Genomic DNA, 72,089 nt, shown 5'->3' with positions numbered 1-72,089 from the left:
CTGCATGCATCGTGCAAGGACCCCGGCCTGGAACTCACTGATCCTAAGAGTTGATAACCATGCCCCACCACCGTTGTTACTCCCGCTTTCCGGCTCAGGTCCGCGAGAGGTATGTCTGTTTCAACCGGTATTCTCTTTCAGGTCACTGAAAGTAACATGATTGGTGATCACTTGATCGCACGCGTCTAGGAGACCAGTAAAACAATCAAATTATGTTTTCTCCTAAAAAACGGAGTCGATGAATGGTAAAATTTAATTTTATATATTTAAATTTAATATTGAAGTTTCAGGTTAATATTTATTTGAAAAATGATATATATATGAATGCAAAATTTTATTAGTTAGAAAATTTAATTTAACTATAAAGATAAACTAAAACTATATTTTTAGTTTAACCAATTTTTTCTTAAATATTAAATTCATGTTAAACTATTTTTGTAAACGATATGAAGTTTTAATATTATTTGATGAGTATAATTAATTTATTGGAAATATTTTTTTATATACATAGTTTTGTTTAACTATTTTACATAAGAAATTTAAACATTTTAAAGAAATAAAATAAGTATTTTATTATATAATAATAATGATTAATGTATATTAACTATTAAAAAAATATAAAATTATTTATTTATTTTTAAAAAATTAATACAAAGATTTCTAAATCATGATTAATGATTAATTTATTTTTTTGAAAAAAATTAATACAAGAATTTCTGATAGCTTTTATGAATTAAAAATTAAAGAAATTCCTATTATAAAAAAATAATTTGAAATTATGATTGTTTATAATTATACTCAAGATATGTAAAGATGAAGTCTTTTTTAGAAGACATATAAAGATGAAGTCTTTTTTATATTCAATTTTGTTAATATTACAAAAATGTAAGATTATTCTTATTATTTTAAGTTAATGATATGGAGTTATATATAAAGACAGACACACACAACACACACACACATATATATATATATATATAGATATATATATATATTTGGATTTATTTTAGATAGTTAGAAGGAACGATTGTTATTTTCATTAAAGTTCAATTCTCCTAAGTGATATGTCAACTTATATCAATATAATGTACTTCTATAAGAAGAAAAAGACAAATGGACAATATTTTAATCCGCGTTATCTATATGTTAATTATTGTACTTCATATCATTGTTAATTATTTTATTGCAAAAACACACATAAAACACTATTCAAATTAAATAAATAAAAAATTAAACTATATGCAAAACGCTAAAAACAATCAACAAATAAGAGATTCAAATAGTCCTTATCACCTATCACTAAATCATGATAGGTTTTCCCACAGTTTACCAAAAAAAAAATTATATTAAGAAAACCCTATGATTTATCCAGAACAAAACATGAATATTAACATTTAAAAAATAACATATATATTTATACTACATATAATATATCTTCATCTTAAAAACAAATGTTTTAACAATTTTACCAAATTTCAATATTATTTTAACAATATATTTACCTTACATTACATAATAATAATAAATAATTAAAAAAATAAAATAAATATTTTAACAATTTAAGTAAATATATTATTATATTATCTTATAAATATTTCTAACAAAAATCCTTAGTGTCCATTTAATATAGTGTCCATTGTAATTAAATGAATACGAAAATTCAACTTACAAGTACCTTTACTAACAACCACAAGTAACCTATAATACAACAACATTCATTCAAAGGAAAGCACCTTAAAAGCCTAACCGTACATTGCAATACAATGTTACTCCACCAATTTCATCATTAAAATCCTAAGCGTCCATGGCAATAAAATGTTACTACACCAATTTCATCCTTACTTAGGTATATTAATGTTACTCCACCAATTTCATCATTAAAATCCTAAGCGTCCATGGCAATAAAATGTTACTACACCAATTTCATCCTTACTTAGGTATATTAGTCATAATTAAACAAAAAAGTGATGTGTTATAATAATTTTATGATATAATTATTGGGTTGATAGTATTTAAGTGTATATACTGTTTAATAAATAAAATAATAATTTTTTGGAAAATATAAATATTTTAATTTATAAATAAAAAATTATTTTTAATTTATAATATAAAAAATAAAATAATGATAACATATTATATTAAAATTAATTATTTAAAATTAAAATATTAATTATTATAATAATAGCAAACTATATTAAAATAAAAATCATATAAATTTTTTTAAAATATTGCCCCAAATTAAGGTGATAGGAATATGATACAAATAGACTTAATTTTTGAAATTAACTAGCAATTCTCATTTACCAATGTTTGTTGTAAGCATTTACCAATATTTGTTGTAAGTGTATCCTATTCCAAATCTAATAAATAAATATTAATATAATTTTAATATTGAAATTATAATGTTCTCTATCACTTTATTTAGTAAATAGGAAAAATTTAGAATTACATATCTACTCTAAAAACCAGTACACATATACTAAAATGATGATTTATAAGCAAGACTCTCTAGCTTGACCTTTTAAATGAGTTCCAAAACATAAAAACAATTAGCAACTTATAAATTACCTACCTAAATCTACAACCTACTTAACAGTGAATATGGATAATAAGAAATTACATTACTCGTTGGCTATCAATTAATTTTTAATATTTACCACCTTTACTACCTTATTGCGTGTTAGTCGTACCAATCACTTATAATGTCCTACGAGTGTTGATGTAAGTTCATCTTTCAATTATAACAGAAGTTAAAAGAGTTATATGGGTTTTTGGTTTTTACATTGAAATGAGCATTGAATTAATTTTTTTGAGGTTAGTTTTCATAGGTTCATGTGGGGTAGGTTAACTGTAATAATAAACAATGAGATACTATTTCTGTATAAGAATGTCAGAGGATACTTTCAAGATTTCCCATGAGAATGGCCATATGAGATCAGTAGTGTGTAATTTTATTCTTATGATATATAATTTTTGTCGAAGAAAAAGGAACTTCTAAAAACTGTTACACATAATCAATATAATATACATTACCAATTTGACATTATTTATTAAATTCTATCTCATCGTATATTAATTATTTTAGACCTACATTTATATCTTATTTGACTATAATTATTTTAGAAAAGAAAAAAGCTACATGTGGAAAAGGATTGAACTCACTTGGATTTTCTCTTTTTCTTCCTCCTTATTATGTATGCACAGCAGCAACCACTCCTTTACATTAGCTGTTACACAGAATCAATAAAATTTACTCTGTGAAACCACTCCTTTCAGCCTGCCAAAATTAATTAACATTACAAAGTAATTTGACAATAGAAGAATCTCAAATATTGCATCATACCCCGTGAAAAAACTACCAGACAAATAAATAAATAAAAGACAAGTAAATTAATAGATCTACCTTATTGCGTAACCTTGTATTGTTTTTTCTGGTTCGTATGAGAAGGAAAACTATGAAAAGAATCAATCAATCTCATATACCAATATATTCATTTATATCCTACCCTAAGTTAATTATTAAAAAAAAATAAGGGAAACATACCTCTTCATCGAGAAGAAACAACTGAGTCGGTTTCTTTTCTTTTTCTTCAGCCATATTTAAGACAATCACTCATTGGTAACTATTCCGTTTCCTCCTGCCAAAATTAATGAGCATTAGAATTCGCTCTTATCTATGGAGGAGATCACAAATATTGCATCAAATTCAATGAAAAAGGAGCAAACGAGGAAACAGATAGTCCTACCAGATCCATGGGTTAAAAAGAAAAGTTAGGAAGACAACACATACCGCAGATTTTGATGGGCTCTTTGAGCTTTAATTGCTTACAAACCTCACATAGATGTTTAACCTGTAATGTTCCAGTTGGGCAATTTGGGCATGTTTGAATCCTGAGCACACAAAACACATATCATACTAAATTCGAGATAAAACCAAATTAAAAAACAGATTCATCTACAACCGTCAAATAAGAAACAAAAATTTATCTGCAGATTTTCATGGGCACTTTTGGATCCAGTTACTTGCACGGCCTCGCCTAAGTAGACATAAATCACATATAAATTGATGGGCTCTTTGAGCTTTAATTGCTTACAAACCTCACATAGATGTTTAACCTGTAATGTTCCAGTTGGGCAATTTGGGCATGTTTGAATCCTGAGCACACAATACACATATCATAATAAATTCGAGATAAAACCAAATTAAAAAACATATCATACTAAATTCGAGATAAAACCAAATTAAAAAACAGATTCTTCTACATCCGTCAAATAAGAAACAAAAATTTATTTGCAGATTTTCATGGGCACTTTTGGATCCAGTTACTTGCACGGTCTGGCGTTGTCTAAATGGCCATAAATCACACCTCGAGGACATAAATAGCAGATGAAACCAAATCAAAAACTCATTTCCTTTCTTTCATCTCTCACACTGGGCACAAACACAACACAGGAAGCCAACAGACAGAGACACAGAAACATACAGACATACATTACTACATACAAACATACATAAAACAGAGACAGAGCACAAATAACGCGAAGGAGCGCTCCAGACCGCCGTGGAGAGAGAGAATGCAGAGAGCACATGGATGTTGAATGTCAAGGCGGCAATCAATTTATAGAGACGATACCGAGCTGCACCTCGGATTCTATGATGTCTCTAGGCTAGTCATGTGACCGTTAGATAAAAAAAATTCAATTTCTATTTTTGAATAAAAGCACAAAGGCTCTGATACAATGCATCGAGTATAAAGATTTCACCCAATTCAAATTTCGGCCAATATGGAAGTATGACTCTTGATTTGGACGAGTTTCCTTTTATATCACTGTCATCTTGGCTGCAAATCATTTCCTATAAAGCGGTGTCGACAGTGAGTCGAATTTTATTAAATGTTTATTTAAATTAATTTCTTTTTGGTATGTAAACAAATTAAAATAATAATAATAATTTAAATTAAATACTTATCGTAGTAACTGAGTTAAATTAAATATATAGTTATATTGTGTTTTGTCATTTAAATATAATCGTTAATAATTTATAAAATTAACATAAAAGTTTTAATTAAATTTAATTAGTTAGATTATTGATTTTTTCAATATTAAATTACAAAATAATAATTAATAAATGAAAAATAATAAAATAAAGTTGATATCTATTACGTAATATTTATTATTTTTAGTCTATGGTTACGTAATATTTATTATTTTTAGTCTATGGTTAGCCCAATTGTTAAAATATTTTTGCTATTGAAAAGTCATTAGTTCAATTTATGGCATACTATTTATGGTATAGTAATGATGCCAGAGACTTAGTCGTAGAGGGAGTACTTTAGGGGACATTTTCACAAACCAACACACTTTAAGGTAAAGTTTATAACGATGACTTTAATATATAAACAATATAAATTATAGAAAGATTTTTTTAAGTTTATAATTTAAATTTAAAATTTCTAATATATAAACAATATAAATTATAAATGACAGAAGGATTTTTTTTAAGTTTATAATTTAAATTTAAAAATTATGGGACGATGGCTTTAATATATAAACCATATAAATTATATAAGGATTTTTTTAAGTTTATAATTTAAATTTAAAATTTATAATATATAAACAATATAAATTATAAAAGGATTTTTTTTTAAGTTTATAATTTAAATTTAAAATTTAAGGAACAGAACCAATCAATCATGCTTTGTTCGCAGATGATTCTCTATTGTTGGGAGGAGCTTCCACACGAATAGCAAAGGAAATCAATGGGATCCTGCAAAGCTTTTGTATTATTTAAGGAGCGCTTATTAATAAAAGAAAAAGTGCAGTGTGCAGTTGGAATACAGAGGAGCAAACCACCTTTCGAATTGCTAAAATCTTGGACTTTCTGGGCTATGCCTCCTGGGACAAAATACAATACCTAGTACTGCCTTTAACCCTGGGGGTTAACTGGGCCTCACTCTAGACTGAAGCCATCAACAAGACCAAAACCAAGATAGCTGCTTGGGGTGGGCAGTGGCTCAACTACGCTAGCAAGCTAATCCTCATAAAGTATGTCCTTTCCTCTCTCCCTATCTATTAGGCCTCCTTCCTCCTGGCTCCAAAGACAATCACGGATTAGATTCCACAGCTGCTCAGAAACTTCCTATGGCAAGGAGGCAAAGGGAACGAGAGGAAATTTCACTTAGTTAGTTGGGACACAGTGAAAAGGCCAAAGCTATAAGGAGGTCTCCAGATTAGAGACCCTGGCCTAGCCAACATTGCCTTAAGTGGAAAAATTATTTGGCAGCTCTACTCCAACAAACACCATCCAGTCAGCTAATTACTTCAAAATAAATACTTCAAAGGCGTCTCATTGAGAAACCTCCAAGCGGACAGTGTTCCCAAAGGCACGCCGCTTTGGAACCTATGCAAAAAAGGGCTTGCCACCTTCCAAAACTAGCTTTATAGGGTGCATGGAAATGGACCAAATATTTCGATATGGCAAGATAAAATCATGGGCAATTCCCCCCTCGTAAATATAGTGGATTTAGCTAATCTTCATGATTAGCTCTCCCAGCTCAGCTTGCACAACCTTCTCGAAATTTCTGCTTGGGACAGGCAAGGGAATTGGGAGGATTGGGTCTTTCCCAACCTGCCAGCACATTTACTTCACCAAAAGCACCTTCTCTTGGACAAGCTGAAGAGCTCCACACCTGTTAACTTACATGCATCGAATCTCCATAGATGGGGGAAGACAGACATCTATACCTCTGCACTTGGCTTTGGAGCCTTGCAATCCACGCAAAATCAAGTTATCAACCCTTCCATTTGGCAGCGCATGTGGGACGCATTCGAAAACCCCAAGGTGAATTTTTTCACTTGGCTGCTTATTCACAGGAAAGTGTTGACAAGTGAAAATCTTGCCCACAGAGGCATTATAGGGCCGCATTGGTGCATTTTGTGTAGATTGGCATCTGAAAACGTGGACCACCTCTTTGTAAGTTGTGCCTTTGCCTAATCGGTATGTGCTTTTGTCCTTCACAGTCTCAACAGACCCACTCCTCTCCAGTGCACAGTCGTGGATCTCTTCTCCACCTGGACTGCAAGGTACCCTAGGACTCTCAGCGCACAATCACTATGGAATCGGATCTGGCACTCCATTCCCAAGTTCATTTGTTGGAAGCTCTGGCTCACCCGAAATAACTGGATATTCAACAATGTAGCGTCCTCTCCCTTGACAGTGGCCGCCAGAGCCAAGGCGTCCTTGATAGAAGCTCTAGGAAATTACTCTAGCAAGTTAGATGATACCCTCATAACTGAAGAACGAAGTCAGCTGGGAACCCTTCTCGTTTGGGATAGTAAGAAGGTACCTGCTCGCCCCACATTCAGTCCTACCTGGCGCATTAGAACGTTGGATGTAGAGTTCCAAACCTAGTGGAGGAAGTAGGGAAAGGTAACCGTTTTCTTCGATGGCACCTCTAAAGGCAATCCAGGGATCTCTGGTGTAGGTGGAGTGGTCTACTCTCAAGATGGCCCCCGAATAAATAGCTACATCTAGGGACTAGGATAGAGCACAAACAATCAGGCCAAAATTCTCGGGCTTCTTAAAGGCTACCAGATTGCACATGAGCATGGACACAAAGCTCTTCAGGTCTTCGGGAACTCAGAGCTATTGATAAAGACATTAAACTCCGAGGATCACTTTATCAATCCAACTCTCAATAATACTCTCTAGAGGCTACTGGGCGTGCTAGTTTTTTTAATCTCCTCCTCCTTTTCTCACATCCTCCGCAGCTCAAACAATGGGGTGGATATCAAAGCCAATGAGGGATGTTGTCCGACACAAGGATTTTTCAAAAAAAACTCAGAAGAGCTGTGTTGATTGCCATACCATAGCCCAACAACACTGTGCAGATCAAAATTTGCCCCGATCACCGATCTCCAACCCATCGACTATCGACGCATCGCTTGATCGGCCCACCCCTTAATCGAAATCAGCATTTTGGTTGTCCAGTGGCCGCTTGAATTTTTCTGATGCGATTTGTTCCACCAATCACATCGCTTAACAGTAAGGTCTATGGTTCAACGTCGCCAATAGCTTTTCTCTGATGTGATTTTTCGGGGATCGCAAATCGCAACATTTTAAGACTTGAGGCTGCCCCTTTGTAAACAACATTCGTCGATGTGATATTCCTCCAGGGTTTGATCCTGTCCGTTGGTTTACGAAATCCAACGGATCTTACACACTCTCTGTTTTGATTGCCATACTCTGACTTCACATGACATAACAGTGAATTCAATATTTTTGGATCGATGGACAGTCTCTAAACTCAGAAGGAAAAGATTGTTAGGTGTAATATGGACTAGTGAACTCAAGTCTCCATGTAATGTCAGTTGTTTAGGCTACAACCCATCCGTTAATCTATAAATACATTAACCATTTCAGTTAAAAAAAATAATAATAATAATTATGGGAATAGTTTGAGCAATTATTTATGGGAATTATATTATTTTATAATAAATATATAACTAAAAAAATTATTGGAATGATTTTTACGATTTTGATAAAATTATGTAAAATTTAAATGATGACTTTTTCAAATTTTAAATACAATATAATTAATTTAATAAATTAAATGGTTGTTATTATTGTATTTATTATGGAGAGGGAATTGGAGAAGGGAAAAAATATTTGAATAATATAAACTAGAAAAAATTAAAAATAATAAAATGGATTAATGATAATTAAAATAGCTATTGGACCAAGACTGTGCGAGCTCTGAAGAAGGCGATCTGAAGACACCCACGCCCGCCGTCTGGCCCTGCCCCAGGCCCATGCCTGGCAGGCCCGCTGCCATCCACGCCCCTCTGGGCCTCTCCCAGCTTTCCTTCGCCCCTCGGGCCTCCTGCTCGCCCCAGCACTGGGTCTCTCCCTTTCTACCTCTTTCTTTACTCTTAAGCGCCTGCACTCTGGCTCCCCCTCGCCTTAATGGCTGGGTCTGATCCCCCCCCACCAGATCTGGAAGATCATGAAAAACTATTTGCATCTCTCATCCCAGAGAATGCATCAACAAGAATCCGTCCATCTGCGACAAAGTTCGTTAAAAAACTGGATGAAATCCCTGAAGTTTCTCTTCCTCCCACCCTTCCGAGTAAGGCAGCAATCGCCTTAGCTGAAAGAGGCCTTGTTGGCCAGTTCACTGGCCTTTGGCCTTCACCCAGATTAGTCCAAAAATGGGTAGAACGCAACTGGAGCGCGATGACACAAGAAAAAATAGCTATCAGGTTCTGCGGAAGGGGCTTCTACACCTTCCTATTTGAATCAAAAGAGGACAGGAACCTCATCTTCAGAAACGGCCCTTATTTCATGGATTCAAGAGGCCTTTATCTGAACAGATGGACTCCAGACTTCGATCCAGAAATGGACATCCCAAACGCAGTCCCGGTTTGGGTCCGCCTGCCTCATCTGCCGCTTCACTGCTGGGGAGACGAATCTGTAAAGGCTATTGGGAACGCAGTTGGCAAATACATCGACAGATCTGAGCCAAAGGAGAACATGCATGCGTGTGCAAGGATATGCGTCGAAGTCGACCTCAGGAAAGGCCTGCCGGAAGCCATCAAGATCAAGGTAGATCACTGGACACACATCCAACAACTAGACTACGAGCAGTTGCCCTTCAAATGCAAGGTATGTCACGAATATGGACACTTCGCAAATAGATGTAGCAAGTCAAAATTAAATGAGCCTAATGGTAATGCAGAAATCTCTGAAGGTCCTTGGGAACAAGTTAAAAAGAAAAAATCCACTCCCTCACAAGGACCAAGCTCCAAGCCCCTCCCGGAAATCCCCTTCCCTCCTCCTCCTCCCCCTTCCTGTTCAGCTCCCCCCTTCCCCTCTTCCTCTAACCCCTTTGAATCCCTATCAGTGGAAGATCCTATATCCCCTCCCCCCGAGACACTGCCCTAGCAGTCATCTCCTCCCCATCGAAACCGCCACCCTCACCCCCCCAACCATCGAGCGAATACTCACTCAAAACAAATCAAAAGAAGCAGGCCTCTCCTCCGACCCTCCGAGAAAGGCAGGCAGGAAGTCAAACAAAGAGATCAGAGATGAAACAGCAGCGAAAGAAATGGCCACCGGTACCCAGCAACCTATGGATACATATCTTGATAGACAAAAAGGAAGTGGAGAAAAACTAAAGGAGAAGAGCGGGCACCAATTAAAAATTGGAAAATGATGATAGTGGTCTCTTGGAATTTCAGGGGGTTGGGCTCCTCCTTAAAAACAAATGCAGTCCGGGATATAATTAAACAGGAGCAACCAGACCTTCTCCTCATCCAGGATACCAAAATGAACGATTTCCAAAAGCAAACCACAAAATACAAAAACTACTCTAGTACATCAATAGGAGCAGCAGGCGCATCAGGAGGTATAGGAACTCTATGGAACAAGAACAAATGGGACCCCATCAATATAAACTCTTGCAATTGGTGGGTAAGATCAGATCTCAGAAACAAAACCTCAAAAGAGATCTACACTATATACAACATCTACGCTCCGAATCACTATAGGGATAAAGCTCTATGCTGGGATTCTTTAACCACAGACTTACAGTCCTTTCAAGACAGGAATATTTTCTTGGGAGGAGATTTGAATCTAATAAGAAATGCCGAGGAAAAACTAGGTGGGAACTTCCACACAAACCCCTCAAGAGATTCGTTGGAATCAATAATCCAGAATCACAATCTGATAGACATTCCTCCTTACAATGGGAAATTTACGTGGAGTAACAAAAGAATCGGCATCCATAACATCAAGGAGAGATTAGACAGAATCCTTGTTCATGAAAGAATTGTTGCAGGATTTTCCTCTATCAAATCCAAAATCATTCAAGCCTCGGCCTCAGACCATAAACCAGTGGCCATAATGTTGGACAAGGGAAGAAATCTGGGGCCCCTCCCCTTCAAATACAACAAAATCTGGGACGCTAAAGAAGACTTCCACAACCTCATCCAAGCCCAGTGGGCTAAGGAAGTTATAGGCTCGCCTCATTATATCTGGGAAACCAAGCTAAAGTCTCTAAGAACAGCTATAAAGCAGTGGGCAAGAGAAAACACAGCTAAGGAAAGCAAAAAAAAGTAGACCTTCACAAGCAGCTGGAACAGTGGAGTCAGGCAAAAGAGAACACTCAATACACAAAGGAGGACCAAACAAAAGAAAGCGAAATGTATAGGGAACTATATAGACAAAACAGGGTAGAGGAGGAAGAACAACGACAGAAGTCAAGGTGTTTATGGCTAAAGGCCGGAGACAAAAACACTTCCTTTTTCTACAACAACGTCAAGCTCAAACGCGCCGGCAACCAAATTGACAAAATCGTGGCAGAAGGGAAAGAGATCAACGAGCAAGAAGCAACAAAAGAGGCAGCACTTGGGCATTTCCAATCCTTATTAACAGCAGGCCCCCAGTCTCCGGATAGCACGGAATTCCTCGGACCAATTGAGAGCAAAATCTCAGTCATGCAAAACAGCGAATTGGACAAGGATGTTTCAGAGGAGGAACTCAGAATAGCAGCCTTCAACATGCAACAGGACAAGGCCCCAGGCCCAGATGGTGTCACTGTCGCCTTTTTCATAAATCACTGGGACACTATAAAAAAAGACTTTGTAAGGATGGTAAAAAAATGTTTTCAAAAATTGCAAGATGGGGGAAAACACCAAATCCTCACACCTCACCCTCATTCCCAAAGATATCAATCCCCTCTCCTTCGATCGGTTCAGGCCCATCTCCCTTTGCAATGTCTCTTACAAGATTGTCACCAAAATTCTAGCCAACAGGCTTAAAAAGCTCCTCCCCACCCTCATTTCCGAGAACCAAGGGGGATTTGTACCTCAGAGACAAATCACGGATAACGTCATTCTGATTCAGGAGGCAATACACAGCAGTATCAACAAGAAAGAACGAGGTATGATCATCAAATTAGACATGGCTAATGCATTTGACAGGGTGGACCATCATTTCCTGATGGAAGTTCTTAGTAAATTCGGGATCTCCAACAAATTTATAAGCATTATTAAGGAATGCATCTCTAACCCCTGGACTGCCCCCCTGATCAACGGCAGACCGAGCAGCTATTTCAGAAGCACTAGGGGATTGAGGCAAGGCTGCCCCCTCTCTCCTTTTTTATACATCATAATGGCGGAGACCTTGAGCATCCATCTAGAGAGACTACGCAAGCAAAAGGAGATCACCGGGATCAGTATAGAAAGAGGGATCAAAGAAATCAACCATTCGCTTTTTGCGGATGACACCCTATTAATCGGGGGAGCCTCAAGTTTGATGGCAAAAAGATTCAAGAAAATTTTGGATGCCTTCCTAGCAGCCTCAGGGGGAAAGCTAAACAACAAAAAATGCAAGATATACACCTGGAACACCTCTCTCCAAATCATGCAAAGAATTTCCCTGATCTTGGACATTCCAGTGCAAAGGAATTGGAGCCACTTTTCTTATCTGGGCCTGCCACTAGCAAAGGAAACAGTCAAGTCCGAAATTTGGGTGAAGCACATAGAAAAAATGAGGGGACTCCTCCAAAGCTGGGGGTTATCTTGGCTAAATTTGGCTGGTAGAACTACCCTCATCAAGGCCATCCTCTCCGCTCTGCCCATATACCAATATGCAGTAACCTTGGCCCCTGCCAGCACTCATAAGCACATGGAACTAATTATGAGAAGCTTCCTCTGGCAAGGAGGGAAGCAAGACTCAAAAAAGTTCAGCCTTGTCAGATGGGACCAAGTCATCCTCCCTTTCGAAAACGGAGGCCTAGCCATCAAAATCCCGAGTCTCTCCAATAGAGCTATGGGTTTCAAACTGATCTGGAGAATGTTAATAGGAAAAGGCTCCTGGTGGGTGGAAGCTTTGAAAAGAAAGTATCTCAATGGCCCGAACTCTAATATCCTCGCCGAAATAATCACTGAGAGACCTTGCACTCCTGTTTGGAAGCTCATCAAAAAAGTCCTCCCCCAATTCAGAAACCATATTTCAAAAGTGCCTGGCAGCGGTAAAACTATAAATCTTTGGTCTGATAGAATCATGGGGACAAATCCAAGAAACCTTATTCAGAACCTCAAACCCCTGCAAACCTGGATGGAAGCAAAGAATATGACCTCTCTATCTGATATTTCCATATGGGATCACAACAGCTGGCATGATTGGAAGGGCCTCCCTATCCCAAACACTCTCAGGGATCTGTGGACCGATCTCAAAACCTCTCTCTCAGGCTCTGCCCCCACAAACAAAGGGATCGACGATAGGTACATTTGGGATCCCAGTGGAGGAAACTTCACTGTCAAAGAGGGATATAGGCTTCTTCAGGCAAATTCAACAACAGGCAAATGGAATCTTTATGCAGCAGTGTGGAAATCAGAGTGTTTGCCAAAGATAAAATTTTTCAACTGGACACTCCTCAAAGGCAAGATACTCACAGCCGAGAACCTCAGGAAAAAAGGGATAATTGGCCCCTCAATCTGCTGCCACTGTCGTGCTGAGGAAGAAAGCAGCCATCATCTCTTCTTGGACTGCCCCTTCGCTCAAAGTTGTTGGACTCAGCTCATCAGCCCTCTGAAAATTAGCGAGACCTTTGACCAGCTTCCCAATCTACAAAAAAATTGGGAGAAATGCTATCCTTTCCCCAAGAAATTCAAGAGCTCCATCATCCGCTTGTGGAAATGCATCCCAGCAACCCTCTGCTGGCAAATTTGGCTGTCCCGAAATAACTTCATCTTCAACAACCAGAAGCCTAATCTAGCTCGCATTTTGGCAAAAAAAATGGCGATTATATCCAAAGCAATAAGTGCCAACACTGTCTCCCTCCCAGATCAAATCAGTTGGCACAAGGATGAGAAGGATTGGCTCAACAAATTTTGTCTCAAGTATGACAAGCATAAACAAATTCACTCCACAGCAGACAAGAGAGGCAATAATTGGAAGCTCAGAGGCACCAAGGAAGAAATAAGACAATGGATCCTCGACCAAAATCGAACCACTCTACATTTTGACGGGGCCTCCAAAAACAACCCGGGGAAAGCCGGGGCAGGGGGAGTTATAAAGGATCAGCATGGCAAAGTTCTTCTAACCTACGAATGGGGCCTGGGGCAAATGTCAAACAACATGGCCGAGGCCTACAACCTCCTCCTAGGCACTACCATACTGAAATAGATGGGAATCCAGAACCCAATCATCCTGGGAGACTCAGCAATCATTATTGCAGCTATAGCTTCAGGGGGAGACTTTAAAAAAGCGGCACTAAACAATCTAAAATCCAGAATAATGGACAACGTCAGGCAGTTGGGAGACACAACATTCAAACACGTTTTAAGGGAACACAACTCAGAAGCTGATTCACTTGCCACAAGGGCATCCAACAGGCCTACTGGACAAGCCAGAGAAAATGATCACATCTATGACAAATCGATCCCGTAGCAGGTTCCATCACTTCCCCAAAACTCTGAAATCCAGTCATCTCAGCAATCATAACATCCCTCTTGCTCAATATTCCAAGCCTGCCAAGCCGCCTCTAGCTAGCATACTCCCTGACACTGTGCCCCCCTCCACCTTGAGCAGCGCAAACGAGATCGTGTTTGACAGGAAGATCAGGTACGAGTCCATGAATTCTCAGCTCTCCCGTGACATCTCTGAGCAGAAGGTAGGCCTCCGTCACTTCACAATCTTCATTGACTGCAAAAACAATTTCAAATCTGATCTTAAGCTCAGCCAAATCTCTGAGGATCTCCTGGCAGATCAGTTGGCTCAGCCCCTCACTCAGCATTATAAGCACCAGAGTCCCTCCCTCTCAGCGCATCTCAGATCTCCATTCCCTCATTTGCATAAGTGCAAAGGATCGCCTCCCCTCACTCAGCCTGGGGACAGTTCTAGAGAACGCATTTCGTTCAGCTCAATCGGAAGGCCGCTCTCAATCGTTCTCAGGGGTAATTTTTGCAATTGTTTTGTTCTGTTATTCCTTTCAGCTAACTGCTCTGTCTCCTTGTTTCAGCGTCATCCTCCTCCAGCTCCCTTCAGTCCTTCGTCTTCTCCTGTATTGCAGCTATCCCTCCATTCCACAGCCTCCTTCAACGTTGGGCCTGCTCTCTTCCCGATCTGCGCCTCCTTCTCCCCTTCATCCCGCCCTCTTTCCTTACGCTCCCCCTGTTCTTTCTTCTCGTCAATAGCCTCTAAAGCTCTCTACACTCGAGTCTCAGAAATGGCAGAGCTCCCAGAAGATCGTGACACAGCTGCAAACCCTCTGGAGCGCATCATCACAAACAGCGAATGCACCTTATGTAAAGCCCACTGCTTTATGATTGCAAGATTCGTTAAGCACTTTAATGAGCTCAAGGAGGAATTCCATGCGGACAGAAACTCCAAGAGGAAAAAACTGGAGAAGCAAAAAGCGGAGATTGAAAATCTCAAGGAGAAGTGCAACCACATGGAAGAAGCAATTGCTCATATCAGTTCAATAACACAAAGCATGCAAGTGGAGACCTCGACTAAAATCAGCGCCAAAAAGGAACCTCAGCTTGATGACTCTGTTAATCAACAACAGTAATCTGTTTAATGTCTTGTAAATTTTGTTTATTAGCAGGCTTGTTTGTACGGCAGTATAGCCATTATCTTTTTCAAACTATTTCTACCAAGTCCATCAACAAGGATCAAGGGTCTGCGCACCCATTTTGGATCCTTCCCTCTCAACTTTTCCTACAATATGTAACAGGCTTTGCCTTTTGAAGTTTTTTATAATACACAAGTATCCGATCTCGTTAAAAAAAAATGATAGTTAAAATAATAATAATAATATAAAATTATTAATTTATGTATAGTTAATTAATAAATGAAATGATTTTTTTTAATATTTTTTTTGAGTCAATTTTGTTTAAAATCTTGTAGATATTTTTTAAAATCACTAGTATAGGTTGTTTAATTCACAAAAAAAATGTTTGATTTTCAAAATTTTAATGATTTTGAGAATTTTTGGGGTGTTAAATCTATTTATGCATTCAAAATTGCATTTTAAACAACAACAAAATTCAATCTTGCTCTATAGCGGAATCTTGCCAAAAAAAAAGATTTTCGTCTATCTATTAGAGTGTGTCATAAATTTATATATAAATTATCCATTTAAGAGTGGAAGAATATGAAGAACAACAATAAATCAAATCCATTTCACGTAGTTTTTTATATTTTCAATTTTTTATGGTTTTAGTTAACTTATATTTTTTTACTTTACATGAAATTTACTATAACTTTGGCATAATGTATTGCATAATAAAGTTTTATATGTTAATATATATATATATATATATATATATATATATATATATATATATATGAGGTAAAAAACGCACATGTTGTGCATGATAGGACGGCTGGGGCGGTTGGCTTTCGCACCCCCAGCCGTGATCGAGTCCTGCTGCGCATCCCGCTGGGGGATTTCTTGCTGGCTTCGGCCATATTCTGCTGGCTTCGGTCGTATTGTAAAAAATATCTGTAGGCTTCGGCCATATGTGGATTTTCTCTCTGAAAATGAGGTAAAAAACATTAACTTTTCCTCTTAGCCTAGTTACAATATAACACACCCTAAAAGAATTTCTATATACATATATATGAGAAATAAAAATATGATTATAAAAAATAATAATTACAAATATGAAAATAAAAAAAATAAAAATAAAAATTATAATATATAGTTTTCTAATTTTGATATAAAAATTAGAGTGTAGATAAAAATAAAAATAAATTTTTTTAATTAATTTTTTCAACAGTCTTTGATTCAAGATCTTTGATTGAATTGACTTAAAATAGATCTCCTTAATACAAATATTTTATAGATATAGTAATAAAATTTTATAAATATAAAAATTATAATTACGAATCATTATAATAATATAAAATTTAAAACTTTTATTATTATTATTATTATTATTATTTTAAATAGAATTGCATAATTCCTATTATAACCTATGTGTGTACACTAATATAATGATATGATATGTGGGTAAGACTGCTGCTGGGACCTTTTAAATGAAATCCTGGAATGTAATGGAAATCATTAGCAGTCTACGCGTAGGCTACTCTGGCTAAATATACAACCTACGGAGAAGTCGATGAAGAGTCTACACGTATTTAAAAGAAAAGTTGAAGAAGATATCACATTGATCTCGATCGTAATTAATTTTTTTGGTTATTTTTATTTTATTTTATTACTGACTACTCGTACAGCTCACATTATCGTGATGCAGTGTTGATGTGCACGAATCTTCGTGATGCAGTGTTGATGTGCACGAATCTTTTTAATAACAACTGTTAAGGGTGTATTACACTCATTTGGATACGGGACCACCTAATTATGAAAATGTTAAACGTTGGTAGACCGCGCGCGTGCGCTCCAAATATGGGATCCTGCCTGGTCCGAAACGAAGTTGCCCAATGGCGAGTTGATATGAATCATAGACCTCACGCGTTATTATAACTGAAGATTTGTAATTCTCTAGCGTTTCCATTTCCCGCAATAAATAAATGAAATTAGGGTTTTTATATAATCTTCCACTCAACTTTGAGGAATGGAATTGCATGTTTATTTCCAGGGCCTATTCCTAAACACTAATATAGTGATAAGACCGTTTTTGTGGACCTTTTAAATGTAATACTGCGAATCTGCCAGCCAAGTGTCTAGGAGTTGAATTCACATTCCTGGCTCAATATTGGATCCTGCTTGGTCCGGAACGAAGTTGTGCAACGGCGAGTCGATATGAATGATAGACATGTTCTCGAAATTAGTTGAAAGTCATCACGCGTTATTATAACTCTCAATATTTGTAATTCTGTAGTGTTTCCAATTCCGGCAATAAATAAATGAAATTAGGGTTTTTATATAGTCTTTCACTCTGCTTTGAGGAATGGAATTGCATGTTTATTTCTAGAACCTATGCCTATATCCACTAATATGTGGATAAGACTTTTTTTGTGGACCGTTTAAATGGAATCATGGGATGCCATAACGAGTTTACAATATGGATATTTTGGCTAGATCTACAACTTATGTAGAAGTTGATGAAAAGTCTACAATAGGGATATTTTGGCTAGATCTACAATTTATGTAGAAGTTGATGAAAAGTCTACAATCAATGTCGTAAAAAAAAGTCATATAGGTAATTGAATTTTTATTGTTTGTTTTTATTGCTTTTCTAGTGCTAGTTATTTATATCATGATGAAGTGTTTGATGTAAGGGAGTCATTTTAATAATAATAATGTTAAAGGTGTTATTAGACTTATTTGGACCTCAAAATGTTTAATTATGAAAAGTTTAATTGAATCTACAGCTACAATGAAATGGATACTACATTGATTTTCTCTTTAGGATATAAGGATGATGCAGTGAGATTCTTTGGTAGGTTTTTGTAGTCACTCTAAAAGGGATCCCACTCTATTATGTGTAACAACTAACGATTAAGTTTTGTTTAAGCTCTAAAAGAATACAATAATTTGACTTCTGTAATTTACAATTTATGTAATAGCTTTGGAAAACTATTAAAATTGTTATAAATAAACAATAAATATAATCAAATCTACCAATTTAAGTTTGGTTTATGCAATTATAATATTCGTAATTTCTTAATATACTATATGTAACTTATAATTTGTATTTAAGTTGAATTTTTTTATAAATAAACAATAAATATAATTCATAATTTCATAATAAATATAAACACTAATATGTTTGTTATGATTCATAATTCCTATCTAACAAATAATAAATATCATATAATTTAACCATTCAAGTTACATTTTTCATTACTACTTTATTAGCCTATATTTATAATCTATCCCATTCCATTATTTTAGATATGGAAAAAAGACATACAAGTTCATTTAAAACATTTTAATAAACATCATTAACTATTCCAATTTCTCCGCCAAAAATTAATCAACATCAAAAGTCTATCTAATCAATAAAAAAATCATACCTATTGCATCAAACTCAATTAAAAAAGATCTAACAGATCTATGGAAAAAAGAAAAGGATAAAGTCATACATATGGTATACTTCAAATTCTAATCAAACTCAATAATAAACATCATTAACTATTCCAATTTCTCCGCCAAAAATTAATCAACATCAAAAGTCTATCTAATCAATAAAAAAATCATACCTATTGCATCAAACTCAACTAAAAAAGATCTAACAGATCTATGGAAAAAAGAAAAGGATAAAGTCATACATATGGTATACTTCAAATTCTAATCAAACTCAATTAAAAAAGATCTAACAGATCTATGGAAAAAAGAAAAGGATAAAGTCATACATATGGTATACTTCAAATTCTAATCAAACTCAATTAAAAAAGATCTAACAGATCTATGGAAAAAAGAAAAAGATAAAGTCATACATATGGTATACTTCAAATTCTAATGGCTTGCAAGCCTTGCATAACTGTCTTATCTGTGCTTCCCGCTGCGTTTGAACTCTTAGGACACGGTTCTATATCAAAATGAGAAATCAAGATGAACCATTGAAGCTACATTTTTCATTACTACTTTATTAGCTTATATTTATAATCTATCCCATCTCATTATTTTAGATATGGAAAAAAAGCATATAAGTTCATTTAAAACATTTTAATAAACATCATTAACTATTCCAATTTCTCCTCTAAAAATTAATCAACATCAAAAATCTATCTAATCAATAAAAAAATGGTAACTATTGCATCAAACTCAATTAAAAAAATCTAACAAAGATCTGTTAGATCTTTGGAAAAAAGAAAAATATAAAGTCAAATCAATAAAAAAATCGTAACTATTGCATCAAACTCAATTAAAAAAGATCTAACAAATCTATGGAAAAAAAAAAATATAAAATCAAACATACATATGGTATACTTCAAATTCTAATGGCTTGCCAGCCTTGCATAACTGTCTTATCTGTGCTTCCCGCTGTGTTTGAACTCTGAGGACACGGTTCTATATCGAAATCAAGATGAACCTCATATATAGAACATCCCAAGCAATTGGTGCACTCGGTTATATCCTTCTTCGGCTCAAAGGAGGAAAATAATAATTTTATATACAAAACATACAACAGATTTTAATGGCACTTCGGGATCTAACTGCATGCAAGATGTGTGGATGCCCACTCTCTGCATATGTTATAAGCAAATGATAACTATAATATAATCTATCAATTTAGATCAGTTGTTCATTGCTAGTATATTGGAAGTTAACTATTTTAGAAAATGGAGAATGGAGGAGTTAAATTGTGTTGGATTAATTTCCGTTTCTTCCACCACATTTAATACATATCACGAACCACTCTAATTTCTCTTATGAAAATTAATCACATCAAGAGTCTTTCTGATCAATAGAGGAACTGTAACTATTGCATCAAACCCAATAATAAGATATTGCATATTCACGGGAAAGAGAAAAAGATAAAAAACTAAAAATTAATCACAGCCAGAGTCTTTCTGATCAATAGAGGAACTGTCACTATTGCATCGAACCCAATTAAAAGATATTGCATACCCATGAAAAAGAGTAAAAGATAAAAGGCAAAACATACATAATGCAGATTTTCACTGGTGCTTAGAATTCGAAATGCCTCACATAGATGTTGTATCAGTGCTTCATTCGAACTCTAGGTGACAGATCTCATATCAAGCCAACCAAAAGTAGAGATGAAACCGAATAGAAAAACACCACCAAAGCAATTTAGGACTTGGTTACATCTTTCTCTCACTCAAATTAGGAAACTAATAATTATATATACAAAACATATTGCAGATTTTGATGATGGGCTCTTCCCGATCTAAATGCGTGCAAGACGCGCAGATGCCGTCTCTACACTCTTATTTATGCGGGTTTGAATCCTGAGGTCATACATCATATATCAAACCCAATCAAAGAGTCGGTCGGATGGTCTCCTTCCTTTTAATTCGAGACAAGCACATCAATCAAATTCTTTTCTGCCTTATTCTAATGCTTTTTTTGCTTTAAAAATAATGGAAATTTCAGTCATATTTTGAAAAATTTAATAGTTATTTTTGTAAATCCAAGTAAAAATAGTCAAACTTCATAATTTTAAGTGTTTCAGAAGTTTTTAATGGTAGTGAATCTATTTCCATCCTCAAAAAATATGATTCAAATACCGTCCCTATACATTTTTTTGTTTTTGTCCAGATTTAAACTACTTTTAACAATCCAGATAATTCCTCCACCTCCATAAACAACTCCATTATTTTTTCAACTTCTCAAAATCCGTGAAAATCAAAAAGCTCACCTCTATCCGTAATGTTTTGGTTGCAAGATACGAAGATCCGTCTTCTCTCAATCCGTGGAAATCAAAAAGCTCAACCCTGTTTAGTTACAAGATGCGAAGGATCCGGGTGAGTTCGAACCCCATCAAACCTTATGAAGGAGCTATTTTCCTTCCTTTTAATTACACCGATCGAATTATACTTTGCCCCAATTTTTTTAAATTTTTATATCTTTAATTTAATATTTATTTAAAAAAGTGATGACAATATAATATTTTTTATTTTATAGGAAAAATAAGTTTAAAATGTATGAGCGTAAAATGCCTATTGAACAGAAGAATACGCCTAAATTAAAATTGTATTTTTATTTAATAAAAAATTTCATAAATATTAAATTGAGGTGACGGCTGAAAATTTTCCTATATATTAAATTGATGCGATATTTTAAATTATATAATTTTTTAATAAATTTCAGATTTATTATTAATTATTTTATATTTGTCATTTCAAAAAACATTATATACGAAATATTTAAAAGATATTTTAATTTTTTTAAATTAATTAAATTATTAAATAAAAATTAGAAAACCCTTTGTCCATATTAAATATATTTTGTTTCGTTGAAATTTTTTAGATATGAATTTTTGGACATTTTAAAGAATAGTATATTAAATGTTTTGCCTTTCTGATAAAGATTAATATCCAGAAATTTTAAAAAAATATAAAATTATTTATTTTTATTTTTTATAATTTACTTATAATATGAAATAAAAATATTATTATTAAAATAATAAATATAAATATTAAATTTAAAAATATTATAATTATATAGTTATCTAAATTACTAAAATTAAAAATAAAAACAAATTTATATAAATATTATATTTATTGTTTTATATTATTATAAAAAAACAATGGTAAAATATAAAATAAATATTATAATTTAATTTTTTTTATAAAGTTTTAAAGATTAAGAAAAATAATAGTATTGATATTCAGACTATATTAAGTAATAATTAAACTATAAGATAATCATTATAAAATTATTTTAGATAAGAGGTACATATATTGAAGTGTACATTAATTTGATTGATATTATTATGATTTTTAATAATAGTATATTCAACCAAAATTTTAGTATATATTGAATAACTAATTCTATTAACACCGATATAATCCATATATAATCCTTTTTAAAAAATATAAAACCTCAAGGTTTAGTTGTTTTGAATGAATTAAATATTTCACTCATATTAAAAAATTATATATATATAAAAAACAATTTTATCAATTTCAAAAAAAAATAACCGTAAATGCAAATCCACCCATCATATTATACATTGTATATGTAATTATGGTTGGGGTATTACTTACGCGCATTGTTTCACTCATCCCAACTTAACATTAAGGGACTCAAACAGGTTGGTATCTCGTTTCTAGGGGACTCGAGAAAACTATGTCTACAGAGACAAATCAGGATGAATGTTTTTTCTAAAAGGAGAGTCAAGGGCCAACTCGAGCTCTCGGATAATTGGATTCAGTGATGGCCAACGAGCCTTAGTTATGGTATATTATGCAACTCTGGAATCCGTGTATTCTATGATTATCAACGAATAGCCGGCAGGAACACATGGAATTTTCTGCATTCATCGTGCAAGGACCCCGGGCTGGAACTCACTGATCCTATGAGTTGATAACCATGCCCCACCACCGTTGTTACTCCCACTTTCCGGCACAGGTCCGGGAGAGGTATGTCTTTTTCAACCGGTATTTTCTTTCAGGTAACTGAAAGTGACATGATTTGGTTGATCACTTGATCGCACGCGTGTCAACATAGAGTTCGATATAAATCGCTGGCTCCAAATAAACTAACAATTCTGTTCCGTTTAGGCCTCTCCTTCCGTTTAATTTGAGACAAGTAAAACAATCAAATTATGTTTTCACCTAAAAACCGTGTCCATGAATGGTAAAATTTAATTTTATATATTTAAACGTAATATTGAAGTTTCATGTTAATATTTATTTGAAAAATATATATATATATATATATATATATATATATATATATATATATATATTAAAAAAATATGAATACAAAATTTTATTAGATAGTTTACCAATAAATATAAATTAGTGGTCATCAACCTAGTGGTATTCATATAATTTGTTAGGCTCAGGTCTAGGAAGCAAGATGATGTAACATGCAAGGATAGTGAAGTATCATGTGTAATAAGCTCTGTATACGTTATTCATTATACGTATTAACTTAGTACTAATATCACCATTATTACGTTGTTTCTACATAAACTAGTGACACCGATATAACAAGTGGTGTTTCACTTCTTGCTAGCTTTGGATCTCCATAAGCTGCTGGTGGCTATATTTTTAGTCTAATTAATTTTTTTTTTTTAAATATTAAATTGATGTTAAACTATTTTTGTAAGCTATATGAAGTCTTAATATTATTATATTATTTAATGAATATAATTATTTTTTTGGAAGATTTTTTTTATATATATGGTTTTGTTTAACTATTTTATATAAGAAATTTAAAGATTTTTAAAAAATAAAATAAGCATTTTATTATATAATAATATTGATTAATGTATATTAACTATAAAAAAAATATAAAATTATTTAATTTTTTTTCATTTATTTTTTTTGAAAAAATTAATACAAAGATTTCTAAATCATTATAGTTTTTATGAATTAAAAATTAAAGATATTCCTATTATAAAAAAATAATTTGAAATTATGATTTACTATGATTATACTCGAGACATGTAAAGATGAAGTCTTTTTTATATTCAATTTTGTTAATGTTACAAAAATGAAACATTATTTTTATTATTTTAAGTCAATGACATAGAGTTATATTTAAAGATAAAGAGAGACACACACACATATATAATTGGATTTATTTTAGATAGTTAGGAGGAACAATTGTTATCTTCATTAAAGTTCAATTCTCCTAAATGATACGTCAACTTATATCAATAGAATGTCCACGTTATCTATATGTTAATTATTGTATTCCATATCATTGTTAATTATTTTATTGCACAAACACACATAAAACACTATTGAAAATAAGTAAAAGAAATTAAACTATATACAAAATGCTAAAAACAATCAACAAATAAGAGATTCAAATAGTCCTCATCACCTATCACTAAATCATGATAGGTTTTCCAACTATTTAAAAAAAAAATAGATAATTTATATTAGGGAAACCCTATGATTTATCCCAAGCAAAATATGAATATTAACATTTAAAAAATAACATATATATTTATACTACATATAATATATCTTCATCTTAAAAAACTAATATTTTAACAATTTTATCCAATATCAATATAATTTTGACAATATATTTACATTATATTACATAATAATAATAAATAATTAAAAAATAAAATAAATATTTTAACTATTTAAACAAATATATTATTATATTTATCTTATAAATATTTCTACCAAAACTCCTTAGTGGTCATTATAATTAAATGTACACATAAATTCATCTTATAAGTACCTTTACTAACAACCACAAGTAACCTTTAATGCAACAACATTCATTCAAAGGAAAGCCCGCCTTAAAAGCCTAAGCGTCCACTGCAATAAAATGTTACTACACCAATTTCATCATTACTTAGGTATACTAGTCATAATTAAACAAAAAAAAGTGATGTGTTATAATAATTTTATGATTTAAATTTATAAATAAAATAAATAATTTTTTTAAGAAAATATAGATATTTAAATTTATAAATAAAAAATTATTTCTAATTTCTAATATAAAAAATAAAAAAAATAATTATTATATATTCAAGTTTATGTGATCCATAATGAATTAAACAAAGTTTGTTAATAGAAATTATATGAGAGAATTTTTTTGCTGACTTAAACCAACAAGTGTGATTTGTCATTATAATTACTATAATAATAACAAATTATATTAAAATTAATTATTTAAAATTTAATTATTATAATAATAGCAAACTATATTAAAATAAAAATTGTTTTAATCAAAATTTTTAAATATTACCGAAATTAAAGTGATATGAATATGATACGAATAGACTTAATTTTTGAAATTAGCTAACCACCCTCATGTAGCAATATTTGTTGTAAGTGTATCTTGTTTCAAATCTAATAAATAAATATTTATATAAATTTTAGTATTAAAATTATAATATTATCTATCTCTTCATTTAATAAATAGAAAAAACATTAAAAACCAGTGCACATATACTGAAATGATGATTTACGAGCCAGACTCTCTAACTTGACCTTTTAAATGAGTTCCCGAAACATAAAAACCGTGAGCAACTTATAAATTACCTACCTAAATCTACAACCTACTTAACAGTGAATATGGATAATAAGAAATTACAGTACTCGTTGGCTATCAGTTAATTTTTAATATTTACTACCTTATTGCGTGTTAGTCGTACCAATCACTTATAATTTCCTACAAGTGTTGATGTAAGCCCATCTTTCAATTATAACAGAAGTTAAAGAGTTATATGGGTCTTTGGTTTTTACATTGAAATGGGCACTGAATCAAGTCTTTTTGAGGTTAGTTTCATAGGTTCATGTGGGGGTAGGTTAATTATAATAATGAAAATCTCTTTTTATGATCACATGTATACATTAACAAGTAGATACTATTTCTGTATAAGAATGACAGAGGATACTTTCAAGATTTCCCATGAAAATGGTCATAGAAAATCAGTATTGTGTAATTTTATTTTTATGATATGTAATTTTTGTAGAAGAAAGAATTTATTAAAACTGTTACACATAATCAATATAATATACCTTACCAATTTGATATTTTATTTATTAAAATCTATCTTATCGTACATTAATTATTTTACACCTACATTTATATCTTATTTGGCTATAATTATTTAGAAAAAGATTTTCTAAAACCTACATGTGCAAAAGAATTGAACTCACTTGGATTTTCTCTTTCTCTTTCGCCTTATTATGTATGCACAGCAGCAACCACTCCTTTACGTAAGCTGTTACACAGAATCAATATAATTTACGCTGTGAAACCACTTCTTTTAGCCTGCCAAAATTAATTAACACTAGAAAGTAATTTGACAATAGAAGAATCTCAAATATTGCATCATAGCCCAAGTAAATAAATAAAAGACAAGTAAATTTATAGATCTACCAGATCCATGAGTGAAAAAAAGGAAAGTTATAACAACGAAGCATACCGCAGATATCTTTTTACGGCCCTTCTAACTCTAATTGCTTGAAGCCTGACGTGGATGCCTAATCAGTGTGCTACTCGCATAAGCAATTTGGGCGGGATCTAACTCCTAAACCTTATTGCGTAACCTTGTATTGTTTTCTTCTTCGGTTGTATGAGAAGGAAAACTATGAAAAGAATCAATCAATCTAATCTACCAATATATTCATTTATATCCTACCCTAACTTAATTATTAAAAAAAATAAGAGAAACCTACCTGTTCATCGAAAAGAAACAACTGAGTTGGATTCTTTTCTTTTTCTTCCGCCATATTTGAGACAATCACTCATTGGTAACCATTTCGTTTCCTCCTGCCAAAATTAACTAGCATCAGAATTCGCTCTGATCTATGGAGGAGATCACAAATATTGCATCAAATTCAATGAAAAAGGAGCAGACGAGGAAACAGATAGTTCTACCAGATCCATGGGTTAAAAAGAAAAGTTAGGAAGACAACACATACCGCAGATTTTGATGGGCTCTTTGAGCTTTAATTGGTTGCCAAATCATATAGATGTTTAACCTGTAATGTTCCAGTTGGGCGATTTGGGCATGTTTGAATCCTGAGCACACAGAACACATATTATACTAAATTCGAGATAAAACCAAATTAGAAAACAGATTCATCTACAACCGTCAAATAAGAAACAAAAATTTATCTGCAGATTTTGATGGTCACTTTTGGATCCAGTTACTTGCACGGTCTGGCGTCGTCTAAATGGCCATAAATCACACAAATCACACCTCGAGGACATAAATAGCAGATGAAACCAAATCAAGAACTCATTTCCTTTCTTTCCATGCGTTTCTGCTCATCTCTCTCTCACACTGTGCACAAACACAACACCAGACATAGACAGAAACATACAGACATACATTACTACATACACAGAACAACACACAGACATAAATAGAGACAGAGCACAAATAACGCGAAGGAGCGCTCCAGACCGCCGTGGAGAGAGAGAATGCAGAGAGCACATAGATGTTGAATGTCAAGGCGGCAATCAATTTATAGATACGATACCGTGCTGCACCTCGGATTCTATGATGTCTCTCGGCTAGTCATGTGACCGTTGATAAAAAACTTCAATTTCTATTTTTGAATAAAAGCACAAAGGCTCTGATACTATGCATCGAGTATAAAGATTTCACCCAATTCAAATTTCTGCCAATATGGAAGTATGACTCTGGATTTGGACGAGTTTCTTTTATGTTCCTATCTTCTTGGCTGCAAATCATTTCCTATAAAGCGGTGTCGACGGTGATAGTGGAATTTTATTAAATGTTTATTTAAATTATTTTTTTGGTATGGAAATCAATTAAAATAATAATAATAATAATTTAAATTAAATACTTACCGTAGTAATTGATTTAATATAAATATAGAATTATTTTGGGTTTTTGTTATTTAAATATAATTTTTCATAATTTATAAAATTAACATAAAAGTTTTATTTAATCTAATTATTTAGATTATTGATTTTTTTATTATTAAATTACAAAATAATAATTAATAAATGAAAAATAATAAAATAAAATTGATATCTATTTAAGTAACATTTATTATATTTAGTTTTTATGGTTAGCCCAATTGTTAAGGTACTTTTGCTATTGAAAAGTTATTGATTCAATTTATGGCATACTGATGCGGAGACTAATTTGTCAAGAGAGTACTTTGGGCGACATTTTCACAAACTGAGATAGTTTAAAGTGAACCGGAGACTTATTTGTCGAGGGAGTACTTTGGGCGAAATTTTCACAAACTGAGACAGTTTAAAGTGCACTGATAGCATATCCATGTGTCATTCTTATTATATGCATCATAACATAATTTCAGAATTTTGAAAAGCATTTCAATGTCACACGAGCTATTCTTTTCTTGTCGATCAACATATCCCCATCCCTTGAAGTGGATCAACCTATCCCTTCATTCATAGTATATACGTCATAATGTAATTTCATAATTTTGAAAAGAATCTCAATGTCACATGAGCTATTCTTTTCTTGTGGATCAACATATCCCCATCCCTTGAAGTGGAGCAACCTATCCCTTCATTCATAGTATATACATCATAATGTAATTTCATAATTTCGAAAAGAATTTCAATGTCACGCGAGCTATTCTTTCTTATATATAGGCAAGCCTCATAAGTAAGCCAAGAAGTGATCCCTCGAAGTGGTTCAACCTATTCTGCTCCATTCATATTATATATATCATAGCATAATTTCATAATTTTAAAAGGAACTTCAATGTCACACGAGCTATTTTTCCGCATATAGGCAAGCTAGGAAGTGATCCCTGAGTGGATAAACCTATCCCCATCCCTTTGAGTGGATCAACCCAGCATAAGAATTTATCCTAGGACACAAGTATTATATTTAATCTTTTACAAAATCTGAAATAATTAAAAGTTGAAAGATCCCCATCCCTTTGAGTGGATCAACCCAGCATAAGAATTTATCCCAGGACACAAGTATTATATTTAATCTTTTACAAAATCTGATATAATTAAAAGTTGAAAACCTTTCAAAAACCATATTTGTTACTCCTAGGAAACAAATGGTAACTTACACTTGTTAATCATGATTTACACATACTTAAGACTCCAATGGTACACCTATCCTTCCAGCCTTACTATGATAGGGTATGAGTTTCATTGAGTTTCATTTTCAAGGATTCGAACCTGGGTGAAGAGAAACTTAATGAGTCGTCTTAACCACTCGATCTACCCTTACTTGATGCATACTTAGACGAAAGCTATATATATAGCTAAGGACCAACACCACAAAATTTAAACCAACATCAACCGAAATCAATAAGATGGGCATGTCGATTCATTTTATCTTGTGTTTTCACCTATCATAACCGCATTGTAGCCGATGAGTCTAGATTTGATGTGTTCGCTTAGAATGTTCTCCTAGTAGTTGTTATCAATTTCTTTTGCTTTCAAGATAAAAATATAGTTTTTTCTTAGATAATTCCCATACTAAACTATGGTACTAAATATCTGAATATAAGTAAAGGTTACAAAAAGCATCTAATAAGGCTCTCTCAAAGGTATTCGAATTTTGGGAGACCCCTGTCCATCTCCCACCAACAATACTATACCTTTCCTATGAGCACCCCCATTATTAGAGAAATAAATGCTCTTAAAAAGATCCAGGAAGATTTCTCATTAGCCTCCAGTACCACTAAATACCTTGCCAAAACGAAGCTCTAATTTTTGAATAACCCTGTGGCCATCCAAAGACACATAGCTCACATCCTTGGTCACCAAATTAGCCATTTCCTAAACAAATACATAGGAGCCCCTCAAGTGGAATCCACCTTAAAAACCAAATGCTAGAAGGACCTCCTTCAGAAACACAAAGACAAACTTAATTTTTGGACTTTATGATCCCTCAATAGTGTAGGGAAAGTCGTTCTCCTTAAATTTGTGTTGCAATCTATCCCCATCTTACTCTTCTTTTCCATAAGAATCCCCTAAAGAACCCTCAATTCCATTAAAAAAATTTAGCGCACCTTCTTATGCAGTGGATCTTCTATGGAAAATAAATGGGCCCTGGTCTCTTGGGATAAGCTATTCCTACCCAAGTTGAAAGGATGTTTAGGTCTCATTGATTCATAAACCTTGAGTAAAGTCTTTAGAGCAAAAATCCGGTTGAGATGGATAAAGAGAGGAGTTGAACTTTGGAAGCAAATATGGACACATGAATACACCCATGACATCTCTTTCCATCTAAAAATAAGGGAAGTCTCCACCCTAATGGATATTTAATCTAGAATCGTGCTAATGCCAATAAAAATCTCATTAAAATGCATAGTTTCTCGAATATATGTGATGGTTCATTTTTATATTGCTTAGATGGTGTTTGACAAAGATTATGGGAGGAAGGCTCAAGAACCGCCCACCGGAATGGATTAACGGTCTCCGTTTGGCGAAAAGAGCGTGCATGATTTTCCGCGAGACGAGTGATTCAAAAACCACAAGTGGTATATCGGGTGGGGTCCAAGTGGTTTCTAGTTTTTTGAGGTTGGCCCCCGATTCCACTCTTCGTGCGACACGTTGCGGCGTGGAGGTGAGAGAAAACCGCCCTCATCGGGTGGTTAACCCACGCGCTACTTGTCCACCCGATATCTACGAGGACCGTCGGATCCAAGTCGGGTGATCAACGGTGGAGATTTGTTTGTGTTAGTTGATTTGGTGTTTCAGACCCAAAAAAGTTTAAAGAGCTGGGCCTTAAGTTTTCGTTGAGTCCGTAAGGAAGTTTTAAGTGTGGTTTATTGTTGGAATTCTTGTGGACCCTCGAGGGTCGTTTGTGGTATTTTTGTGGGCCTCGGTTCTTTTGGTGCATGTCAGTATGACCAGAGGGTCATTTTCTTGATTTTTCCCAAAGTGTTTGGCTGGATCTCACTGGTCGTCTTGTTCAGGCTTCTCATGGTTTTGGGTGCATGGTTTGGTTTTGCCTACCCTACTGTCTGTTGAACTCTCACAGAGCGAGTGTGGCTACATGTAAATTATGTACTATTGGCTAGATTAATAACACTATTATAATAATATTTTAAATCCCTTAAACAAAATTGACCATTCAAATTCAATCTCCATACACACTAATTTAATCATCATGACCCTCATTTATAATTTAAATCATCAACATCTTACCCACACTCAATTTTCAATATAACCCGTTATATTTTTCGCATTTCAACATGTATAGAACATAAAGCGAAATAATTAAACATCTTTGTCAATAAAAAATTATAGAAGTAATCTACTTGTCAAAACTGAAGTAGAGGATTACTAAACCTCTAAGTAATCTACCTATCTGTATGAAACGAAAACCAAAACACCTCCAAAGCAACGTTGGAGGAATTCAAAGAGCGAGATAATTCCTCATCCAAACACTTGTGAAATTAAACAAAAAAGACTGTCGCGGGATTTGTTACAGACCCTTGATGTCCAACCTCCTCCCGCTGCCTGTAAATTGATTAGTCCATGCCATTCACATGATCTGAATCACATCCTGCTTTGGAAAACAAACCAAAAAACCAATCAGAAATGGTAACCCACGACGTCAAAACAATAATGTAAGCGATGAGAACTAAACCCTAGTTGTTTACCTGTAGGTCCGCCAATTACCAGCGAATTGTTAATGGCGTTGTGCTATGCGGGTTGAGTAAATGCGGATGATGCAGGGAAAGCAATTAAGTTTGCAAAAATGGCAAGAATTCAAATAGTAGCAGGATGTATAGTAGCAATTGAAAAACGGCGTATCTTCAGTTGAGCACGATTATAGAAATTTAAATATCATTTGGGCGGGTTTTCAAATTCAAACGAGGGTGCCATTAAATGCTTATGTTATATTTATGGTGGGGTAGGGAATTTCAGGTCCGTATTGTGATGCGCATCCATGGCATGGTCCATATTTAGATGAAGGGTATGGTGAGCATTCATGGCAAGCCATAAATCCCATGTTATAGGGATTTGAATGCCTTATAGTACGCCCTTTTATGTATGACCATAGCCATTTCATGCTATGGTTACGGCATCTGCACATCACTGGTTTTGTGCGATGGGTTGGTACGGTATATTGGTTGCCATCACAAACGGCAAGCCATAAATCCCATGCTATAGGGATTTTAATGCCTTATAGTACGCCCTTTTATGTATGACCATAGCCATTTCATGCCATGGTTACGGCATCTGCACATCACTGGTTTCGTGCAATGGGTTGGTACGGTATATTGGTTGCCATCACAAACCGCAGGTCGACCTCGGCCAACTGGCAACGTAGCTATCATTTAGCAAGCATTCGCGAATTACAAGTAGGCCGATCTTGGCCAACAAGCAACTTACTTCACGGATAAATCTCTTCGAATTGAAAAGGTGCTTCGCTAGGTTTTGTAAATGAACATGAGTTATTTTATTGCTTTAAAAGTAATAAAAATTATTTAGAATATCTTTATTACGATAACCTAAACTTGACCGTAATCAAATATTCTCATATAAATACTCCTGAGAGAAAAATATAGTTTCTTTTCCGCTTGTAAAAAAATTGGTTAATAATAATTTGTTTACATTCTAATCAATTTTTTTTAATATTACATTCGGGCTAAAAAAATTAAATAAAAAAATATTGATTTTTTTAATTAATAATAATGTGTTAAAAGGGATTGTATAAATAAGTTAAAAGACATCATATAAATATAGGTTTGACATGATTCTTTGCCGGTGGAAATATCAAGAAGATATTGATTTTAGAATTTTTTTATTTAATAATATATATTTATATAAGGGAGTTGACAATTTGGTTGGTTTCATAAATATGAGATCTTTTGGTTGGTTTTATAAATATGGGATACATGTGTGATAGCATTATAATTTTTTAGGTAAGTTTTCACGATCTCCCATATGAAACTAAAAATTGATTATATATTTACATTTACTTTATATTTTCATTAATTTATAATAAAAAAAAATTCCCAAAAAAAATTATTTATAAAATTTAACCTTATAAAAAAATTATACCTATTTTGAAACAAATATTTAATAAATTTATATTCATATTTCTGAGTTACTAATATATAAGGTTGGTTTTTTTCGTACTAAAAAACGATACTGTATAGTATTTTGATTTACATATAAATAATGTCCATAAATATTATAAAATGAATGAAAATGTTAATATGAACATGAAATTTTAAGTTTAGGGTAATATTGCAATTTGCATAAAATAATTAAAACAATTTTTTAAAATATTAAATAAAGTATCAAAATTAAAAAGAAAAAATTCTGATTATTATATAAGAAAAATAAATAAAAATTTAAAAATATGGTAGGTAATTATTGTAAAATTATAATTGGAATAAAATATTATAATTGGTAATATTGTGGAGTTTTGTTTTCTATTTTTAGATTACATTTAATGTTGTAAGTTTATTTTTAATAATTTTATTTATGTCTATAAGTATATTAATATTGAAAAAAAAGTTGTTAGATATAAGTGTATTTATATTGAATAAGGGTGTGAGATTTTTTTTTTTATATATATAAATATTAAGTGTATATTTAAGATTTAATTAAAAATAATTATCTTTATCCTTACAATTTAATGAAAGTATCTGATTAACTTTATTAAATTACTTGTGTTTTATAAATTAGGATCTCTAATGATTTACTTATTAAAAGGTTGGTTTTTTTTCCATGTAGTTGATTAACGTCCAATCCTAAGATTTTGGTCCTTGCCAACCTTATTTCCACAACTTTTTTCTTTGGTTGCATTAATATCTTAAGCGGATTGGAATTCATCTATCATTTAATTTATATGACTAAGCTAATTAATATAAAATATCAATATTTAGATAAAAATGAAATAATTTATTTTTATTTTTCTTCTAAAATTTGATGATCATTTCTCTCTCTATGTATATCTAATTTTTATCGTAATTTATACAATAAATTCATTTTTTAAATCAATTTAAATTATTATTTTAAAAATTTATTAAGAAATAAATACAATTTAAATTTTATAAATATCATAATTAAAATATATATAAAATTGAATGCATAAATTTTAAGACTAAAATTAAGAATATAATAAATATGATAAAATTTAATAATATATTAAATGCATATTTTAAAAGAAATGAGAATGATAATCACCAAATATGATTTGAGATTTTAACAATATTACTCTTATAATAAAAATAAAAAAATCTTATTTAATAATTTAATTTGAAATATGGTTTGTTCATTATAAAATTAGTGTATGCACTAATAGTGATGTATACATGTGGCATATCTTTTTCTTGGTTAACATTGTCAATTTATTTAATAACTATGTTTTGTATTTCACATTCATTTTAATTTGTTAAGTTATTTTTCTCCATTTTTATTGATTTTTTTCCAATCATATATTAAATTGGTTAATAGCACATAGATAACATAATAATTATGTCTTTATATCAAGTCATTTTGTATAGGTTGTGTCTATTTTTCTTTTTCTTTATTTTCACTTTTTAATTAATTGCTTCCCAATTATGTTGTTTAGTATTTTATACTTTCCATCCATTTAATTTATTATTTTTTTATGGTAATATTTTTTTTCCAAAATATCAACACTGTAATTTATGTTGATTTTGTTATAATATAACTTTGTTATCATTTTGTTTCACTACTTCTTCACCTCCTTATATCTAATATTTATCTCATAAGGTGAGGCGTCATCTCCTCAAGTGTGAATAGTTGCATTTTATTTCTAATTTAATTTTAAATTTTGTCAACTTTTCCTTTGCTTGTTCTAATAAAACATTAGTGATATAATTTAATTATTGCTATTATTTTTAGTTGTATCTTGGTAACAATAGTTTATATCCTTACTACTCTTTATCACCCACAGGAGTAGGCATAGTCAACCATGTATACTTCCATCCTCTTCTTCTCCCATCTTTCCTTTCTTCCTACATGTTTCCTCCATTCATACTTGCTTTTCTTCCCACTTATTATTTCCCATCCTACTTAATGTCACTATTCCCTACTCTCTCAATCTTTGAAAACCCTCACAATTAATTTTTCAAGCATTCCTCTAGTAACCAAATCTTACCTCCTCAAGTTCAAGAATACTAAGGATTGCATCATATCTATATGAAAAGAAAATAAGCTAATGATTGGCTTACTACCTGATGCTTAATAGTTACCCCTATTCTTATCTTGATGTTTACATATCATCACTCCTTTGTCCCATAGTTTATTATCCTCCATGGAATTGTTGTTATCTATCTCCTCTCAAGTTCCACATATATAAAAAATTGAGGGGGGCTTAATATTTACCCCTATTGTTATTTGAATGTATACATACCATCACTCCTTTTTCGCATAGTTTATTATCCTCCATCAAATTTACATACCATCATTCCTTTGTCCCATAGTTCAATACTACATAAAGGAGGGTTTTAAGAAAATATTTGAGACACTTTTTGGGTAAATTGTCTTAACTTAAGACAAAATAAAACTTGTGTATTGCCTTAAATATTGTCTTTAAGCTAGTGTCTCAAAAATTATTGTCTTAAAAATTATTGTATTAAAGATTATTGTCTTAAAAAATATTGTCATAAAGATTATTGTCTTAAAAAATATTGTCTCTATAAAGACAATATATAACACAAGAATTATCGTCTCTTAGGAGACAATTTCTTTTTTGTCTCTCTGGAGAAAATTTTATTTTTGTCTCTCTAAAGACAACACTTGGATTAGAGACAATATGTGTTTAATACTAGCTATTGTCTCTCTAGAGATGATAAATTTTTTATTTAAAGATCACATTTGTCTCTTTAGAGACAATATAAAACAATGAATCCAGAAATATCTCACCATTAAAATAAATCGATATAAAAAATATTTAATTAAAAATAAACTACAAAATCGTTGATTAATTCATGTTAGCATACAATGCAATCGAACCACCAACCTCTTGCTTGTAAGGCAGACACTCTTCCATTGAGCTAGCACACTTTAAATAATTATGTGAAGAGTTATGGCAATCCTTAAAATTACATTTATAGCCATTGATTTAAAAAAAATTGCAACTACACGATGAATTTTAAACAAAAAAAATTGCATATTTCAACAGAGTTGATGTTGTAACACCCCTCCTTATCAACTTTGATAAGTAGAAGTGGTTATTGAAAAGAGTCAATTCCTAATGCAACTTTTTTGGAATGGGATCTAAAGGTCTCTTTTTTTTACTTGCCAAAATTTCACACCCTCGCCCTACTTACCAGCAGCATAAAGTTCAACTGATGCACCATCTGGTAAAGACTTGTTTTTGGTATCTGCTAGACTGTTTTATTTCCCAGTAGGAAATTTGAATCTGTTGTTTTAGTTATCATGTCATTAGAGTACATAATAAAAAGCAACCAATTCGCAATAGCATATGAGGCATAATGACATAAAAATAATACTGACAACAAAATAAAAATATGCACTCAAGTTCAAAAATCTTATCCCAAATTTTGAAATCCCTCCCCATGCAATTTCAAAAATGAATTTCCTCAATTCCTCATATTCCTCTAGTCTTCCACTGCAACTCTTAGATATTCCAATTCCCAAAAAGTACCAAAGTTGTCGAGTGGAAGAAAATTACCACAAAATAATAGGGAGATAAATCAGAAGCAGTGAGAAAGACAATGAGATTTCATGACATTCACCCTTGCATGATATGACAAATTATATTGTTAAATGGTTCCATGTAAAGTAGTAGGCCTTTTCAGATTATATGTGAAATTCCAATCTCTCCAAAAAAATTATTATGGATCAAAGTTTGGTAAGATTAATCATATATTTAATTACAATATTTAGATTAACCATATCCCATAGACAATTCCAAAAGGGTTTATTGTTAGATTTGAGTATCCTTATCATTTTCAAGAATATTTTATACAAGCCTCTTGGCTAGGAGGATCCTACACACAAACTGTCATTTTCATACACTAAGGCACCATGCTTCAATGGATCTGCTAGACGCTTCACTCATACTTAAACTCAAAGGCAATGCCTGGCCAAGAATATTCTTTTGATCTACCTAATGGAATTTACGTAAGACATTATGTTGCATTGAGTTGTGTACATTATGTTACAGGGCTCCAAAGATAAATAAAGGAATTGTTAATATATATATATATATATATATATATATATATATATATATATATATATATATATATATATATATATATAATAAAACTTAAATAATATTACACCACTTATCAATAAAGTTTTCATCTCTAAATGTTAGTAGTTAAGTGGTAAAGGCTCAAATCATTATCTATTTTTGCAGATTTTCTTATATGGCATGTATAGTGTACTTTTATTTTTCATATATTATTCTATCAAATTTTACTAACAATATTAACTGTGATTACCTATGTTAGAGCATTGATTATAGAGGATTTTAAGCTATTTGTCAAGATCATCACAACTTTACTTCCAAATCCTAGGTGTTCTTAGGCTTGGCAACAACATTCTCATGCTTCAGTTAATCTTAATTTTAAAGATGTGATTGTTTTAATATTCAAGTACTTTATTTCTTTGCATAGCTACCACTCTTCTATTTATGTGGAAAAATATTATAAAATAATGAATAACTAGGTAATGGTGGAGAGAAAATAGTTTTCATTTTAAATGTTATAAATTGATGAATAATTAGGTAGGGTAGGAAAGAAAATAGTTTTCAACTTTTTGTCTTGTCTTTTACTTTTTAATCTAGGTGCGCTCTTACAAAAAACTTGACACTCATTGAAGCTTAGTAAAAAAACGGAACACTCTCTACCCAGCCCCTTATAATCGTGGTGATAAGCACCACATGTTGGGTGGATGGGTCTTCTTCCAACCAATAAGCAAGTTGATCCCAACTAGCCTCAGTTTAGTTACAAAAAAAAATTACTATTATTAATTTAATTTTGTATAAATTAAAAATATATATAATTAATTAAAAAAAAATGATTAAAAATATATCATTAAAAATTTCAAAAAAATAAAATATGTATATCTTTTTCATCCTTTAAAATTAAATTATCATTTTTAATATGTTCTAGTCAAAGTTCACCTTTTTATTTGTTCTTACAAAAAAATTAATTTATTTTTTTAATAATAGATATAATTTCCATTTTGAAAATTTCAAAATTCAAATAGAAATTAAATTTTAAAAATTCAACTATAATAATTATATATTAAATTTTCCCGATGCGGGTGCAGATAAAACGTGTTGATGGTATGAGCCGTCACGTGGGCAAGTGGCAGGCCCATGACGAAGGGAGGTACCAGGTGAGGCGGGTTATTAACCCGCATGCAATCCGACGACCAAAGGCATTAATGCCGGCCTTCTTCGCTCGCGTGAGTTGCCTGGTAATCGGTGCCATGGAGCATTTTAAGGGGGAGGTGTTTGTTTTGTAGCGGAATGTGGGATGGCATAGCAGCGACACCCTGCTGAGTTCAGAGAAGCAAGAGGAGGCATGCATTCTGCTGGTTGTAGAGCAAGGGATGAGCACGCCCTGCAATTCCGCTGAGCTTGGGTGTTTGCGTGAGGGTGCATCTGGAAAAGTCAGATATGCAGAGGGAGAGGCCGCGTATGTGCAGCAGACGAGGGGGAACCAGAGGAAGGGCCTTCACGCAGCGGCAAAGCCACAATTCGCCCTCCTCCTCCATTGAAGTCACCTCAGTGCCTCAGAGGTTCCAAGGAAGCAATGAGGAAGATGGCGAGCATGCTGGTAGAAGCATTCGTTCAGAGGAGGGTCAGTCGGAGCATCCAACGCTCAGGTATAGGCTCCCATGCCCTCAAGCCAATTCTACTCTGGTCATTTCCATCAAGATTGAGCCGGGAGTCTCACAAAGCGAGGAGGCAGAGACCAATATTGCTGCAAGCCAACCTGTGTGTGAGGCAGAGCCAGCACCGGATTGGCAGCGCTACAGCAGAGAGGATTCCCCCATCGCGTGCCTTCCGATTGATGCGGTTCCCAGTCGTCTGGCCCCTAGACGCGAGTTTGAAATTGATCTCGAGCGCCCAGTCATGGATTGTGTCCCTGCCGTCGGTCCTTCTGCGCTTGCTGGTCCAAGCAAGCCAGCTCAGGGAGGGACCTCTGGAGTGGTCATCCCTCTCTCAGATTCCGAGGATTCTCTCCGTTTCGGGTGCCGCATAGAACCGGTGCCTTACACCACCGATGAAGAATGAGCTCACTCCCGGTAACCTCAGCTGCATTTCTTGGGTTTTCTGTTTATGTTTCCGCCAACTGGTATTAGCTTCTTTGTCTATGTGTCGGCTATAATTGTTCATGTCTGCCTTTGTCTGGGTCAGTCCATGGCCCTAGTGTCTGTTCAGAGTCTATGTGTCTTCAGTGGCCAGGTATCAAATTCCAATTTTTGATTTTGCTCAATTTTGGAAATGTAATCAGGGCAAGAAGAAGGCTGATAGGCAAATCTCCATAGCCTTGCCCACTGTACTCCATATGTATCTTTGTTTTGTATGATAATAGAATTAGTCGTATTCAGAAAAAAAAAAAAAATTATATATTAAATTTTAAAATTTTATAAAATATATTTAATAACCGATCATTTTTAAGAATAAAAATAAATATTATTATTTAATTTTAATTTATAAAATTTAGAAATAATATTACACCAATGTTAACATATTTAATTAACTTATGCATTTGTTTTATTTAATTATAAAATATTTTCTATCCAAAAGAAAAACAAGAAACATTTTTATTAAAAGCCAAACTATAAAAATGGTTGACAAAATCCTAACATCAGTTGAAAAAATCCTAACATCATAGTATACATGCATTAATATATTTATAAACATGTTTGGTTTTTTTTAATGGAATGGATACAAATATCTGGATTAATCCAAAACCATTTGAAAGGCTTCAATGTTTCAATATAGCCACAATAGGATTTTCTTGTCTCTTGCACTTTTTGAATTGCAATTTTATATTGAAGTCTTCCATATAATCTACAAAAAAAAAAACATAAAGCCCAACTTATAAAGGAGTTACCAAAATTAATTTAAGAGCTCCGAGATGTGCTTCCACGTGTTTCCTTCCTTAGCCTTTAGCCTCTGCAACTCCCACTCTTTAAAAGCGAGATCCATTTATGTTTGTTGGTTTGGTTTGTGTGCATGAACAAATGGTTGTGTAGACTTAGAGCTTTATAAATTGGATTCTCACTATTCCTTACTTGTGTTACTCTTCGATACGATAAGATATACTAAGGTCTACCTACCTATGTTGTAGGTATTTTCTTTTTTATAAGTTATTTGTTATATATATTATATTTTTCTATAAAAAAATAATTTTACTTTTGGCAGTTGTGGCGAACACACAATACAATCAAAATCATAAATACTTGTTTTTTACTGATCAATTGTGATAAGTATCTATTTTTCACTTACACTTGCTCATTAAAACTTGGAAAGACATGGACTTTTCTTAATTCCAAATAATTATATAACCATAAATACTTATCACAATTCCTCAGAAAAAAAATATTGTTACTATATTGTAATATCTCAAATCAAATATATTCTTGACCACCATAACTAATGTTTCAAAAATTCTAAATTCTGGTCAAAACAAACAAAAAAAAGGGAGACATAATTTGCTTTAAACTCAATATACACCATTTTTTATATATAATTTTCTTTAAACTCAATATGCAAACTATTTTAAATATTTTTTTGAAGAATCTTTCTAAGGAAACTCAAATTAGCCATTCTTCTTTTTCCCTCTAATCCTTTTGATTCTTCCTGAGACTGGATCTGTAAGTATAGATATTAATGAGTTAAAAGTGAGTGAATATTATTTTTTGTTTTATGATGTAGATTGTATTGAGTGATAGCCTTATTATAAAAATAAAAATATATTTTTTAGACCATTATAAATTTGTTCATAAGGAGAAAATTCTCTCACTCGTGAAGAAATTGAGAAGACAAGACACTGATACTCTCCATCTTAAAATGGTCATATTGCATTAAAATTTTTCCCTTTTCAGTTTGTAATCTAATGCACAAATGTCATAAACAAAAACAACCTATGGACAAAAATCAATAGCTAAAATGTAATCTATTATTACCTTCGGCTGTCTACCAAACTAAGGTTTTACTCCATGTAAATTTCCAGCTGCTTATTATTTTCCAGAAATCCAAAACTTACCATGCCACAAAAAGCTACCCACATGGACCATTGAGCCACAAAGCTGCAACAAACACGGAACTGAATATACAGGCAGTTGATTAAAAACACATGCGAAGGGACCTTGCAACAGGTACACAATTTTAGTGGCTTTGGGATGGATGTGTGGAGTTGCCACCCCTCCCACAGCCATGTCTATGCGAGCCATGACGATTCCAAGCATGTTGAGGCCTGGCATGCTCTTTATGTTTTGCAATATGAAGTTCACTCCACGCGTTGGTAGCTTACACAGGGCCGATGTCATGAAGTGTTGTGAGGAAGCTTGAGTGGGATTCAAGCATGGCACTTCGTTCAGAGAAATAGAAGCCTGGTGTCTGAGATGCAGTAATCCGAAAATGCCTGGATATCCGTGAATCAACAACGAAATTCTATGAATTTACAGAGCACCATTCTATGTATTTACAGAGTACTCTAAAACTATCCGCTGCCATAACGAGATGTGGAAACAAACACAGAAAAGAAACAAAAGCATACTGTTTATTGTATTGTTTTTGAAGAACGCGCTGTTATTTTTCAAAATTTCATTTTCCCGCGCTCAATTTAAAACTAAGGAATAGGTATCATGCATGGCAAGCCGCAAATCTATTGGGGTAAGCCGGAAATCTCGGTCGTATCGGTACATCAGATCAATTCGCACCATTGCATTTACTGCCGGAGGATGCCCATGGCGATACCATGGGGAAGGGTATGGTGCTGCATACGATGGCATAAGATGGGGGTAAGCATTAATGACCCAATAGCATGGGATCTATTGCTTGCCAGCATTCATGTGCTGTGTCCGTGGCGGGGATGCAGAGGGTGTACTTACAAGTATTAAATAACGTAGAGGGTTGGAAATAAGGCTTGCCTTACGTGATTACTCGTACTGCTCATATTATGATGTAGCAATGATGTACGCGAATCCTTTTAAATAACAACTGTTAAGGGTGCTATTATTACATTCATTTGGATCCGGGACCACCTAATTATGAAAACGTTGATCGATCTAGCGCGTGCCAGCGTAGTGTCTAGGAGTTGAATTGGAGTTGAATTAATAAGTGTGTACTTCTATAAAGAGAAAAAGACCATAAAGAGAAAAAGACAAATGGACAATTTTTTAATTCACATTATCTATAGGTTAATAATTGTACTCCGTATTATTGTTAATCATTTTATTACACAAGCGCACATAAAATGGAGTAGTCTACCTAGGCTGTAGAATGGCCCTTTTTCCGGTACCGGCCAGAAAATCGTTCGGCTCCGGCTACCGGTAAACTCTCCATCCTCCGCCACCATCTCCCAGCTCCGCCACCCTCTTTCTCCGCCACCCTCCCCTGACAGCCCTGACATTCCCTGCATTGCCTGACAAAAAAATTGGAATACAATTAGAGCGCCTGACATCCCTGACCGATCAGCGACGAGCTGGAATTCATGCGGGGAGTGTTATGGCCGGTTCGAAATGGTCACCCGCGCGCGATTCCGCTCTGCAACTCACTTCCCACTCTGCTCTGCGATTCCGCTGTGCTGAGGTACCGCTCTGCAGCTCGGAGGCCAGGAACTCTTCAACGCGCAGGTACCCTTCGCTATCAGAGCCGTGAAATTCACTGTCAACCTCAGCTGTTAGCTGCATATTGCACCAGTCATGCACCAGTTTTGTTTGATCTATGAAACACATACATTTTATAGTTTTGGCGATGGTAATAACGTTTACAATCACGGCCCCTCTGAAACATTCTCAGATGCACCAGTTTTGTTTGATCTATGAAACACATACATTTTATAGTTTTGGCGATGGTAATAACATTTACAATCACGGCCCCTCTGAAACATGGCAGCTCATACTACTCATACACAGACGTTAAAGATTAATTAGAATAAGACCTAAGTCCTGTAAAGTTATTGCGATGTCTAATCCAGGAACTACGGACCACACCCAAATGCATAAATTTTATGCCAGAGTGTTTTATTTTCTCAGCGAGGGTAACCATCCCGGCCGCTCTTCAATGTGGAGCCTGTCAAATTTGGCCTCTAGGGCTCCATGGCTGTGAGAGATTGAACGTGGGTCGTTTATATGGGAACGCACTCTCCAGACCATGACTAGACTAGACTGTCAAATTTGGCATCTCGGGTTCCATGCGTCTTTAATTAGTTTCAGAGTGCTAGGTAGACTACTCCTTTCCATGACTGATAGAAAAACATAAAGATGCTCCATAATTGTGCCAACGTTCCATTGAATAGACTTTGGAACGTATGTCACAGTTCGACTTCGATTCGTTGATTAGGCCATAGATTTATGTTTATGTAACGTCCTTATGCTATACACCTCCTCCAACTTTTGGCGCACATTCATCTCATAACGCACTTTTGGCCCCTGCTTTCGCTGATTTCTAACCTTCAAATTATAAGAACTTTTACTACCCTGTCAGCCAAATGTAACCCCCATCTCATCCAGACCTTTGTCTGTTCTATCCATAACGAATCCCGGTATTGTACTAATGATGTACCATCAAAAACAAAGATAAAATGGAAATGCATAGGGTAACATGATCACCATCTCAAACTGTAATGCCAACTCTTAAAAACATCAAAGAGCACAACCTCCAACCCATTTCCAATGTTGAAAGTGTATGGAGGCCTCATGTATTCTTTTTATATTTTCTGTATACTTTGCTTTATTTATCGTCTAAAAATCTTTTATCATTTTTCCTTTTTGAGAGCATTATGTTTGGTATAGCGGTACTTAACATAAGGAATAAGGTTTTCTGGACTATAGTGCAGCTTTATGGCGCTTCCAAAACTAAAATTTACATAATGCAAAAGTATCCACAACATAGCTGGAAATAGAAGTCACTCTGTGTACATGCCCATGAAAGAAAAATGTGTATCTACCTTGGCCCCAAAGTACGCATGTATATAATTTGTTGGCTATGAGTTGTCCAACCACTTGTAAGACCACCACTGCAAAAGCTCCTTTTTTTTTGCAAAGATTTTCGTAGTTTCAGAGATTTGAAAAATTAACTTGCTCATTTGATGAAATGGGACTTTTACTGAAACTGGATCTAAATTGATTAAACTGATTAATTATTTTTTTTTTGAGTTGAGGATTCTGTGAGATGAGTAAGAGTAATTTTGATATGAGACTTTTGTTGAGCCAAGACTTCCACTGAAACTACGAAAATCTAACTTGCTCATTTGATGAAATGGGACTTTTACTGAAACTGGATCTAAATTGATTAAACTGATTAAATTTTTTTTTTGAGTTGAGGATTCTGTGAGATGAGTAAGAGTAATTTTGATATGAGACTTTTGAACCCATCACATTATATTTTTGGGTAGACCAGCCTCACACTTGCTGGTCTATAGTGACTGTTACAACACTCTTTACAAATAAAATATATAATCTATGCATCTGCATTAACAATGCCTGAGAGGACCAGCTTTACTATTCTCTATAGATCTAACAAAATGGACGAATGTTTAGCTCCAGAAATCTATCTAGAATATGAATAACTATGTAGGAATAACTATGGAAAACTGCATTCAAACATACTAAAATGTAATCTGAAGTGTCTCAACTATTTATCCAAATTGTAAACCATTAAAGCCATGACTTACTGAAAAAGGATTCAAATCTCATGATCCACAATCCACAGATCATATAAACAGCTAAGGAAACAGTCAACTGCTCCATAAACACAATCCTGCAATCCTCTTGGACAAGATGAAGCCAGGACTGTAATATTTTCTTGGTACATAACTTAATTTGCATTTGCCAGAATAGGTCAGGATACTTCAGGATATATCTGAGAGGACATTAGACTCTAGTTGGTCATGAAAATCTATGTGACAAAACTCCCAAGACAGATTATCTGAAAACGAATATCTGAATATAACCACCGAGCCTTTCTGAAGGCATGGAGTTTTGGTCCCTAAACCTCAACCAAATGCCAGCAAAATTAGTCCTTGAATTTCAACAGAATCTTTGGCCAGGCTCAATATTTTTATACTGTGATTCTAACTTCAGTCATCTTAAGTTTTCTAACTGAAGTGTTGTGCTATTTATTTTTGTCATTATTGAGTGATTGATATTTTAGACCTCAAAAAAAGCATAAAAGAGGTTTTATATTTATATATATGTTGAATAACTTGCTAAGATCGAAATTTTGGTTTTGATGTCCTTGCATATTGTTTGACCAGATTAGTTCAAAATGGGCAAGCGAAAGAAATGGCAATATATCATGGATCTTGAGGTGCAAGACCTCAAAGGAAAAATGACTTTCTCTAATAAAGACTGGGTTTGGACAGAAATAAATACAAAAAACAATGGTATTGATCGTGTTGCTGTAATCCCGTTACGACGAGTTGCTGACTTTATAAAAGGAGAGGAAGAAAATCCTATTGCTCCATGTAAATTCGTACGAAAAACAAAGGGTAAACCAAAAGAAAGATCTACTGCTGCATTGCAATATGATATGTGAGTATTTAAAATATATATTGTTTAGATCTTTTGAAACCACGGTTATCTTTCTTTGTATGTACTAACAATTTAAATTTTTGGTTTAGTTATTATTGTTCATTTGGCCCAGAGGACAAAAGAGGAAATCTTTCAGCTAAACGAAGGACCTCATTTGTGCAGAAGAGGGGTTGCCAGTGCCACTTTATTGTGAAAGTTATGCATGAAATTACTGATAGAGCAATATTAACTTTCAATATGTATGAACATGTAGATGGGGAAGGTTGGGCTTGTCATGGTCAATGTGACACTTCAGGTGAGACCAGGGCCTTGCTTAGGCCAAAGCTTTCGAGGGACATTGTTGCATATGTAGAGAGTTGTTTCTTTTTGGGAGTGCCTATTGATGTAGTGTATAGAACCCACATTAAGAGACATGTTGACATCGATGTGGCAACTCGAGATAGAGATTTCTTCTTATGCAGGAAAGATATTGTAAACATTTATAATAGGTTGGCGAAGGGAAATTATCAACTTCACAAGAAGGATGAAATGAGTGTAAACCTTTGGTATCAAAAGCATCGGGAAGATTTTTTCTTTTACCAAAAGCCCAATGGTGTGGAGGTCCCTTTTATAATAGGGATTCAAACAAAGTGGATGTTGGAGACAATGGTCAAGCTATCGCACAATAGCTTAATAGCCATGGATTCAACATTTAACACAAACAAATATGGGGTAAGTCAGATGCCAATGATTTATTGAATATATTTATTTAAGTTGTATCCATTCAAAATGATTAATAACTTGTATTTGAATTTATGTAATGTTGAAAATGACAGTATCAGTTGTATACACTCGTGGCATTTGATGAACAACAAAGCGGGGTGCCTGTTGCATGGGTCGTGGCATCACGAAACACATCAGATGATATTGCAATATGGCTGGAGCAGCTCATGCGCAAGTGTTTCCAAACCCGTCCTGATTGGAAAGTCAATGCTTTCATGGTTGATGATGCACTGGCTGAAATCAGTGCCTTGAGGTAACTTTAACATTGTCATGATATAACCAAACTTGCATTTTTTCTAAAAATATCACACTAAAATGCATTGAATATGGCAGGAGGATCACAGGTTGTGATGTGATCTTATGCGTTTGGCATGTACGGAGGGCTTGGTTGAAAAATGTCAATCGATTGGCCACTAGTTCCATAAAAGCCAAAGAGATGTTCAGTGAGTTAGGTTTCATCATGAAACACACTCTCAATTATGAAGTGGAAGATGCAATCAATCAATTTTTTATCAAGTTTGCAGATGAAGAGAAGTTCTTAGACTATTTCAACAAGAATTGGGTCACTGGAGATAAGATTCGTAAGTAAACATTTTTTTCATATTATATGTATTTTTTTCTTTTATAAAGGTGATAGAGTGAGACTGACATCGTTCTATTTGCAATTAGGTATGTGGGTGAAAGGTTGTCGGGAGTTTCCTCATGCAAATCAGGAGACCAATAATGCTGTTGAGTCATATCATTGTTACCTAAAAACAACATTTCTATCTGATAGAAGGAAAAAATGTGCCCGGAGGATGGATTGGTTATTGCATATGCTACTAACAACAGTTGAAACTTGTTATCGGTTCAAGGAAATCTTAAAAGAAGAAGGATTCCTAAACAACTACAAGAGAGAAAAGCAGCTAGAATCATCAGTGGAACGAGCAAGAAAAATGATGGATACTGATTGTTGTCCTCATGAACACGTGCTTATTGGGTGAGAAGTCAGACAGATCGAGATAAAAAATACCTTGTCACCTGGTATCGTAAGGATTTTATAACGTGTGAATGTCCATGGTCTATCCGTGGAAACATTTGCAAGCATGCCATAAAGGTTAATTGGTTGTATTTCCAATCGGATAATTCAAATCCATTGCTTCATCAGCATGCAGAGGATAACATATGCAATGACCCACCTGAGATCAATATAGAGCCTCAAAACCATGATGAAGATGTCGATGCTACTCTTATGGCCACAAATGTTGTTGACGCAGATGCCGAGGCACTTCATTTGGCAAGGGAGGAGTTGTTTAGCTATACCCATCTCATTTTAGATAACCCTCCTACTACTTTGGCAAAGACAATCCAATTGACTGATATGCTTAAAAAAATGTTGGACGAAGCCAATAATTTGCACGTTACTGATTTTGACTTCACACCTGGATTGGAATCTCTTGATCCATCTTTGAAGAGGAAGAAGAGTTTCCTTAGCCCCACAAAGAAAAGAAGAAGCAGCAGAAAAAACAATGGTTTGGAAATTGATTTAAATGTTGATCCATCAGAATATGAACCATTTGAGTTTCGATACCTCAATAAGCGAGGACGTCATCGATCAAATAATGTCGTCTCTATGGTTCCAGGTTAGTTTCATGTGTTGAATAGAGTCATGATTTTAGATTTAAGTATTTAATCATCACTATTCTTTAACATGTGGTATGTTTATTTTTACAGCAATGCAACAATCCCCAACCATGGCGATAACCCAAGACCAAAGGGAGATGCAAGACCATCCAACCTTACTTGCCATGCCAGGTACATTTGACACTCTTTCATTGTGTGTGCACATATACCTTGATGCTCTAGAAAATTTCTTTGCGATAACGTTTGACATTTTTCTAGGTAACTATAGAATAAGTGGAGAAGCATCATCTTCTACCATGACTGATCATCTACAGAAGGACTTCAACTCTAGTGGGAATCAATGAGGTATGCACAAAGAATAGATAAGCTAGGTTATTATGGCGTCGTCAGGTGGCCCTTTATCATATGATAAGTATATTTATGTTTTTCCATTGTTATGTTGTTATAAAAATACCTTTTTCATAATCTGTTCTCTTAAAGTTCATGAAACTTTGTGTTTTGACATGGAATGTTGTGTTGTTTCAGAAGGCTCTAGGTACATTGAGAACATGGGTGCCTGCAAAATTTGAGGAAAGTTTGAGCCTTCATCAGTGCAATATTAAAAATATGGGTGCCTGATGAGCACCGAGGAATGTTTGAGCTCTCATCAATGCAAAAGTAAAAGTTCAATTATATGCCACTACTCTCCTGAAGTTTCATGAAATTTTGAACTTTGACATGGAATGTCAAGTTAATTCACATGGCTCTGTAATTGTTCAACAAATTCAATTGTCGGTTCTTTTTATTGCAATGTTTCTGTATTTTCTCACGTAATTGGTCTAATACTGCAGACTAAGCTGTAACAATGTTGTATACACACCACAATTTGGGAATGAATTAGTGTTTTAGACATCAATCTAAATTGTTCTTCAAATATATTCTCAAATGTTAGATCTGTTATATGATCAAAACAAATCTAATTTTATTTATGGTGTTCATATTTAAGAAAGAAGCTCTTGGGTTTATAGCATCTTGATGTGCAGTTTTCTGAACCTGTTGCTTTTGAACCAAGTCAACATGAAACTTGCATTCTTAGTTATTCTAATGCTTCAATTATGAACTCTGTTACCAACTGCACAACCAACCACTGGGATTGAACACATGCAAGGAATCCAGGGGCATTGACTAGGTTGTAGATTTGTTGCTAGTGGACATCACCTACAGAGGCTGGTTGTAGCCATTCATGTACAGAGCATTGTCTTGGCATCTCAAAGCCAACAAATTGAACCACTAGAAACAGAACTGGATATGCTTAGAACTGTTTTGATGAGTGGGGTGCTCCATTGTCGAGAACTGGCCTTGGTTTTCATAGCACTCAAATCAGTGAAGTCTTGAAACTAGACCAGAACATAGAAAAGAGTTGTTGGCCACCATAAGCAAGTAACCAGAAGGGTAATGCATCACACAAGCACAACCAACCTCATATGCCTTCAGAAAAATAGTGAGCAGAGGCTACATCCTGTCCATACTCTATAACGTTCAATGCTTACATAAATACAAGTTTGTAGTTTTATAAAGTACACAAATAAAAAATATGTCCATACCAAGCAACACATTTGTCTCCTTTACATAAGAAATCATGGTGTTGTCCATGCTTTTGATCCCTTCCTCATTCATTTGTGCTATAGATGATCCCTCCTCTTGTCAATTAATGAGCTAAACCACTAACTTGACACTGCTTCATTGTGCACTATGACATTTTTATCTAACTTATTCGGAAAATGAGGAACTGATGTGATTCATCTTAATGCAAAAACTTATAAGATTCGACAAACCCCTGTTCAGCATTGAAATTGATGATAGCATTACAGCGATATCAAAGTCCTTCAATATTCTGAGAGTGGTCAAATTACAGTCCACTCAGTAATCTTATTTAGCACTTACATAAGCATTAATCCAATATATCTACAGAGATTTGATGATTATACAAGTTGGCATACTTGCTTAAGGGTGATGTACCCTAAATGAAGTAAGAAAATTCTATCCGACTGTAAAATTTGTGTGAATTCTGCAAGTGATTGGCAAGGTGGTTGGAAATGACTGAGAAGCAGTGCCCAGGATTTACCATGCCAAGTTGTTTCTTTTCCTATTAACCTTGTAACCCAAACTGCTCATGAGTTTATCCAAACACTTGATTTTTAGCATGCATATTGTATTGAAGAACATGTTATATATGATGGTCACTTCATACTAGTTTTGTCTCAGCCATTGCAGGGAATATTGGCCCTACCTGCTGTCGAGGAACAACCCACAATCCAATCATTGGATCAACTCCCAAAGATGATTACATTACCAGTAGAGGATGGAAATGTATTGCAGCCATTGCAAGGAATATTGGCCCTACCTGCTGTCGAGGGACAACCCAGTATCAAATCATTGGATGAACTCCCAGAGATGATTACATTACCAGTAGAGGATGGAACTGTATTACAGATTAACAAAGCTATGTATGCAGAAATTTATCACAAGAAATCTATGCCTTGTGAAGTGCTGTAGCTAGGAAATTGATATTTTTGACATATTTGTTTATATACCCATGGTAGCCTACATGTTTTATAGTAGAGATTGCTATCCAATGGTACTTTTACATATTCACTGCAATGGTCATCATTTGACATTTAAAACTCCATATGTATATGCGTATATATATAATGGATGCTTGGTTTTTTCAATTATGTTTACAGTTTCAAGTGATGTAAAGAGGCCAATAATCACTGAATCAAGTAATATTATTTAAAATATAAACCTGAGGGAAAAGTGCACACTTGTGAGTCGAGACCTTAGTCAGCCCAGGGACCCCAAATTTGGCCTTATCTGTTCTCAAGTATTTGCTTTAAAAATATTAAAATTAAAATATTCTACAAATTAAGTCTTGAAACTAGACCAGAACATAGAAAAGAGTTGCTGGCCACCATAAGCAAGTAACCAGAAGGGTAATGCATCACACAAGCACAACAAACCTCTAAGCAATCAACTAGATACTCATTACAGTGAAAAATAAATCAGTATGTTGATGTAAGGTTTAGTTTCATTAAGTTATTGATTCAAATCTTATGAAAAGAAGTAGAGCCTTAAGTATGTAAATTATTTATTTGTGGAGATGTTAATTGACAGAGAATTGGCTTTAAAGTGTCTTTCCAGCCAAGATAGTAAGATGCATGCTGGGCTGTTGTGGGAGAGGTTTAAGATTTGGGAGGTAACCGACTTTGAATATTGATGATCATTGGGTCCCTCAATTCAGAATGTGAACATTCTCACCTTCATGCCTTGTTTCCCAACTCAGAAATTGTTTAAACTGGTGCATTGTTCCCACTGGGCTTGAACACATGCAAGGAATCCAGGGGCATTGACTAGGTTGTAGATTTGTTTCTAGTGGACATCACCTACAGAGGCTGGTTGTAGCCATTCATGTACAGAGCATTGTCTTGGCATCTCAAAGCCAACAAATTGAACCACTAGAAACAGAACTGGATATGCTTAGTACTGTTTTGATGAGTGGGGTGCTCCATTGTCGAGAACTGGCCTTGGTTTTCATAGCACTCAAATCAGTGAAGTCTTGAAACTAGACCAGAACATAGAAAAGAGTTGCTGGCCACCATAAGCAAGTAACCAGAAGGGTAATGCATCACACAAGCACAACCAACCTCATATGCCTTCAGAAAAATAGTGCGCAGAGGTTACATCATGTCCATACTCTATAACGTTCAATGCTTACATAAATACAAGTTTCTAGTTCTACAAAGTACACAAATAAAAAATATGTCCATACAAAGCAACACATTTGTCTCCTTTACATAAGAAATCATGGTGTTGTCCATGCTTTTGATGCCTTCCTCATTCATTTGTGCTGTAGATGATCCCTCCTCTTGTCAATTAATGAGCTAAACCACTAACTTGACACTGCTTCATTGTGCACTATGACATTTTTATCTAACTTATTCGGAAAATGAGGAACTGATGTGATTCATCTTAATGCAAAAACTTATAAGATTCGACAAACCCCTGTTCAACATTGAAATTGATGATAGCATTACAGCGATATCAAAGTCCTTCAATATTCTGAGAATGGTCAAATTACAGTCCACTCAGTAAGCTTATTTAGCACTTACATAAGCATTAATCCAATATATCTACAGAGATTTGATGATTATACAAGTTGGCATACTTGCTTAAGGGTGATGTACCCTAAATGAAGTAAGAAAATTCTATCCGACTGTAAAATTTGTGTGAATTCTGCAAGTGATTGGCAAGGTGGTTGGAAATGACTGAGAAGTAGTGCCCAGGATTTACCATGCCAAGTTGTTTCTTTTCCTATTAACCTTGTAACCCAAACTGCTATGAGTTTATCCAAACACTTGATTTTTAGCATGCATATTGTATTGAAGAACATGTTATATATGATGGTCACTTCATACTAGTTCTGTCTCAGCCATTGCAGGGAATATTGGCCCTACCTGCTGTCGAGGAACAACCCACAATCCAATCATTGGATCAACTCCCAAAGATGATTACATTACCAGTAGAGGATGGAAATGTATTGCAGCCATTGCAAGGAATATTGGCCCTACCTGTTGTCGAGGGACAGCCCAGTATCAAATCATTGGATGAACTCCCAGAGATGATTACATTAGCAGTAGAGGATGGAACTGTATTACAGATTAACAAAGCTATGTATGCAGAAATTTATCACAAGAAATCTATGCCTTGTGAAGTGTTGTAGCTAGGAAATTGATATTTTTGACATATTTGTTTATATACCCATGGTAGCCTACATGTTTTATAGTAGAGATTGCTATCCAATGGTACTTTTACATATTCACTGCAATGGTCATCATTTGACATTTAAAACTCCATATGTATATGCGTATATATATAATGGATGCTTGGTTTTTTCAATTATGTTTACAGTTTCAAGTGATGTAAAGAGGCCAATAATCACTGAATCAAATAATATTATTTAAAATATAAACCTGAGGGAAAAGTGCACACTTGTGAGTCGAGACCTTAGTCAGCCCAGGGACCCCAAATTTGGCCTTATGTGTTCTCAAGTATTTGCTTTAAAAATATTAAAATTAAAATATTCTACAAATTAAGTCTTGAAACTAGACCAGAACATAGAAAAGAGTTGCTGGCCACCATAAGCAAGTAACCAGAAGGGTAATGCATCACACAAGCACAACAAACCTCTAAGCAATCAACTAGATACTCATTACAGTGAAAAATAAATCAGTATGTTGATGTAAGGTTTAGTTTCATTAAGTTATTGATTCAAATCTTATGAAAAGAAGTAGAGCCTTAAGTATGTAAATTATTTATTTGTGGAGATGTTAATTGGGGTATCTCTAGCTGTTGGATGGAATGACCACTGTCTTTCTAACTCAGGATTTATTTTCCCTACCCAAGTTCAAATCTGAGCTAGTGACATCATAATGAACTATAATATCTTGCTAAATATTCTTGTATTAGCTTCTAGCTTTGACATAACTTGATCCTGCAACTTCACTCTAATCTTTCCAGTGAAAAAAACTGATCTTCCCCCCTCATTCAAGCAAATTGGAAGTAAATCCCTTTTATGCAATTGGCTTAGTAAATCCCTAACTCACTTCTAGAAAAGTGTGCCCAAGGTGCTTTCAGAAGTTTCCTAGAATAGAGAGCCTCACTCCTAGACTAATGCACACTAGTCTAAAACTGGTTACCTCATTTACCATGCACTTTTCCTATAAATTGATAACAACAATTAAAGGATAGAAACAGTGCCTAAAACAAGGATGTCTATATTTTCACTATAAGAGATGAGACAAATTGAAGAGGGAGCATGCATAAACCTCATTGACATACCATTCAAGATTTCCCACCCCAAGTAGACAACTATCTATTATCTATTGGATGAGGAGGACACATACATAAAGAAACCTTTCATCACTGATCAACAACCAACTAACAAATCACATAGCATATCAATATCTCTCCAGAAACAAAGATCTGAGAAGGTGTTTGGGAGGATCAGACAACATCATAATGTATTGATGATAATCAGAAAATCATGAACCAGTTACTTTTCTCAAAATACATTTGTCCATGTACATGGAATATATTACATTTGTCCATAAATTTGAATCCCATACAAAAAACTGTAATGATTGCATGTTGGGGAAAAATAAAATATTAATAGGTTCTTCTTTAGTGAAAGAACCATGCTATGATAGACCCCAGAAAAATGATAACAACAACCCATTCACACAATGGGGATTTATATTGATGGTGATCAATGATTTCTGTTGCAGTGGATGGTGATCCTATGTCATATTTGGCATCTACATATGTGCTTAAAAATGATCTGGACATTATATCAGTGGACATCTTTTCAATATCTGCAGAGTGATTGATGGTAAAATGTTGAAATTGACAACTCCAATTTATTGCTTCCTTATGAAGAGGTTTTAAATTGTCCTTCCGAACCCGATAGATGCCTTTCATCTGATTACATATCAACTCCGAGTTGGTGAAGACTTCAATATCATTGACATCATGTTGTTTTGCCTCTTTTAACCCTTCAACAAGGGCAATGTAATATGCCTCATTGTTTGTCGTCATTCCAGGCACTTCTCTCTTTCCATGAAATAAATGATTTGTTGCCATATTGTAAAGGACGAATTTAATAACTGCTCGACCTGGATTTGGAAAGCAAGACACTTCAATGCATAAATGCCACTTTTGCACCATTTTTTACACTTCAAAAACCTGAAAAACAAATAACAATAAATTCATGTTAAACAAGTAGACAATTATCTATTTCCTAATACTCAACATGTTTTTCAATCATATATAATTAAAAAAAGCAGATAATTTGTGTTCATTTACACTGCAACACTTTTAATATTGGCAACTATTCTGCAAAAAACACATTTAGCAATCACCACTTTATATAGATGAAATGCTCATTATAGGACCCAAATACATCTATGAGTTTTAAAATAAATGATACTCAAGGAAGTGAATATTGTATGCAGTTCCCTTATTTTTGGATGTGTGAATAGGAATAATTCTGATCATAGACTAATTCACATCATTCTTTGGTGTGTCTGTTCATAGTAAGTACAGATTCCCTTATTTTGGGATGTGTGAATAGATTAATTCAGATCACAGTGAACATATTGCTTCATTATTCTTAAACATTTATGTATATTAGTCCCCTCACAAAGGTACCATTACACTAAGGTTGGAGAATTATAGTGTATTATGGTACAGCATCATCATTTCCCAACATTCTTATTTTTGAACCCTTGAGGCTTCTTATAAAATTGTTTTGCCCATTACCCTGTTTCAATGGTTGGAAGCTTTATTGATTCAGTTTCTTTGTGCCCAGTATTTGATAGCAGAGAGTTTCAATTTCTATGTGTTTCTATGAATTTCATGGAGAAGGATTGCTAGACCAGATTAGTTAGGTTGAGTGGCCTGTATAGAGGTGATCGTAGAGAAGTTGCACTCAGAATTGCATTGAACACAAAAACTAAAACTCAAAGCCCTGATTGGCATACTGAACAGCAAAGGTACATCTTGTTATTCCATTGCCCACTAACTGTTGTGCAAGCTACACTGAAGACAGAGATCATATTTTCACCTAACGATTGAAAGTGCACTAACATGCCTGCAAGTTTCAAAAGATTTGGAAGGAATTACTATTTCGCTGATGCTGCAGATGCTACCTCATCCTCTCTATGGCATCAGGGATAGAAAAACGCTAACAGTCCAAGTCTGCAAGGGGATAAGGGCTCTAAGGTGGAATTCCTATATTTAGAGACTACAACAGAGTTCCATCAGGTTAAGAGATAAAGAGGATACGTTAATCTGGTCCAAAACAGTTTTCCATGCATTTTTCCACAATTTGTTCTTCTTGAATTAGGAGTGTAAGATTCTGTCCCACTACAATTTTCCCCTGTTGATGAGCAGCATAATTATAATTGCTCAATCTGGCCGACTCTGAACAAAGAGCAGCATTATCATTTTTCATTCTTGTCGGCAAATATCACAAGGCTTTTCAATGCCTTAGTTACATGACTTGGACTTTGGAATGACTTGACAAAGGCAAAGAGTAAGAGGCTCTAGAAAATTTCAGGGAAGACACCACATATGACTCCAGTTATAAAAAGACAAAATAATACTAGTCTTATCTATCAAAATGATAAACGTGGTCATATGTCAAATTTTCTCAGTGTTGGCAAGTTTGATCAGGTTTGATCATGAGACAAAGGGAGGCTGATGCGCCATAATAATTTTGTATATTTCCATATAGTTATCACTGCCAGGTAAAGGGAGGCTGATGCTCCTTGTGCTGCTAATAATAATAACAATAATGGGTATGCTAATGCTGCAAGTGTTGGTAGAGGAAGGAAGAATGGGTTGCCTGCTAAGAATCTTATGGCAGAGAGGAGGCGGAGGAAGAAGGTCAATGATCGCCTGTTAAAGCTTCGTTCTGTGGTGCCCAACGTCTCCAAGGTGATCTCATTTCCTTTTCATTGTCCCCCCTGCTTCTTTCCCTCTTCTGGTTTTCTCTGTTGAATCGGTTACAACACTTCAGTTAGAAAACTTAAGATGACTGAAGTTAGAATCACAGTATAAAAATATTGAGCCTGGCCAAAGATTCTGTTGAAATTCAAGGACTAATTTTGCTGGCATTTGGTTGAGATTTAGGGACCAAAACTCCATGCCTTCAGAAAGGCTCGGTGGTTATATTCAGATATTCGTTTTCAGATAATCTGTCTTGGGAGTTTTGTCACATAGATTTTCATGACCAACTAGAGTCTAATGTCCTCTCGGATATATCCTGAAGTATCCTGACCTATTCTAGAAAATGCAAATTAAGTTATGTACCAAGAAAATATTACAGTCCTGGCTTCATCTTGTCCAAGAGGATTGCAGGATTGTGTTTATGGAGCAGTTGACTGTTTCCTTAGCTGTTTATATGATCTGTGGATTGTGGATCATGAGATTTGAATCCTTTTTCAGTAAGTCATGGCTTTAATGGTTTACAATTTGGATAAATAGTTGAGACACTTCAGATTACATTTTAGTATGTTTGAATGCAGTTTTCCATAGTTATTCCTACATAGTTATTCATATTCTAGATAGATTTCTGGAGCTAAACATTTGTCCATTTTGTTAGATCTATAGAGAATAGTAAAGCTGGTCGTCTTAGGCATTGTTAATGCAGATGCATAGATTATATATTTTATTTGTAAAGAGTGTTGTAACAGTCACTATAGACCAGCAAGTGTGAGGCTGGTCTACCCAAAAATATAATGTGATGGGTTCAAAAGTCTCATATCAAAATTACTCTTACTCATCTCACAGAATCCTCAACTCAAAAAAAAAAAATCAATCAGTTTAATCAATTTAGATCCAGTTTCAGTAAAAGTCCCATTTCATCAAATGAGCAAGTTAGATTTTCGTAGTTTCAGTGGAAGTCTTGGTTCAACAAAAGTCTCATATCAAAATTACTCTTACTCATCTCACAGAATCCTCAACTCAAAAAAAAAAAAAATTAATCAGTTTAATCAATTTAGATCCAGTTTCAGTAAAAGTCCCATTTCATCAAATGAGCAAGTTAATTTTTCAAATCTCTGAAACTACGAAAATCTTTGCAAAAAAAAAGGAGCTTTTGCAGTGGTGGTCTTACAAGTGGTTGGACAACTCATAGCCAACAAATTATATACATGCGTACTTTGGGGCCAAGGTAGATACACATTTTTCTTTCATGGGCATGTACACAGAGTGACTTCTATTTCCAGTTATGTTGTGGATACTTTTGCATTATGTAAATTTTAGTTTTGGAAGCGCCATAAAGCTGCACTATAGTCCAGAAAACCTTATTCCTTATGTTAAGTACCGCTATACCAAACATAATGCTCTCAAAAAGGAAAAATGATAAAAGATTTTTAGACGATAAATAAAGCAAAGTATACAGAAAATATAAAAAGAATACATGAGGCCTCCATACACTTTCAACATTGGAAATGGGTTAGAGGTTGTGCTCTTTGATGTTTTTATGAGTTGGCATTACAGTTTGAGATGGTGATCATGTTACCCTGTGCATTTCCATTTTATCTTTGTTTTTGATGGTACATCATTAGTACAATACCGGGATTCGTTATGGATAGAACAGACAAAGGTCTGGATGAGATGGGGGTTACATTTGGCTGACAGGGTAGTAAAAGTTCTTATAATTTGAAGGTTAGAAATCAGCGAAAGCAGGGGCCAAAAGTGCGTTATGAGATGAATGTGCGCCAAAAGTTGGAGGAGGTGTATAGCATAAGGACGTTACATAAACATAAATCTGTGGCCTAATCAACGAATCGAAGTCGACCTGTGACATACGTTCCAAAGTCTATTCAATGGAACGTTGGCACAATTATGGAGCATCTTTATGTTTTTCTAGCAGTCATGGAAAGGAGTAGTCTACCTAGCACTCTAAAACTAATTAAAGACGCATGGAACCCGAGATGCCAAATTTGACAGTCTAGTCTAGTCATGGTCTGGAGAGTGCGTTCCCATATAAACGACCCACGTTCAATCTCTCACAGCCATGGAGCCCTAGAGGCCAAATTTGACAGGCTCCACATTGAAGAGTGGCCAGGATGGTTACCCTCGCTGAGAAAATAAAACACTCTGGCATAAAATTTATGCATTTGGGTGTGGTCTGTAGTTCCTGGATTAGACATCGCAATAACTTTACAGGACTTAGGTCTTATTCTAATTAATCTTTAACGTCTGTGTATGAGTAGTATGAGCTGCCATGTTTCAGAGGGGCCGTGATTGTAAACGTTATTACCATCGCCAAAACTATAAAATGTATGTGTTTCATAGATCAAACAAAACTGGTGCATCTGAGAATGTTTCAGAGGGGTCGTGATTGTAAACGTTATTACCATCGCCAAAACTATAAAATGTATGTGTTTCATAGATCAAACAAAACTGGTACATGACTGGTGCAATATGCAGCGAACAGCTGAGGTTGACAGTGAATTTCACGGCTCTGATAGCGAAGGGTACCTGCGCGCTGAAGAGTTCTTGGCCTCCGAGCTGCAGAGCGGTACCTCAGCACAACGGAATCGCAGAGCAGAGCGGGAAGTGAGCTGCAGAGCGGAATCGCGGGCGGGTGACCATTTCGAACCGGCCATAACACTCCCCGCATGAATTCCAGCTCGTCGCTGATTGGTCAGGGATGTCAGGCGCTTTAACTGTATTCTGATTTTTTTGTCAAGCAATGCAGGGAATGTCAGGGCTATCAGGGGAGGGTGGCGGAGAAAGAGGGTGGCGGAGCTGGGAGATGGTGGCGGAGGATGGAGAGTTTACCGGTAGCCGGAGCCGGACGATTTTCCGGCCGGTACTGGAAAAAGGGCCATTCTACAGCCTAAGTAGACTACTCCCACATAAAACACTATTCAAAATAAGTAAAAAAAATAAAAACAATCTAGAAATAAGAAATTCAAATAGTCCTTATCACCTGTCATTAAGTCATGATAGGTTTTGGGACTCTTTAAAAAGAAGTTTAGATAGTCCCAAGCAAAACATAAATATTAAGATTTTTTTCATTAAATACTTAACCTTCGTATTTCTCCCAAAAATAAACATAGATATTAAGAGTTTTTTGTTAAAATACTTCACCATCGTATTTCTCCCAAAAATAAAAATAAAAGTGAATTCTCACATCTCTTGTTTTAATAAAATATTATTCCCCTTCACAATTCTCAAACTTCTACCTAAAAATTTTATATATATATATATATATATATATAATTATAAAAATAAAATAAAATATTTAAAAAATTATAATTATAATTTTATATATATATATATATATATATAATTTAAAAGAAAATATATTTCAACAATTTGAATCCATATAAGATTATGTTCATTTTATAAATATTTCTACCAATAGATTTTAGTGTCATTGTAATTAAATATACACGAAAATTGATCTTACAAGTACTTTTACTGGTCACCACAAGTAACGTATACTGCAACAACATTCATTCAAAGGAAAGCCACTCGAAAGTCGAAGCTTCCATTGCAATTAAATGTTACACGGTACACCAATTTCGTCAGTACTTGGGTATACGTTGTATTTTATACTTTTATGACTAATTCCATTTTTATTTTTATGTTCAAAATTTTTAATTAATTTTCATATTAAATTATACAGTTTTATGTTGGCTATGGAGTTTGTCTTCCAAACCTGGAATGATGCATTAAAATCAAATCAAATATGTCCGGGAAGACTTTTGAATGACACATTATTAAAAAAGGTGATGTATTATAATTTTTTTAGTATAATTATTGTGTTAATAGTATTTAAGTGTATATTTTTTTTAATAATAATTTAATTTTTGTTTATAAAAAAATGTATATGTAAAGTAAGTAATTTTTTTTTAAATATAAATATTTAAATTTTACAATTAAAAATTATTTTTAATTTGTAATATAAAAAAAATAAAATAATAATTATTATAATAATAGCAAATTATATTAAAATTAAAATACAAATAGCAAACTATGTTAAAATAAAATAATATAAATTCATTTTAGTTGAAGTTTTTAAAGTACTACCCGGATTGAGGTAATATGAATAGATTTAGCTTTTGAAATTAGCTGACAGTACTCAGGTGACTGTTATGTGCCAATGTTTGTTATAATTGTATCGCGTTCCAAGTCTAATAAATAAATATTTATATAAATTTTAGTATTAAAGTTCTAATATTCTTTATCACTTCATTTAATGAAAAAGAAAGATTTAGAATTGCATATTTACTTTAAAAAACAACGCATATGCTGAAATGATGATTTATGAGCCAGACTCTCCCGCTTGGACCTTTTAAATGAGGTCCTGAAACATGAAAACCGTTATTAACTTATAAGTTACATTAGTTGTTGGTTATTAGTTAATTTTTAATATTTACTACCTTAGCGTGTGTCTAGTTACTTATAATCTTTCAATTATAACGTAAGTTAAAAGAGTTATACGGGTCTTTTGGTTTTTGTTTGGTTTGTACATTAAAATGGGCATTGAATAAGATCGAGTCTTTTTGAGGTTAGTTTCATAGGTTCATGTGGGTTAGGCTAACTGTAAGAATGAAAATTTCTTTCTACGATCACGTGTAACTATTAACAATTAGATATTATATCTGTATAGGAATGACAGAGGATACCATTAAAGATTTCCCATAAAAATGGCTATATGAAATCAGTTTGTGTAACTTTATTCTTATGATATGTAATTTTTGTCGAAGAGTAAGGAAATGATTAAAACTGTTACACAGAATCAATATAATTACCCTAGCAATTTGAGATTATTTATTAGACTTACATCTCTATTCTATTTGGCTTTAATTATTTTAGAAAAGGAAAAACCTACATGTGAAAAAGAATTGAACTCACTTGGATTTTCTCTTTTTCTTCGGCCTTATTATGTATGGACAGCAACGACCACTCCATTGCGTAAGCTGTTACACAAAATCAATATAATTTATTCCGTGCAGCCACTCCTTTCAGCCTGCCAAAATTAATTAACATTAGAAAGCGATTTGACAATGGAAGAATCTCAACGGAAGCCTGGGAGGCGAGAGAAGGGTTAAACGGGTGCAGGAGGAAACTTCGCAAGGGTAAAACGAACGGTGGAAGGGAGAAAGAAAACGGACGGGGCTGAAGGGCTCTATGGAAGGAAAACAGGGGAGGGGAGAGATCCCCTCCTTTAGGAATGTAGTAGCAGGCGAAACAAATGGAAGCGGATTGCAAGGGACGCAGAAGGAGATCAACAGAGATGCGCCAGTGCTGGGGAATCGATGGCAAGCAAGAACGGGAAGCAAGTGTTTACCTAGGGCACAGAAAAAACCAAGGTATGTAATCCCAAATAACAAACTTGAGGATTATAGATGCTATATGAGATATCATGCTTTGATCTGTAAGTTTATAGGGTTTTGGCCATCTGAAAAGGATTTAACAAAATGGATACAACAAAGATGGAGGCCAAAAGGGCATATAGATCTAAAATTAGGAGCAAAAGGCTTTTTCACAGTCATTTTTGCAAATCTAGAGGATAAGGAGAGAACTTTTGAAGAGGGGCCATACTTTATGAACAATGCAGGCTTATTTATGAGGCACTGATACAACCCAGATAATGAGAAACTATTGGCAGCTCCCATCTGGGTCAGATTATTCGGATTACCAATGGAGTTTTTGGATCCTGATATATTGGAAGGGATCAGCAACTCGATCGGAACTTTTGTTAAGGTGGCAGAGTCAACCAAAAGGGGGAAGTACACATCTTATGCAAGGATATGTGTGTACATGAATATAGCAGAGCCTTTGCCGGAGTATATAGAGGTGGAATATCATGATGAAATATGGCAGCATCCAATAGACTACGAGCATATCCCCTTCAGGTGCAGAAGATGCCATGAGTACGGACATCTATTTAGGCAATGCCCACAAAACAAAGAGGCGGAAGCAACAAGGACACAAGAGGAAGAACAGAGGAGAACAGAAGGATCGGATACCGGAGATGAGGGATTCAAGGAGATCCATAGGAGGAAGAAACCAAGCATGGAGGGAATGAAGATACAACTAAAGGAGAAAAATATAGCAGTCGAAAACCAAAACAAGTTTCAGGTCCTTCAGGATGAGGAAGATGAAAATGAGGGAGGAAGGAAGGAACAGGAGGATAACGAAAATGCACCAATGGATATCATAAAAGAGACAACAGAAAAAAGTTTAACTCAGAACAAAGAAGTGGAAGAAGAGATGGGGGAAAGTCAGGGAATCATAGCAGGACAAACGATGACTGGATCAGACAGTCAAAAAGATAATGGGGTCGAAGAAGAAAGAATAATGAAAAAACTGCTTCAAGAATGGAAAAATCTAGATGAAAGATTCATTCCGGAAACACAGAAACAATTACATAAAGATACATTCCAGAAATATAAGGAGAAGAAGGGTAGCACCTCAGAGATTCAAATAGATCAAACAGGGTCACAAGGATACCAAAGCCTGGGAATGGATGGTACTGGCAAGGGGGGTAGAAAGAGAGGAAGACGAACTATAAATGAAACGATTCAAGCAGTAGGAGAAATATTAGTAAATTCAGGAAGGGTGATACCTCTTTCAGACGTATTTCAACAACCATCAAAAAGTTATAAATGATAGTCACAAGCTGGAATATCAGGGGACTTAACAGTAAAGGTAAGCAGAGGTATTTAAAGGAAAGATTGAAGAAAGATAAACCGAGCATAATGATAATCCAGGAAACAAAAATGAGGTATCAACAGTTGGTAGAAATTATGAAAAGGACTAAGCCACAATACGAGGTAATGGCCCAAGATGCAGATGGAACAGCAGGGGGTCTGGCAGTCATCTGGAACCCTGAGGAGGTAATTTTTGAGAATTGGATTAGTTTTCCTAGAATACTAACAGGCATGTTCAAGTTGACGGGATCAGAGGAGCGAATTCTTATTTCAGGGGTTTATGGACCGCACACACCCAGGGAGCGGAAGGAATTCCTCAAGAATATGCAAGCTATTAGAAGAATTATCCCTGGAACTCTATGGATAATAAGAGGATACTTTAATATGATTAGAACGATAGGGGAAAAGAAAGGTGGTGTAAGGAGACCGGATCAGAATATGGAGAAGTTCAATGAGATGATTACAGAACAGAGGCTGGTAGATATTCCTACAACTAACGGTGTTCATACATGGAATAATAGGAGGGGAGGAAAAAACCAAATTGCCTCGAGATTAGATAGGTTTCTTTTATCTGAGCAAATTTTGAATCGGGATGTGTTTATAGAAGCTAAAATTTTGCTAGCCTTAGGCTCGGACCACTGGCCGATCAGACTGGAAATTGATATTAAGAAAAACAACGGTAAGAAACCATTTAGATTCGAGGCCTTCTGGCTCAGAAATCCTCAATTCTTACACAAAGTAGAAGAATGGTGGACTCAGAGTAAAGTTAAAGGGAAGGGAAAGATGCATACCATCCAGTTGAAACTCAAAGAAATCAAAGGGAAAATAAAAAAATGGAACAAGAAAGAGTTTGGGAACATCATGGAGGAAAAACAAAAATTAGAGAGAGATGGAAGAAATACAGCAAAAAATAATTCTGGAAGGGAGGGATGAGGAAAGAAGCAATGAGGAGGGAAGAATAATCGGCCAACTGGAAGAAAGAAGGAAACAGGAAGAGATTTTGTGGAGACAAAAGTCAAGAATAAAATGGCTGCGCGAAGGTGAAAGAAATACCAAGTTTTTTCATCAAGCTATGGTTCAGAACAGACAAAGGAATAGGATCTTCTCTATCAAAAATGCAGAGGGGGAAAGGACAGTAGAACAGGGAGCTATTGAAAAAGTTTTAGTGGATTATCACAAAGGGATTCTCACATAACCACAAAGAGATCGGGGAGAAGCAATAGAGTGTATTTTCAAGGAAATTCCAAGATTAATAACAAATGAGCAAAATAAGGCTTTGATGAGGGCAGTAACTTTGGAAGAGGTGGAAGAAATTGTGATGAATATGAGCAAGAACAAAGCACCAGGACCAGATGGATACACAGTGGAATTCTATCAGGCAGGATGGTACTTTCTAGGCCAGGAAGTCTTGGAAGTTGTAGAGGAATCAAGAATGAAGCAAAAGATATGGCCAGGTATTAACTCGACCTTTATAACCTTGATTCCTAAGAGCAATAATTCTGAGGATGTTCAAGGTTTCCGCCCAATAGCACTGTGCAATGTCATATATAAGATTATAGCTACTCTGATAGCGAAAAGATTAAAGCCTTTACTTCCGAATATTATTTCACCAGAGCAAACTAGCTTTGTGGAGGGACGACAAATACTTGATGGATTAGTAGTTACTCAGGAGATGATACACTCCCTAAATCAGAAAAAGCAGAGAGGAATGATGATGAAGTTAGATCTGTCAAAAGCCTATGACCGTTTAAGCTGGAAATACCTCAGAGCAGTTCTTGGAGCATATGGATTCGATAGTAGATGGATCGAATGGGTCTACAGCATGATTTCAACCCCGAATTTCTCTATTCTAGTAAATGGTGTCCCAACGACCACCTTTAATGCAACAAGGGGAATTAGGCAGGGAGATCCTATCTCCCCATTCCTATTCATAATGGCAGTTGAAGGTTTAGGGAGAAATTTCAAAAAAGAGCTAAGGGAAAAGAAAATCAAAGGCTTAAAAGTATGGGGAAACAATCTGCCCATCACACACCAGCAGTTTGTAGATGATATTATGCTATTCGGTGAGGTTTCAATCAAAGAGGTGAGGAACATTAAAAGAATATTGGAAATATTCATGGAGGCATTAGGTATGGAAATTAACAAAGAAAAATCATGTACATTCATATTTAATACTCCTGATTCAATCAAGGCTCATCTAACCAGAACTCTAGGCTTCAGACAGGGGGAACTTCCTACTAAGTACCTGGGGAATCAGCTGGATATAAACCCTACTCGAATGAAAAATTGGCAGAATACTATAGAAAAAATAAAAAACAAATTGGCGAGCTGGTTTTTTAGATCGTTGAACATTGCCAGCAGAATTGTCCTTTTGAAATCGGTCCTTCAATCGATACCTATTTACCCTCTATCCATTATGGCTGCACCCAGAGGGGCGTGCACAAAAATGAAAGAAATATTCGGGAAGTTTATATGGGGTGGACCAAAACAACAGAGGAAATGGGCTTTGGTTTCATGGAAAAATCTTATGAAAAGAAAAGAGGAAGGGGGTCTAGGTATGAGAGATCCTGAAATGCTAAACAAGGTGCTAGGAGCAAAATTATGGTGGAGGTGGGTGCAAGGGGGAAATGATGTATGGAAGAGAATATGGACTCAGAAATATAATATGCCTGAAACAGTAGCGGGTAGATTGAGAGTCGAAGAAATCCCAAAAGGATCTTCAATCTGGGAACTGGCAAGCCAGAATAGGTACATTGTAAACAATCATGCCTTCTGGGAAATACGTGAAGGAAGTAGTGCTAGATTTTGGGAGGAGGGTTGGCAGCAGAGAGACAAACTGACAGAGATACAAACTTTACAAGAAGTTCAACAGAAAGTGAAGAGGGCAGGATTGGAATATGTGAGAGATTATTGGAAAGACGGAGAGACCTATGAAATATGGAGGGAGTGGAGGAAGCGAGAAGAATGGTATGAAAATATAAACCAAGATCTGGAGAAAATATATACTAAAGAGGTGGAATCGAGGAAGATTAAAACAAGATCAGGAATGGACATTCTCAGATGGGGAAAAACTATGAAAGGAACCTTTACAGTAAAAGAAGCCTACTATTTGACAACGCACCAGGAAAGGGAGGAAGGAACAATAGACTGGAGAGTGATATGGGAGGGCAAGTGGTGGCCAAAAATAACATTATTCGCATGGCTGGTGAGCAAAGAACGGATTCTAACATGGGATAAAATCCAGAAGAAAGGTTTTAATGGACCCTCGAGATGCAGTCTATGCAACAGAGAAATAGAAACCCAAGAGCATATACTGAACAATTGTCCATATGCTAGATGTTTATGGGAAGAAATCAGAATACTTTTTGGAAAGACAAAGAGAGACCCTAATAGCATTCAGAATACCATTATGCAATGGGGCAAAGGACAATTCCTCTACAGAGTGGTGAGGAGAATATGGAATTTGTCAGTGGGCTTCGTAATATGGTCTCTGTGGAAAGAACGAAACAGGAGGATCTTTCAAGAGAAAAGTAATCAACCTGCAAGAATATGGGAGGAAATATGTAAATCGATGAAAGAAACAGTTCTGTCTGAGGCATGGGAAGAGGAGGATTGGAAAATGAATCAGGAGGAAAGGAGAATAGTATCCAAATTAAATATGGACTTTGGTATGATCTACCCCAGAAAAGAGAATAGGATAAGATCTCAAACCCAGAGCCCTAACCAATTCAGATATCCCGGAGAGAATTTTATTAAACTGAACTTTGATGGGGCGTCCAAAGGAAACCCAGGGCCGGCGGGCCTTGGGGGTATCTTCAGAGACAGTAAGGGAAATACAAGGTGGGTGTTTGCAGAATGGGGAGGCGAAATGACGAATAATGAAGCAGAGCTGTGGGCGGTGCATCAGGGGCTAAGGATAGCAGTGAGGAATGGATACATGAATTTGGAGATAGAAGGAGACTCGCAGGTAACAATATAGATGCTCCGTAAACTAAGGGATGGCAAGAGCTAGGAGCAAGTGGCTAAAAGTTGGAGGACAGCGGGGATTATCCAAGACATAGTGGGGCTACTAAGGAGAATTGAATATAAAGTTATAAACCATGTGAGGCGAAAATGGAAGAGGGCTGCGGACCTTTTGGCGAATTGGGGGAGTAAAGAACCGGTTAGAAGATTGGACAACAGTTGGTCCTCAATAGAGAATAACCCGAGCTGGGTAGAACTTAAAAACATAATTACCCATGACCATAATGAATCAGATACCAGATAAGGGGATGATTAAAGGACTCCCAATCGGGATGAGAACGACAGCGCTCAGGATAATTAATGCTCGGCAGGTTAGCATGCAGGACCGAGCAGGCGGTGATTAGGTCATGATGAGCGAAGACAAGTGGCTCGTGGCAAAGGATATCATCTCAAGACGAGGAGATGGTAGAGTACCGATGGAGGAGGGGAGATTTGTCAGGGTGTCAGGGACTAGACAGAGACATGATAGCACGGAGAAAATGGGCAGAAAGATGAAAAGGGAGGCAGACCACAAGAGGCGAAGGAGGAGGGGAGGTATAAGCGAGAAGAGGTGGCAAAAACGAAGGAACAGGAAAGGTGCATGCAGAAGAACGAGGAAAATTGGCAAAGCAACGACGAACACAGAACGAAGAAGGAGGACGATTAGGGATCTGGAAGAGAGAGCAGTAATTCAGAGGAGGAAGTCAGAGTGCAAGGAGAATATGGCTGAGGGGAGCAGAATGACCTCAAGAAGATGGACGAGGAGTAAGACAGAGGAAGGAAACCAAGGCCGAGGGGACCGAGAAGAAAAAGGCAAAGGAATAATGGAGGTGGATACAGAGAAGGAAATTCTCTCAATCCATGATGACTCAGAGTACGACGTTGAGATGTTCAACTCTGATAGAGAGAAAGGAGAACCAGGGAGTGAGAGTTTCGGCAGGACGGGAAGGTTAGGAAGGGCCAAGGTTCTGAAAAGAGGAAAAGATGACGCAGGGGGCTACCAGGAATAGGAGGAAGGAGGGGAATGCGGAAGTCCGGCAGGAGGGAGAAGAAGACGAGGCAGGGGAGGATATAGGAGAAGAGGAGGAGCTGGAGAGAGAAGTGGGCAAGGAAGAAGAGGCAGAGGAGGAACGGCAGGAATCGGAGAGGACAGCGTAACAGGGAATGTCAGGAGGGGGAGGAAATCTATAGGCAGGAAAGTGCAGTTCGCTGAAAGGGCTTATTGCGAAAATACCAATCCAAAAATCAGGAGGATTATCAAGCAGCTAGAAGACGAGGCAATTCAGGGTCAGTAGGAGCCGGAATTAGAGGACTGGGAATATCTTCTCCCGGATCCGGGCAATACGCGTGGCCGCATGACACTATACAAACAATCTCTTCACGTCTATTGGGTTATGAAGAGACTGCTTGCCAAGGCTATGGAACAAGTAGCCATGGAAATGGCAGAATTATCCCAAGGGATACCAAATCTGAAAAAGGAGCTAAGGAACATCCAAATCACCTTGTTCATGCAGGATAAGAAGATGGACGAAATTCAGCAGCAGTTACAAGCGAGTGGATCAGGACTCAAAAAGGAGAAGGAGCAACAGGCAGGCACAGTGAACCAGTAGAGAAAGCATGATAATTAGAGGTTTCTATAAAATCTCTCTCTAGTTATAGTTAGTTATCTGTAGAACTTTTTGTTATTCTAGTATGCAGACAAAAAACAGTTTTAATAGCCATAAGGGTGATGTGTATAAAGCATGGAAAGACAGAATGAGAACCTTTTATTTTTGGATAGTTATAAAAAACTTAAGGTGGTCAATAAACCCGGTTTCCCCTTGGGGCGAGTTGAGATCACCACGAGCATGTAGTGATTTCAATTTGTGATAATAGAAAAAGAAGGTCTCTCCCTAGCTTACAAAAAAAAAAAGACAATGAAAGAATCTCAAATATTTCGTCATACCCCATGAAAGAAAAAAGAAAAGACCAGTGAATAAATAGATCCATCAGTGAAAAAGAAAAGTTATAACAACTAAGCATACCGCAGATTTTTTTTACGGCCCTTCTAACTCTAATTGCTTGCAAGCCTCTAGTGGATGCCTAATTAGTGTGCTTCCTGCATCGACAATTTGGGCGGGATCTAACTCTGAGGAGACACTAAACCTTATTGCGTAACCTTGTATTGTTTTTTTTCTTCGGTTGTCTGAGAAGGAAAACTATGAAGGTTGTTACACATAATCAATCAATCTAATCTACCAATATATTCATTTATATCTTATCCTAAGTTAATTATTAAAAAAAAAGAAAGAAACCTACCTGTTCATCAAGAAGAAAACCACTGAGTTGGATTCTTTTCTTTTTCTTCTGCCATATTTGAGACAATCACTCATTGGTAACTATTTCTTTTGCTCCTGCCAAAATTAATTAGCATCAGAATTCGCTGTGATCAATGGAGATCACAAATATTGCATCAAATTCAATGAAAAAGGAGCAGACTAGGAAACATATAGTTCTACCAGATCCATGGGTTAAAAAGAAAAGTTTGGAAGACAACGGATACCGCAGATTTTGATATAGATGTTTAACCTCTATGTTCCAGATGGGCAATTTTGGCATCTTTGAATCCTGAGCACACAAACACATATCATACTAAATTCGAGATAAAACCAAGTAAAAAAACAGATTCATCTACAACCCTCAAATGAGAAACAAAAAGTTATCTGCAGATTTTGATGGGCGGCCTCGTCTAAATGACCATATATCACCCCTCGAGGACATAAATCACATATAAATCCAAGCTGAAACCAAATCAAAAATTCATTTCCTTTCTTTCCGTGCCTTTCTGCTCATCTTTCTCTCACACTGTGCACAACCACAACACAAGAAGCCACCAGACAGAGACACACAAACAACAGACGTGCATTACTACATACACAGAACAACACAAAGACATAAAGAGACACAGAGCACAAACAACGAGGAGGAGCGCTCCAGACCGCCATGGAGAGAGAGAATGCAGAGAGCACATAGATGTTGAATGGCAATGCGACAATCGATTTATAGATACGATACCACGCTGCACCTCGGATTGATTAAGAATTCAAATTCTATTTTTGAATAAAAGCACAAAAGCACTGATACAATGCATCGACTATAAAAAATTTCATTTAATTCAAATTTCGGCCAATATGGACGTATGACACTCCAACACTTTTATATCCCTATCTTCTGGGTTGCAAATCATTTCCTATAAAGTGAGGGGCCGTGGAATTTTATTAAATGTTATTTATATTATTCCTTTTAGGTAAACTAATTAATAATAACAATAATAATAATTTAAATCAAAGAAAATAAATAAATTAAATAAAGTGATTTAAATTAAATATATATTTATATTGTGTTTTTTATTGAAATATAATGGTTAATAATTTATAAAATTAACATAAAAGTTTTATTTAATAATTTATAAAATTAACATAAAAGTTTTATTTAATTTAATTATTTAGATTATTGATTTTTCATTATTAAATTATATTACATTACACAATAATAATTAATTAATTTAAATGAAAAAGGTTGATTTAGTTTTATAGTTGGTTTAATTAGTGGAGTCTTAGTTATTAAAGCATTTTTATTATTGAAAGATAGAAGGGTCAAGTTTTCTTTTGCTATTTTTCCTCATATATAGGGACATCTCATAAACAAGCCATGAAGTGATCCCTTCAAGTGGATCAATTTATGGGTGGATCCACCAAATACAAATATTTAAGCCAAAGGTACCTAGCACATGTATTTTTATTTTTATAAATAGTATAAATTTATTTTGTTAAACAATACAAATAAAAATTATATATATATATATATATATATATATATATATATATATATATATTAAAATTAATTAAAAATATTTATTAAAATTTAATATCTAAACTTTAACCATTTCTTCTCTCAGTTGAAGGAAATTTTATAAGTTCTCAATGCAACCAATTTGAATAAAAATAATTAAAACCTTTACAATCAACTATAACTAATTCAATAAATAAATAAATAAAAATATTTAAACTTTTACAAAATATTTAAAAATTATGAATTTTTTTAACAAAATCCTGAATAATTAAAAGTCAAAAACTTTTCAAAAACCTAATTCCTTACTCCTATGAAAAAAATGGTAACTCACACTTGTTAATCATGATTTACCATATTTAGAGGAAATTTTTTTCTTAAAGTTGAATTTTGATGGCAACTAGCAACCTCCCCATATGCATGCAATAGCGTGCAAGCCACATATACCATAAATTCATAATTCATCTTAAGAATTCATATTAAAACCAAGACGTCTAGAGATCACTGGAAATCAAAGTCAAGATCCTAGACTCCAATAGGACACCTATCCTTCCAGCTTAGATCCTAGACTCCAATGGAACGCCTATCCTTCCAGTGTTACTATAACAGAGTATGGGCATCATTTTTGAAAATTTAAACTTGAGTGAAAAAAAGTAATAAATTATCTTAACTATTCAATCTACCTTTATTTGATGCATACTTAAAAAAAGCTATAAATATAACTAATTTGATGCATACTTAAAAAAAGGTATAAATATAACTAATTAGTACCCAATTCTTAAAAAAAACTCCCATTGCAAGTGATGAACACTAAATTGGAAAAAGTTTCCAATTGAAA

At 34.6% G+C, this 72,089-nt stretch overlaps 3 protein-coding genes across 3 annotated transcripts; all 3 read left to right on the top strand.

Moving 5' to 3' along the window:
* Positions 1-46,303: 46,303 nt before the first annotated feature.
* On the top strand, positions 46,304-47,248 carry LOC149241445 (uncharacterized). Its single transcript, XM_089367526.1, has 3 exons — positions 46,304-46,469; positions 46,574-46,773; positions 46,854-47,248. Exons 1-3 carry the CDS (start codon positions 46,392-46,394, stop codon positions 47,107-47,109), a joined length of 534 nt encoding a protein of 177 aa, XP_089223652.1. The 5' UTR covers positions 46,304-46,391; the 3' UTR covers positions 47,110-47,248.
* A 503-nt stretch (positions 47,249-47,751) lies between these two features.
* Positions 47,752-48,997, top strand: LOC149241444 (uncharacterized). Its single transcript, XM_089370547.1, has 4 exons — positions 47,752-48,142; positions 48,234-48,314; positions 48,402-48,488; positions 48,669-48,997. The coding sequence occupies exons 1-3, from the start codon at positions 47,752-47,754 to the stop codon at positions 48,485-48,487; spliced, it is 558 nt and encodes a 185-aa protein (XP_089226673.1). The 3' UTR covers position 48,488; positions 48,669-48,997.
* Positions 48,998-63,547: 14,550 nt separating this feature from the next.
* On the top strand, positions 63,548-64,354 carry LOC149241443 (uncharacterized). The gene has a single exon (XM_089370546.1). It carries the CDS (start codon positions 63,548-63,550, stop codon positions 64,352-64,354), a length of 807 nt encoding a protein of 268 aa, XP_089226672.1.
* The last annotated feature ends 7,735 nt before the right edge of the window (positions 64,355-72,089 follow it).

The sequence above is a fragment of the Pinus tabuliformis genome, chromosome 8 (assembly GCF_031772625.1).
Source record: "Pinus tabuliformis cultivar Carrire ecotype Pingquan chromosome 8, CPIR1, whole genome shotgun sequence".
NCBI classification, from domain to species: domain Eukaryota; kingdom Viridiplantae; phylum Streptophyta; class Pinopsida; order Pinales; family Pinaceae; genus Pinus; species Pinus tabuliformis.
Note: the sequence above shows the minus strand (reverse complement) of the source record. Positions and strands in the feature narration are given on the sequence as shown.

What these genes read in the sequence shown, in the direction of transcription:
- LOC149241444 (XM_089370547.1), top strand. Translation starts at nt 47,752, where the DNA reads ATGGCCACAAATGTTGTTGACGCAGATGCCGAGGCACTTCATTTGGCA. An exon ending in TGTCGTCTCTATGGTTCCAG is followed by an intron (nt 48,143 to 48,233) that starts GTTAGTTTCATG and finishes TTATTTTTACAG; the next exon opens with CAATGCAACAATCCCCAACC. An exon ending in AACCTTACTTGCCATGCCAG is followed by an intron (nt 48,315 to 48,401) that starts GTACATTTGACA and finishes ACATTTTTCTAG; the next exon opens with GTAACTATAGAATAAGTGGA.
- LOC149241445 (XM_089367526.1), top strand. Translation starts at nt 46,392, where the DNA reads ATGTTGGAGACAATGGTCAAGCTATCGCACAATAGCTTAATAGCCATG. An exon ending in TTAACACAAACAAATATGGG is followed by an intron (nt 46,470 to 46,573) that starts GTAAGTCAGATG and finishes TGAAAATGACAG; the next exon opens with TATCAGTTGTATACACTCGT. An exon ending in GCTGAAATCAGTGCCTTGAG is followed by an intron (nt 46,774 to 46,853) that starts GTAACTTTAACA and finishes TGAATATGGCAG; the next exon opens with GAGGATCACAGGTTGTGATG.
- LOC149241443 (XM_089370546.1), top strand. Translation starts at nt 63,548, where the DNA reads ATGGCCCAAGATGCAGATGGAACAGCAGGGGGTCTGGCAGTCATCTGG.